Below are 72089 nucleotides of genomic sequence, written 5' to 3'. Positions count from 1 at the left end.
TGACAGCCATTTGAGCACGTGTATTTCGACTTGAACATCACAAATGATGTCCAGTGACGCCCAATCCCGTTTTCCGTGTTTTCATTGAATTTTGACGTACGGTTGCTTTTTAGTTGGGCCATGGCCCAACCAGCGGAGGCCCAATTAAAAAGTGACCCAAGTATTAAAATCCCAACCAGTGAATCCCGACTGTATATAGATTAAGGAAATAAGCATCATTATCGGTCGCGAGCATTTTAATCACCCGCGCAGCGCTTTCATTTTAGTTTCGTCACTTGTTTCCGTATCGGTCACTATTTTCGGCTCTCAATTTGGTTGCTGTATTCCGTACCGGTGACGTTTGACAGTTGACAGTTCATCAAATAGCAGCGCTCTTATCGCGCTACCAAATTTGGTCACCTGTCAGTCAGCAGCGCGTTTAGTAGCGACCGGTAAAGTGTCAAGTAATGATACTGCGCTGCTAAACGGCTTAAACTCACCACCCGTAATCTTGCTCTAACTAAAATCAAGCATAATTTTTCATAACGACGTATGTAACAAAAGTAAACAAAACGGGGTTTTTAATACAACGTGACAATCACACGCGGCTTTATATAATACGCATCGATTTTACTGATTTCAGATCTTAAAATTCTTTAATTCAACCTTTTTGCAAATCGACGTATGTAAAAATTTCTATTTTTGAAGTCTCACTGTTACATACGTCGCTTTAACATATGGGAACTAAGAGCGACCTATGTAACAAAAAAGCAAAACAAAACAAAACTGCAGTTGCGTCAATCGTGCACTATGGAAAACCGACCAATGTACACCGACGTACGTGTAGCATACCGGTGTATGTATAATTTTATCGTTTTTCACAGTGAATTTGAATGAACTGAGCTTTGCTGTGAAGCACGCTTATTACGTGTCATGTAATGATGCATGCCAGCGAAAAAAAGTATTGAAAAAAGATTTAGTTTTAAAACAGTTTTAGAAAAAGTTTTGCCAACTTTCTGCAAAGGATTTCTCGAATCCTCATAAATGTTACATACGTCGTTATGAAAAATTATGCTTGAAATATCTTTTGTTGGTAATGGGCCTTTTCACGAGACGTTTAAAAACAGCTGATTTTATCGTCAATTGACAGTTCTTCTATGAAAGTGACAGCTTCGGACTTGCAGGCCTGTTCAGCGGTTGTAAACATGTGCAGTCTCGGCAGTGTCACATGAAAAGGCCTATAATCGATTATCACAACGATGAATCGATCAATTAATTAATTTGCGACATCTCTACACAGAAAGAAAAATCATTAATGAAATTAAAAAAACCATTGGTTAAAATAAAAAGTTGCGTTGGTTCTTTTTCGTAGAGAGTTGCGTTTGTTTAAAATAAAAGTGCATTAACTTTTGCGTCAACGATGTTTCAAAAGTGACATGCCACTCTAAAATTAAAAGTGTGAACTTTCAAAATAAAATTTTACAACCGTCAAATCCAAATGGTCACACTGGGGTATAAAGAGTGGGATTTTTTCATTCAGAAAATGATATTTTATTTTGCCCCAAAAAAGAACCTCCCAAACTATCATTGTTTTCCATATTTTCTTTTTAAATTTAATAGAATACTAATCGGCTTATTTTTTTAGTTTTATTTCATTGTTTGAAGCTTAAGGTAACTCTCGAAATAATATTGTAAAGGTGGCCTCTTCCGGGCCACTTGTCGGACCGCGTATCTTAGCATGCTGATATGGCCGTTTCCTCCGGTTACTAATGTTGAAATATGTGGGCTATTTATCTGTAAGAAAACTTACATAAGTGAAAATTACGCTCAGTCTTCGACCAGCAAAAGCCGCGCCTAACTTCGTTCTCACCATTGAATTCTCGGGCACTGCTTTTGATGACTCGAATAAGTATGCACCTGTTTAAATATATTTTTGAATAATAAATGTGACTTACCTCCCGGTTTCTCGGTAATTTTCTCCGACTTCCGACACCGAACTGCTCTGAAAACAAGACCGCAACAATAGGACTTGGAGAAAAATATGAGCGTTGCTTGGGATTTCTGCAACTGAATGAATTTTCTCCTGTTGTCGCATACGAGGCATCATGATGCGATTATCCGGAAACTGAATTAACTTCAATTAATATTAAATTCCAGCACTGATTCTGTAATTTAAGCGCACTTAATTTATGATGCACCACCAGATCAAAAAACAAACTGCTTTGTTATTATTGTGACACTAGCAGGAAGAGAGAGGGGTGAGAGCAAAAGTTTTCGTGGAGGCACTTTGAGTTAGACTTAATAAAATAATGGTCAAAAATTTATATTATTAACATGGAAAACATCCATAAGTGCATGTGAAATAAAATGTGTGTTGCTTATTTACAGTATTCTATATGTGTTAAGCCCTAAACGCGATTTGGCGGAACGGTGACGGACACGAAACATTTGATAGAAAATATATGGGCTAACTTTCAAATCTGCCGTTTCCGTTGCCGTTCCGCTATATTGCGTGCGGCCTTCAATTTTAAAGTAAGAAATATAAAAAGTTAAGCAAATCGCAGAAGATAAGTGAAAAAAGTATGTAATTTTTGTTTTTTTCACCACTTACTTAATGCATGAAATACCATAGTGCCCCTGATAAAACGATTTTTTTTATTTTCTCCGTTTTGCTGTTTTGATTCGTCAGTGTATATCATTCGATTTGACAGTTCTACAATTTTTGGGCTAAGTGGAAGAACTTTTAATTTCATATTGAGAACAACAGAAAAAGAACTTTCAAATGAAAATAATACTTTCATAAGAATTAGTTTAACTTTTACTTTTGAGAAAATTGAGCACTTTTCAAAATAAAAGTGCAAAGTTTTTATTGAAACAATATTTGTTTTTTGTGTGTACTTACTTTCACTGGTGTTGTTTGATCGTGCCGCACACCGCCACCGCACGCTCTACACGGATAACTTCGTAAACTCATTAATGAGTAAAAATATAACCATTTTTGGATCTTGTATTGAGCTGTCAGAAAATGGGGAAAATTTGACAACTTGAAGTGGGTGAAAAAACACCCATTTTGAGAATGTTGACCGACTTCGAAAACGTTTATTTGTAAACCCATAAATGGGTGAAAAAAGTCTTGTGAATTTTTCGTATCAAAATTAGCTACCAATTGCGTGTTGCGGCGTTGCAGAAGTTTGAAGGATCTTAGTGACTGGATTATACGCGGAAACCATGCAGAAGTTTAAACGTAAGTAATTCACAACATTTGCAATTAAATCTCAATAAATCATGTTCGTTTTTTATATCTATCAGGTTCGAAACCGAAGGAAATGCATCTTCAACCACACCACGACGAGGGTTGCCTGGATTTAAAAAATATCATTATATTACTTCATTATACATCATCCTCGACATCATCATAATAAAATAAATAAGTTTGAGCATTTTAGTTGTCGTACTCTTCCTTAAAACTACAACAAATCCCATTCTTTTCATTATTCATTCTGGCTCCATTCTCAAAAATGAGAGTTTTTTACCCATTTTCAATAAAAATCAATTTTAAAAAATGGGTAAAAATGCAACATTTTTTGACATATACCTCGTTTACTCATTAATGAGTAAATCGTGGTTTACTCATTAAATGAGTAGATCCACTTATTCCCCGAAATGAGTGAAAATTTACCCTTTAATGAGTTTACGAGGTTATCCGTGTAGTGGTATACCCAGGGGGGTAATACACGGTTACTGGCTAAAACCCATTAATGGGTACTATAGCACCCATTTTCAGCAAAACCGCCACTACTCATTTAATGAGTAAAACCGATTTACCCATAAATGGGTAAATGCTGTTTATGTCAAAAGATGGGTACTATTTTACCCATCGAAGGAAATGAAATTCCTGTCAAAATGGGTAAATAAATACCCATTTTTTAACAATAGATTTATTATTTATTAATACGCAGATTATTTTAAAGGGCATTTTCAAGTGAATAACAAACCGACAGTTTAAATATTTTTTATTTATCAAGTACAATTAATACGTACAATAATTCAGAATGAAACAAAAAAATTATGTATTAACACATCCCATTTCGTTTTTTTTCTGCCATCATCTGCCATGGCTTTGCTTTGGATGCTGATATCCATGATCCGCTTCTGATAGTCACGATAATGACTGGCCTCGTCCTGGATATTGAAACGGTGGCCCCCGTTCAGATCTTGATTCTGATAGTTGTCCTGATGCATTTGGAGAGGCGTTCTTATTCCGGTTCCGGTTCTGGTACGGTATGGCAAGATTGTATGGGAATCCGCTGTAGACATATTATAACAAATCAATACAAATCGTAAATATTGTTTAATTTACATTTACATTTATATGGGATATCTACTTACGTCAACGTGTTTCGTTTATTTTAATTATCCACATCGTTTTCCTCCTGCGTGAACCGTTTTCATTTTAAAACAGGCGGAGAATTGCACCCGACAAGAAATTAAAAGTATTTTAAACAACTATTTTTTCACCCATTAATGGGTGAAAAATTGCACATTTTCAAACTTCAAATAAATTCTGAGCATGAGTTTTTTTTACCCATTTATTCATTTAAAAAATTACCCGCTTTTTGACAGATCGATGGACTATTGAAAAATGTATACTTTTTTACCCATTAATGGGTTCTAGCCAGTAACCGTGTATGCGGTGCATCGCGCCTCCTCTGCATGTAGTATGAAGCAAATGTAAATAAACAATCCCACTTTTTTTTTGTTAGTCAGCAGTAGTGTAGGTTAACCAATATCCTACAAGATTCCAGTTCGAAAAATGTTACACTTGCCAAGCGGGGCCACCAGGCTGGCTCGCCTTTCCCGCCTTTCCCAAGCGGCGAGGCCCGGATAATACTTGATTTCAGGCTTGATTTCAAGACAAAATTTTCAAAACGACTTATCTGCTTTTGTAAACAAAGATTCAAACGACGATTTGACGAATCTGATAGCTCTCCTACGCAAACCAACACCATCAACAGGTAGCGGAATCCTTCACCTACCTATTGATGGTGTTGGTTTGCGTGGGAGAGCTATCAGATTCGTCAAATCGTCGTTTGAATCTTTGTTTACAAAAGCAGATAAGTCGTTTTGAAAATTTTGTCTTGATTTGTTCGTGGATGACAGGCTTACTCCCCCCCTGGGTATACCACGCGTAGTGTTTATTGCGTTTATTGTCAACGCTTCGAAAGGAAAATTTCCTGTAAATTACTTTTATTTATTTAAATCCAGAAGTGCAACAGAAGATTTGACGAAGAACATGTTTTCTTCAAGTGGCTTGGAGATATCTATGTTACTGTGCGGGGTGGAAATTCCCAGCCATTCGCTCTGTAAACTAAAAGTGGAACGATTTTTTCTACAAATCCTGAACCGCCGAATTCCCGTCATGGCCCCATCTGTTTCACCTTGGCTCATATTCGCAATCAACGAGATGATTTTCATCGGTACTTTAGAGGTAAGGAAGGTTGTAAAATTTTCTGATAAATTATACCGTTCTAGCATTCCTATTCGGGATCAAAAATTTGTATTATAATATGGCAACGATGCAGGCCTTCCGGAAAAAGCTACAATTCTCGGCAAGGGCTAAAGTACCAATATTTCAACCAAACATCACCGATGTACCTACCTACGTTGTGCTCACTCAATAATTTATTCTGTTGAAAAGATATTACGGGTCATATTGCGTTTTAGAGGAGTGCTAGCGCACCCGACTGGGAGTACCTGCCGTATTGCCACACTCGCCTAAACTTTAGAAGTTTATTAACTCGCATAATGACTATTCAATATCTGCCGTTATCCTTTTAGTGCGAATCCTATAACCTTTTATTTTTAAACCATTTTTTTTTTGCTATGAATACAAACTGCCGTTTGCATTGTTAATTCGGTCATAGCACCGGGCAGATGGGATTCAAGATTCAACATGAGAAATTATAGCTATCTGGGAAGCCGAACGCCGAAGCCTTACAACTTTATATTCTCATATTAAAACAATATAATATGACCGTACTGTATTCCGAACATGACTAAGCGTTTTGCCATTACTTTTAGTTAATCGAAGTCGAACTAGCTTTGAAGTACGACATTGGACTCGGCTCCGGCGGTCTTCCTCTGGATGTATCTCTGCGACCGTCTACGCATTCGAATCATTGTAATGAGTTAACATTTACTGTATCTGACTCGTCCGATGTGGAAATTTTACCCGTCCGGGAATGCACCATCATTGATCTGACTGTGGGTTACCCGGAAATTCTGACCCGAAAGCAACGGAAGCGGAAACTGAAGCGTATTTCGAAAGCTGAGAAGCGTCAGAGACGGGAGCAACGTGCCTTATCGACGGATGACGATGAGCAACCGGAGTTTTGGATTGATGTGATGGAAACGGATGAGAATGAAAACTACAACTGCGTATGTATTAAATCATTTAAGGAACTCGTCTGATAGGCATTGTTTCATGTTAACTTTGCTTCAAACTTTTTTAGGCAACATTGCAAATAGACGGTTCTAAATTCCCGTCTAATTTTTCCGATCATTGGGTATTATCCGATCATGACCCGCCCGTTACCAATCTACGCATTGGTATATTTTGTCCTCGGCCGTACCGTACTCGTTTGATGAACGCCATCATGAATATTATGGATCAGCTACCGTTAGAAGAACCGCACCCCCAATACAAACGGAACGGATTCTACTTGGACACCTTGTGGTTCTTGGCCGCAAACAGTTACTCGGCATCCTGGATGATTTCGAAGGTTGAAAAGTTGTCGAAACTAAAAATCTGGCGGCAGGCTCGCATCATCGTTGAGCCCTGGAGCGACAGATTCATCGTGAAAAATGTCCTCCAGCTGGTGCTGCCTTGGAAAAACTATCGTGGCAACAGGAAAACAAGAGTGATTCAACGTTTGCGCAAAGCAAACTTAATGCATGGGTCAAACCTATGGAATTTGATTGGCTGCAAAATGGCGAAGTTTAAAATACAAGTCACATTGGCCGTTAATGAAGAAACAATTGAGTCACTAAAAAGAACTCAATTTTACGTGTTCTACGGATTCAGTCAGTACCGTTGCAAAGTAATCAAAACTGCATTGAAATAATTAAGTGTAAGTTACATTTAGTTGAAATGTACGTTCGGAGTTGCATCATACTGCCAATGAACGCAGTTCAAAATGAAAACGAGAACTCGCATTAATCAATCTTTTTCCCATCAGTATAACGCATGTTGCGAAAATGCGTAGGTACTATATGGGTCATTATGCGATTTAAAATATGAGAGAGAGAGAGCAATCGATTTTTGCAATGACTGAATTGAATTTTGAACAGAAAACAGAACATGATAGATCCTAACTACATTCGATAACTCATTATATTGAAGAAGCACAAGTAAGCTTCAAACTTGAAGGAATAGATTTTTTCCTTGTTTGAGCTAATTTGTTAAATCTACGCATAATTTGCTTAAGGAGATACTTTTCTTTGAATCAGATTGCTCTATTTCATTCATAGACTAAGCGTAAAATATGTTATTGGTTTGAACTACAACAATTGTTTTGTTTCAAATACGTGGATAATAAAGATGAAAAAGAATCTTTATTGTTAGCATTACATCTCGCACTGGGACATTGCCGTTATTGAGTGTACTATTCATTTTAAATTAGCACTTTTACAGTTGATAACAACGATGTTAATAGCTTATAAGTCGAATCAAGTACGAGACACTGGAGACGGCCTTACTGTTGAGGTCAAAACACGTATCTGTCAAGGATCGATCAAGTCGTCTCGTACCTGCCGGATCGAACGACCACCATCTTTGGAGGGTTGCTGTCCGCCCTTCTTGCAACTTTCCCTGCCCATCGTACTCTTCCGGCTTCAGCCACCTTCTGGATGCTGGATTCGCCATAGAGCTGGGCGAGCTCGTGGTTAATCCTTCGCAGCCACACACCGACTTCTTGTACATCGCCAAATATGTTCCTAAGCACCCGTCTCTGGAATATTCCGAGTGCTTGCAAGTCCTTCTCGAGCATCGTCCAAGTTTCACGTTCGTACCGGTCTTATCAGCGATTTGTACATGACACATTTGGTGCGGTGGTCGAAAGCACTACAGTACTCATTGAAGCGTAATGACATGTACCGAACAGGATCGTGCAGTTCGTAATTAGCAACGCGTGGTGGAAGGTAAAGGATGTTTCTGGTTCGTAGTGGTCGTTCTGGTGCATACATTTGAAGAGGGACAAAAACAGCTTGAGCTATCGATCTTCTACGCTCCAGATTTTCTAATCCCAGTAGCTGACATCGGTGTTCATAGGGTGGTAGGTTAACAGCGTCGTTCCAAGGAAGATGACGCAGGGCGTAGCGAACAAACTTCTTTTGTACGGTTTCTAGTCTAGTAATCCAAACTCTGATACGGGTTCCAAATAACTGATCCAAATTCGACAATCGATCGAACTAGTGAGCAATACAGTGCTTTCAGGCAGAAAAGGGTCCCGAAATTCATCGGCGATCTTAAAGATGAATCGCAATTGTTTATTAGCTTACATACTTAGTATACATTCCTACCATCTGATCATCGTGTTGAACTCATCCTTAAGTCATATGGAATATCATTCGGTTTATGTTTTCATAATCATCCGATTCATGGATGATGCGCATATGGATGTTTGTCATCAGGCACCGAAAGCAAGCGAATGCGAATCATCCGAAAAGCGAATGGCAATCGTTAAGGGGCGGGAGCGAATCAACAAGCAGTCGATTTAGAGAAACGCAATAATAGCGGTGCTTACCCATACACTTAAACCAGGAACTAATAACCGGGACGTGATTGTCCCGAAGAACCGATTAAAAATTCATGCAACCCAGGATGCGCTCACGAGACCAGCACCGCCAGAGGCGCTAGTGTATTTTACTCACTTTTCGGTAAATTTATTTGAAAGTGTTTTGGTAAGTGTAGACTTTTTTGCTGTGAGTTTTGACAGAACTTTAACCTCAATCCAAAATACGTTTTATTTACGTTTTTTTCTGTTTTCTGTCCATCAACATATTCCATCAATTTCTTTTGCCTTCAATTTGTGTGGCAGTTTTAGTTTTAAATGTTTAGATTTTAAATAGCAAACATTTCTCAGTAGACAGTTGCTGCGTATTTCAACACGAGAAAGCGTGTAGCGGCGGGTGAGTTTAGTGGCGATTACTCGGAACAAGAATGCCACCGCTGGTGAATCTGGTTCCGTTAGAACTCCGGATAGGAAGATGACCTGAGTTTTCCAGTCTATCAAAAGGATCGGCGTCGTCAAAGTTGATGTAAAGAGCAACCAAATTAGATGGGAAACAGCGAGCGAGGCGTGCAAACCCCGACAATGCAAGCCTCCACACTAGCAATGAAGCGCAAGCAACTAATTTTGACGAATCCCAAAGCAAGCTGAGCAGGAGCTCATGATTAGAAAATGGCCCTTCACGTCCCGAAAGCACTTGGATTTGCTTCCATGTTAAAGGAAGGCGCTCGTGTAAGTATAAATTGCTGGATCCGAAGGTGGATCTGAGTCCAAATTCGGTTATTTTTTCCGGACGGATGGCGATGACTCACGGGAGTGTTTTTTCCGTAGGATTATTCAGGCCGAGAGGAGCAGTATACCGGAACATATACGCCTGTAAGGTGCGCTCGGAATGAACAAAATGATCATCAATCACATCGAGAAGCAGTTCGTCACTTCCTATGCGGGCACCATCAGGGATGTCGAACATCCGGCAGCCAAACTGATGATCCAGGTCAGCCAGATGCAGGAAGCCCAAATGGGAGATGTTTTCCATCTTCGTGGTGGTGTTTTGCGGGGCGTTGCTGGAGGCCGCTTAAGAGCTGCTTCGATTGGGAGTGATGATATTACCGAAGGGTATGAGAGAACCCTGGATCTGGCTTTGGAAGCTCTACCAAGTCTGGTTACAGTGCAAAGATGACGACCGTTTCGCCAAACACATGACGAAACACGGGCGCATATTTGGTTTCATTCGTCAGGTTGATGACTACATTCTGGAGGAACCGAGTTTCGCCGTGCGTTTGGACTACCGTCCTGATTACGCCAGAACGTTGGTGTACGTGCGGAACGTATCACCCCATTCGGTGTTGCGACTCAGCATGGCCTACATCCACCTGGCAGACGGTCACATGAAGATGCTGATTGAAAGCGAGATGCGCCTTCCTTGGGGTACGGTTTCAAAGTTTTGCTTCGACAGTTGCCTGCTTTCGGAGCTGGATAGAAGCTACGGACTGATATTGGTTGGACTGGCGGACCCAAAGACAGAAATATTGGAACTTTACCACCTGCAAGTGACCGTGTTGAGTCATTTCGTGAAAAGAGCAGCTAATTTTGAAGAAACCAACGATTCATTGTCCGCCGTTGAATCAGTATCCGGTACCGATGTTGATCAAAACAGTTGTATAAGCACGACTTTTCAACGAAATCTAAATTTGATGGCGCGAAGCAACTGCTGGATCAGTTGGCTAAATTCAAGGAAGAGGCCTTGAATAAGGGGAACTATATTAAATATTTAACTGTACTGAACCAGATAGAGGACTTTGATATTCAAATGGAATATACTAAGTACAAAATCGATGAAGCTAGACTAGCGCCCGGTATTTCAGAGAAGTATTATCGTTTGTCGGTATGTAAAAACAAGCGTATTATTTTTACAATCCAATTTTATTTTATTTTTATATGCTTTTATATTCGATTTGTAGATCGATCAATTTCAAACGGCACCCACCCTTTTGAATGATGACTGCACGGTAAGGATGATCATTCCAGCGAGTTCGAACCCCGTAGCTTTCTAGGAACTATCCATGAGATCAATCCAGATTACATGTTGCTTCATGTAAACACCATTCTTGAACCGTCTCCAACCTACACGATTGTGTTTGAATGCAGTCGGCTCTTATTTCAGCTGGAATACTATGTCCTATCTTTGGTGAAGGAAATTTACTTTGAAAAAACATTGTTCCCTAAGCCACCGATGGAAAAGAAGATCATATACGAGAGGTGAGTTGTGTTACAAAATGTTCGAACTCAAATGATGCAACACAGTGCGTGCTACAACTTTAAATGGTACAACAAAAATGTCGCAACAAATCACGAGCAGCTGTCTGCAGTGCGAAATATCGTGAATCGGACTTCGTTCCTGCTCCGTACAGATTATTTGGACCACCCGGTACTTGGAAAACTACGAGTATTGTAGATGGAGTTTTACAAATTTGGAAACTACAACCCAAAGCCAACGTTCTCGTACCGGCAGCTTCAAATTTCGCCTGTGATGAATTCACCACGCGCCTGCTGGAATTCATTCCCGCCACCGATGTGTTCCGTTTCGTATCCTTCGTATCGATTTTGCTGATAACGGAACAACACCTTCGTTCTCAAAGAGCAGTGGAGGTTTTGAGGAAGGTGGTGAGTATCGTCGCGGCCCCGACTACGAATATCCGGAAGGCGGTGCATCATACGAGGAAAATTCATCGTACGGCTATGGTGGAAGTGGAAGACCGTTCCGCGGCCGTGGAGGATTCCGCGGACGTGGTGGTTTTTATCGTGATGGCCCACCGCACCACGGGGACAATGATGAATGGCGTCGATCAGGAGTCGATGGCAAATATGATTCACGCCGTCGTTCGTGAACCAGGAATCGATAGATCTAGCTCCCGTTCACCGAGGCGACGCAGTCCGGCTGATTCTGATTCGTCTTCTTGTATGAATGGCATGTTATCGAATGCAAGAACGTTACCAGAAGTGGCACGGAAATCTACCACAGTCTGGTAAGGGGCGCTGATTTTGAACACTATTCCCCGCCAAGTTGCACCTAACGGACGGAGACCACGAAATAGTGGACAGCCTGATGAAGGACGAGGAAGGTAAACACCACCTTCGTATTACTCAGCGACTACGCCTCGATCAACCCAAGTTGGAAGATCTGCAGAAGCGCATATCGACGTCATCGTCGCACGCAATCTTCCTCGGCCTGCTGGGATCGACGTCATCGGTAGCATCGTCGGATGATGCCAGCGTTCAGACGCGTCCACTGCGTAATCTCGTGTCCTACCTGAAGCAGAAAGAAGCGACCGGCGTTATATCCTTACTCAATAAAGAAACGGAAGCAACCGATGTGCTCTACTCATTCCCGCCATGCGATTTTTCGACAGAATTGTTGAAACGAACATGTCACAACCTCACCGAGGAGGGACTGAAGGAAGACCATCTGGTAATCGTGGTGGTCCGAGGAGGAACAATCCTCTGAAGTGCCTTCTTTCTTGTATTGCAGAAACTAGTCCATATTGGCACAGCATACAACATGGCTGGTCTAAAATTTGTTTGTAAATCAAAGTTTGTTCTTAAGCTTCAAAGTTTTGACTTTCTGTTTATAAGTGGATCACTTAATATATTTGTTACATTTGGCTTGAAGGCCTTCAATGTGATTTTTAAAAGTAAAGTTAATTTAAGATCTAGCAGAAGTCCTAAATATTTAGAATTCGAATAGTTTACCTGCAGTGAGCGATCTGATAAATAATTTTGGATCAGTTTAATACCTAGTTGGTTGGTTGTTTGCTCATTGTTTGTTGGTTGCTTCATTGTTTGTTGGTTGATTGATTGGTTATTTAGTTGATTGCTACAATTGCTTATTGGTTGGTTGGTTAATAAGTTGATTGGTAGCTTGCTTGAATGGTTGGTTGTTTGATTAGTTAGTTGATTGATTCGTTGGTTATTTGGTTAGTTGGTTGTTGCTTGATTTGTTAGTTGGAATGGAAGAATGGTTGATTGGTTGGTTTCTTTTTTATTGATTCCTTGATTGGTTGGTAATTTGGTTGATTGGTTGGTCGGCTAGTTAGTTCATATGTTGTTTTGATGGTTGCTCGAATGGTTGATTAGTTGGTTGGTTGAATGATTGTTTGGTTGATTGGTAGCTTGCTTGAATGGTGGGTTGCTTGATTGCTTGGTTGATTGGTAGTTTGCTTGAATGGTTGGTTATTTGATTGATTGCTGCTTGATTTGTTAGATGGTAGAATAATTGATTGGTTGGTTGATTGCTTGCTTGATTGGTTTGTCGGCTGGTTAGTTGACATGTTGTTTTGTTAGTTGCTTGGTTGGTTGATTAGTTGATTCGTTGCTTGATTGATTGGTAGCTTACTTGAATGGGTGATTGCTAGATTAGTTGGTTGATTATTTGGTTGATGGGTTGCTTTAACCGTTTGATTGAATGGTTGGTCGGCTGGTTGGTTGATTGGTTGTTTTGTTGGTTTCTTGATTGGTTGATTAGTTGATTGATTGATTGATTAGTTGATTGGTTAGTTGTTGCTTGATTTGTTAGTAGGTAGAATTGTTGATTAGTTAGTTCCTTGATAGTTGGTTGGTTGCTTAATTGGTTGTTTGGTTGCTTTATTGTTTGTTGGTTGATTGATTGGTTATTTAGTTGATTGGTTGCTTGATTGGTTGGTTGGTTGATTGTTGGTTAGTAGAATGATTATTTGGTTGGTTGCTGCTTGATTTGTTAGTTGGTAGAACTGTTGAATGGTTGGTTGCTTCATAGTTGGTTGGTTGCTTGATTGGTTGGTTATTTGGTTGATTGGTTGTTTGACTGGTTGATTGATTGGTTGGTCGGCTGGTTAGTTGATTAGTTGTTTTGTTGGTTGCTTGAATGGCTGATTAGTTGGTTGCTTGATTAGTTGATTGTTGGCTTGCTTGATTGGTTGGTTGCTGGAATCGTTGACTAGTTGATTATTCAGTTGATTGCGTGCTTGATTGGTTGATTGATTAGTTGATTGGTTGATTAGTTGGTTAGTTGATTATTGGTCGGTTGCTTGATGGGTTGATTAGTTGATTTGTTGATGACTTGATTGGTAGATTAGTTGGTTGTTTGCTTGATTTGTTAGTTGGTAGAATTGTTGAATGGTTTATAGTTGGTTGGTTGCTTTATTGTTGTTTGGTTGACTGGTTGATTGATTGTTGGTCGGCTGGTTAGTTGATTAGTTGTTTTGTTGGTTTCTTGGTTGATTGGTTATTAAGTTGATTGCTAGGTTGCTTGATTGATTAGTTATTTGGTTGATGGGTTGGTTGGTTGCTGCTTGATTTGTTAGTTGGTAGAATGTTTGATTGGATGGTTTCTTCATTGTTGGTTGATTGATTGATTGGTTGGTAATTTGGTTGATTGGTTGCTTGACTGGTTGATTGTTTGGTTGCTTGATTGGCTGGTCGGCTGGTTAGTTGATATGTTGTTTTGTTCGTTGCTTCAATGGTTGCTTGGTTGGTTGATAAGTTGATTCGTTGCTTGATTGATTGGTAGCTTGCTTGAATGGCTGATTGCTGGATTAGCCAATCAAGCAACCAATCAACTAAATAACCAACCAAGCAACCAACAAACAATGAAGCAACCAACCAACAAACAATGAAGCAACCAACCAACCAATTAAGCAACCAGCCAACTATCAAGGAACCAACTAATCAACATTTCTACCAACTAACAAATCAAGCATAACCTACCAATCAATCAATCAATCAACTAATCAACCAAACAAGAAACCAAACAAATAATCAATCAATTGATCCGTTGCTGGGGGGCATGGAGTGCGATCCTCTCGTTTAATAAACAATGTGCACTCGCTTGGCTGTGGATATACAACAGTAAAGCAAATGTGGAGATTGGACAAATCAAGCATCCGAAAGATATTCAATTTGCAAAAAAGAGAGCTAACCGCGGTGGAGGTTGGTACTCGGATTCTGATGGCTTTTCCGCAAACGTGACCTTTAAGTGGTCTTGTTGTGTAGGGGTTATCACGCCTATCTAGAGAGTAGGAGGTTGAGGGTTCGAGTCCCTCCAAGACACGTGGATTCTTTTTCGCAAATTTCATATCAATTTGTCCATTTCGAAACATATGCTGTGCATATGCACAGCCAAGATATTTAACAAAAAATGGTTTTCGTACGGCCGAGTTGCCGAATAATATGCAATTAATTGTAATCAAGTGTCGGTCTTTCACCGTCATTAGTCGTCTGAGTACACGCGACCGTTTACGTAAAGGCAATCAAACTCATCAAATGCTTTAGCCAAGCAAGCCTTTGGCACAGCAGAGTGCGATTGAATTCGCATTCTATACCGTCCCGCCCAGTCCGTTGCTGGGGGCATGGAGTGCGATCCTCTCGTTTAATAAATAATGTGCACTCGCTTGACTGTGGATATACAACAGTAAAGCACATGTGAGATTGGACAAATCAAGCATCCGAAAGATATTCAATTTGCAAAAAAGAGAGCTAACCGCGGTGGAGGTTGGTACTCGGATTCTGATGGCTTTTCCGCAAACGTGACCTTTAAGTGGTCTTGTTGTGTAGGGGTTATCACGCCTATCTAGAGAGTAGGAGGTTGAGGGTTCGAGTCCCTCCAAGACACGTGGATTCTTTTTCGCAAATTTCATATCAATTTGTCCATTTCGAAACATATGCTGTGCATATGCACAGCCAAGATATTTAACAAAAAAATGGTTTTCGTACGGCCGAGTTGCCGAATAATATGCAATTAATTGCAATCAATCATACCATACTACCAACTAACAAATCAAGCAGCAGCCAACCAAATAATCAACCGACCAATCAAGTAACCAACTAGTCAAACAAGCTACCATCTACCAAGCAATCAAGCAACCAACCAACTAATCAACCAATCAACTAATCAACCTGTCAAGCAACCAACCAATCAACCATACTACCAACTAACAAATCAAGCAGCAATCAACCAAATAATCAACCAAGCAATCAAGCAACCAACCAACTAATTGAGCAACCAACCAACCAATCAAGCAACCAACCATCTAATTAACCAATCAACTAAACAACTTATCAATTAAGTTGACGACCAACCAATCAAGCAACCAATCAACTAAATAACCACAACCAATCAATCAAGTAAAGCAACCAATCAACCAAATAAGTAACCAACCATCAATCAATTAACTAATCCAGCAACCAACCAATCAAGCAAGCTACCAATCAAACAACAAACTAATCAACCAAATCAACAAAACAAGCTAATCAACCAAATAAGCAACCAACAAAAGATATTTTAGTTACTAGATAAAGATTGTCGCTGTCGTCGCTGTCCGGAACATCTTTTGCTGGCGAGGATAGGGGAGCAAAATGTCAAAGAAGGAAAATCCATACGATTTGACAGGTATGTACCACACATGTTTCGGACAGCAGAACAAAGGGAACCGAAGCGACAATCTTTATCTAGTAACTAAAATATCTTTTCAACCAACCAATCAACCATTCAAGCATCCAACAAAACAACTAATCAACTAATCAGCCGACCAACCAATCAATCAATCAGTCAAGCATCCAACCAACCAAATAACCTACCAGGATCTCGGAAGGATTCCCTGGATAAGCCAGGAAGGATAGATAGGAAAAATAGGAAATATTCCGCGCAGAATCTCTGAAGGATTTCCTGCAGAATCTCGGAAGGATGGACTGCAGAATCTCGGAAGGATGGACTGCAGAATCTCGGAAGGATGGACTGCAGAATCTCCGCAGGATTTCCTCCCGAATCTCGGAAGGATTTTTAGCAGAATCTCGGAAGGTTTCCTTGCAGTTTTGGAAGGATTCCATGAGAATCTCGGAAGGATTCCCTGCGGGATCCCTTATGGAATATCGGAAGGACTGCCTGCGGAATCCCAGAATGATTCTTCGCGGAATCTCAGTAAGACTCCCTGCGGAATTCCAGACGGATTTGCTGCGTGATTCCGAAATAATTCGCTGCGGGACTCCAGAAGGATTCCCTTCGGATTTCGAAAATAATTCCCGAAAGCATTCTCTTCGGAATCCCGAAAAGAAATTGAAAATTATAAAGAAATAAGTCAGTTCAATTCTATAGACCAATTCAGATGGATTTCTACTTATATATGAATATTTATATGTTCATTCATACCTAGTACACTTTAGTTCGAACAATGTGGATTACGGAATAGTGATTCCGCTTGTCAAGCCAAAACTTAAACGCGGTGCAGAAAATAAATCACGGACAGCTGAACAGTGTTTTTCTTTCGAGAAGCTTCTTGTAACATATGTAGGATTTAGTTTACTTCTTTCTATAATTATTGTGTGATTCGATACATCAAACTGCGTGGGCGATAACCGCAGACGAAGCTGTACTCTAGGATTTCTCTGTTTGTATTTGGTATCTCCAATCTCCGTCTTTTGCTACTACTATGAATTCTATAACACTCCAAGCTATTCCAGATCGTCGTTCATTTCTTGCAATCTGGCCCTCTCGCTGTCGCCTCCGCCCTGTCCGCCGCCGTACTGCCGCATACGATTGATCAGTAGTGTGAACACTTGGGATGGCAAGGTCTGTTGGAGGACTTGGAGAAGCTGTGCCGGTTGGCCGCAGACGATCACTGCGTTAGCCAGATGCTCGACACCGTTCTCGATGTCACCGGAAGAGATGAGGGCCTCGCCCGTCTGAATTTCCTGGAGGAAAAATCTTGCACTTCTTCATGGTCTGCCATGTTGGGCATCGTCGTCCGTGGTCCTCCAGCAGCCGAAACAGCCTTCGTCGCTTTCCTCCCTCTCTCGCAGCTTCTTTGAAGTCCGGATCTTTGCGGCGCTTGTGATCGAAGTAGATGCAGTAGCTCAGGAACAGCGTTCCGGCCACGCCGGCTGCAATCCCGATGGTAGTTTTAGTAATCTCCATCTCAACGATTCCGGACCCGAGCTTCACGGTGGCACTAGCACGTTAATTCCGAACGAGAGAGAGGTCGAAAAGCGAAGAAATTTTCCTGCTTTTGTCCACGAAATGAACTTCTGACCTCCTCCCGCGCAGCTTCTTTTTGAAGTCCGGATCTTTGCGGCGCTTGTGATTGAAGTAGATGCAGTAGCCCAGGAACAGCGTTCCGGCCACGTCGGCTGCAATCCCGATAGTAAGTTTTCTAATCTCCATCTCAACGATTCCGGACCCGAGCTTCACGGTGGCACTAGCACGTTAATTCCGAACGAGAGAGAGGTCGAAAAGCGAAGAAATTTTCCTGCTTTTCTCCACGAAATGAACTTCTAACCTCCTCACTCGCAGCTTCTTTTTGAAGTCCGGATCTTTGCGGCGCTTGTGATCGAAGTAGATGCAGTAGCCCAGGAACAGCGTTCCGGTCACGCCGGCTGCAATCCCGATGGTAGTTTTACTAATCTCCATCTCAACGATTAGCTTCACGGTGGCACTAGCAGGAACTATAAGAACCATCAAGTTAATCTCACTTTATAATTTTAGCAGACAAAAAAACAAAAACAAAACATCGATGCTGTCAGTTATGCGTGCACGGAAAAATAATCATGCGGAAAATGATGACTGACAGCATCTGGTTAGTGTCTTTTCAGTTGTATACCTAGGACTCCTACACACCGATTGAAACTTGAACGCAACACGGGAAAATCCCGAGTGTCTGGTCCCGGTTATTAGTTCCTGCTTAAACCTGGTTTAAAGCCTAAGCGGAGGTGAAGATATCAGCACTTAGAGCACCTCCACGGGAGTCCTCATCGCTATTCTTATTATAGCGCTCCCTTCCGAGTGCTATTTAAGGAGAGCACCCCATCTTCCCACCGGTGGTTTCTGTTTTAGGAATAGCGACTTTGTAAACATATTGAGTTCTCACCGGGCGTTGCTAAAAGTAGTCATCTTCTTCAATGGCTCTACATTCCAACTGGAACTTGGCTAGCTGCTTAACTTAGTTTCATTAGCATTTTCTCAGTTATTAATTGAAAGATTTTCCGTGCCCGTCATTGCAAGAGTATGTATTTTGTGTGACAACTATGTCCAAAAAGCCCACTCGAAAACATCCTTGACCGAATCGGGAATAGAACTCGCCATTTCCGGAGGGCAATTCTACGCTTTTGCTCGCAAGGGTAGCTGGAGATCCGTCGTAGTAAATTGTTTACCCGTTAAACCTTCTGGACTTCTTTTCTACTGGAATTTTGTTTCGGGGATTTATACTTGCAGTCAAAATAAATCCTCCTGAAATTCCTACCAGTTTTCCTATACAGGAATCTCTTGACAAAATCCCGCAGGAATGCCTCCACAGTTTTTTTTCCCTGAAAGATGTCCCGGAAAAAAAAAATTGTGACAACATCCGAAAGTAAAGAATTCCCTTGAAAAAACTAGGTTTTCGATTAAAATTATCAAAGATATTATTGAGAAATTCAAAAAAAAATATCCCGAAAGATTCTGGAAAAAATCCTAAAACTATTCTGGAAGAACTGCTTAAGATTCTTAAAAGAACACAAAGATTGCTGGGGAACTCCCGAAGAAAATCTGCCAGGGATCCTACATGAATTTCCAAAACAAGTCATAATTGAATTTTACAAATTTATAACTATTTAATTCCATCAAAATTGTTCAGAAAACAGAAAAACAGATTTTCTGCAATTTTGATCAATACCAAAGTGACGTTTCACAAAATAGCAACCCTGTATGGAAATTTAGCAACCCGCAGTATGGGGCGCTCAATTTGGAAACTCACGGCTAATTTTGAGTTGCGTTCTTACTTTACATTCGCGTTTAGATACCTCCGGTGTAGAAGTGGGTCCCTATAAAGGGCCCGGAAATAGCGATAGGGCCCCAGATGGGGACTCCCGTGGAGGTGCTCTTACTTTACATTCGCGTTTAGATACCTCCGGTGTAGAAGTGGGTCCCTATAAAGGGCCCGGAAATAGCGATAGGGCCCCAGATGGGGACTCCCGTGGAGGTGCTCTTAGGGCCAATTTCTTCACCTTCGCTTAACTCTTAAGCGGTGCTTACCCATACGTTTAAACCTGGTTTAAGGCCTAAGTGGAGGTGAAGAAATCGGCCCTTAGTGCCGATTTCTTCACCTCCGCTTAGGCCTTAAACCAGGTTTAAGTGTACGGGTAAGCACCGCTTAAGAGTTAAGCGGAGGTGAAGAAATTGGCCCTTAGGGGCGATTTCTTCACCTCCGCTTAGTGCTTAAACCAGGTTTAAGCGTATGGGTAAGCACCGCTTAAGAGTTAAGCGGTGCTTACCCATACGTTTGAACCTGGTTTAAGGCCTAAGCGGAGGTGAAGAAATCGGCCCTTAGTGACTTTAATCCAGGCTATTGACATCCTATTGTTTACCCCATCGCCAGATCGTAGCCAGGATGTCCCGGGCTATAATATTTTTTCATACTGCGTTTCAATGATGACAGCGGGCTATATCTATTGATGATGATGACACCACGCTTGTCACCGGCTCGCTTTAATCTTTAGTAGTTAGTCCTATGGGCCTTTTCAAGAGACGTTTAAAAACAGCTGATTTTTATTTTTATCGTCAATTGACAGTTCTTCTATGAAAGTGACAGCTTCGGGATTGCGGGCCTGTTCAGCGGTTGTAAACAAGTGCAGCCTCGGCAGTGTCACATGAAAAGGCCTATTCGGGATGTGGTTGAAACTTATTGAAACGGTAAGATACGCAACTTTGACATACACTGCTCCCATGCAGCATCATACCGCTGTGGAATCCCTCGTGCGGGTTTTCATTTTTTTGGAGTTGGATGGCAGAGGAGAGAGGAGGTGTAATTTCATTGACAAAGGAGATGGTTGGCTGGTCGATGGCTGCCTGTTTCGTTCGTTCTTGTTAGGGATCCTATAATGAGAGATATGCAAATACTTTTCCAGACGATTTAGCAACGCTGTTACTTTTGTTAGCAAACGCTTCCAGCACTTGCCGCAGCGCAAAATGTTGAAGCTTGTATATGACTTTGCATTTGATAACAATTTGGAATATGTTTGTCTGTCCACTAACAGTGTTTAAGTAAGCATTATCACTAAAATAAAAGTGCAATACAAATAGGCGAAACACGATACATAAACCAGATTACTTCTACTCGTGGAAGTAAAACAATTTGTTTATTCGATGAAATTTTTCCTAAAATCTATCTCAATACCTTTCAACCTCGTCTCAATCTGCAACAATAACAATGTTCATTTGGCTCACGTTTTGACAGTTCTCAATGCTCGATTGGCTTACAATGGCCGCTTTCGCATATCTCTCATTATAGGATCCCTAGTTCTTGTTCGCAGCTCGGCCATTATTGTTGTCGTCGTCGTCGTCTTGCGTATCGAGTGACTTTGTAATCCGTGATTCGAGTGGAAAATTAGTGTATTTATCAGTGAAATTTACAGTAAAAGTTGTCGTAAAAAGAGCGCAGTCCAGGATTACGTCGCTGGAGGGTGGAAAACGGATTGTTCGGGCCATTTTTGGCCCAGTTTGGCCGCGGGAAATTAAGGGTAAAAGGGTTTTTTCACTCGTACTGCGGATGATGAGAAAAATCGCACGGAAGAGAACGTACCAGTGCTGCCGGTTTTACTGAAAGATGTAAAATTATTAAATTTAATTTTTTGTTCACCGAAATAAATAATATTACATTTATTATTCTTACGAGAACCAGTTAACATTTTATCGGGTCAGGGAAATAGAAGAGGAATGCAATAATATTTTTAAACAAACCTATACATATGTTTATGGTTTACAATATTTGTAATAATGATAATTCTTTTAACATCAACTATTGATTGATAGTGCAAATTAGATACATATTAGCGCTGCTCATGCCCAGTTGTTGACAAAAAAGAACGAGTAGGACAGGAACAACTTCGAGCTGCTCATTGGACAGCACTACTATAACACAGGCTCCAGCCTGCTCCAGCTAACTCTTGCAAGCATAATTTTTCAAAACAACTTTTGTAAAAATTGTTGGTTTAGGAAAACCTTTCTCGGTGATAAACCTTTCTGCCGTTCTCGTTTTAAAAAGGTTTTAAAACTTATCTCCTAAGATCAAGATGTAATTCAAATTTTGGCAGTGCTACAATATTTCTCGGGTACTTATTCAAAAGGACGTATGTGATTTTGAAAACAAAGATTCAAACGTCGATTTGTCCAATCTTATGGCACTCCCAGGCAAAACAAAACCAATCACAGGTAGCCGAAGCCTCCCCTCGACGTTTGAATCTTTTTTTGTAAACATCACACATCCTTTTGATTACCCGGGATTTGTATTTCATGTACAACAAAGTTGTGCTAAATTTAGGTTAAGCTTTTCCAACGAAAATAACTTTTCATTGGACCATCCAAAATTGATCACCTTATACCAATCTATTCATTATAATAACATTGAGTAAATTTTACAGGCGAGACGAATTTTTATAGAAACCTCGAATAATGAATAATTTAACTCAATTACAATTCATTCACATATAGTCATAACGAGTTGGTATAGTTGAGTTGCAAAAAAAAATGTAAATTTGAACGCTTCAAGTCTTGATTTGGGGAAGCCATGTATACCAACATTGACTCAATCCGCACTACAGAAAAATAATGATTATAAATATTCGGGGCCCTCCTTAGCCGTGCGGTAAGATGCGCGGCTACAAAGCAAGACCATGCTGAGGGTGGCTGGGTTCGATTCCCGGTGCCGGTCTAGGCAATTTTCGGATTGGAAATTGTCTCGAATTCCCTGGGCATAAAAGTATCATCGTGCCAGCCTCATGATATACGAATGCAAAAATGGTAACTTGGCTTAGAAACCTCGCAGTTAATAACTGTGGAAGTGCTTAATGAACACTAAGCTGTGAGGCGGCTCTGTCCCAGTGTGGATGTAATGTCAATAAGAAGAAAGAAGAAATATTCGGCAGCACTGGTTCCCATATGATGGATATAGAAAGGCCATCATCAGTAGCATCGAGTGTGTGTTTTATCTACGTGAGACAAGGAATTAATTGATGGTTATTCTTTTGTGTAGTTGAAGATCTGAAACATTTGGGGACTATGGCTTTGGTAGTTTCGTGTCAATCGATAGTGGTGATTTTCGATATGAATCGTAACAAGGAATCTCAATCGTGCCTGAAAGAGAAGTGCTGAAGTGCGTAGTCCCAACCACAAAGGAAGAAAGTAGTTGCAGTCAGTGTTAATTACTCGTTAACTTTCAGTAAGACAATCCTGTTGTATGAAAGAAAGCAGGAAAAACTTTTCCGTCTGAGCCACAGAGGAGATCTACAAGATTCGGAAAAGGTGAAATCGATTTGTGTGTGAGTGTGTTTAGTTCTGCCCTCTCGCCCACTTCGCCAGTGTATCTGTTCTGTTCGGGGATTGTGCAAGAAGGTTATCGATCAGCGTAGACGAAGCTGGCAAACGCTTCGAACGCCGCTGGGGGTGGCCCTGAGCGGCCACCACAGCGGGAGCAAGCGCAACAACAACAGGAACAGCATAACAATAATCGAGAAGCATCAGCTGCTGCTGGTGGTGTGTCCAGCAACAACCAAAATGCCCCACCAGAAGCAGCAGCAGGAGGTGGGGGAGGAGGAGGAGGTCAGCAAGAGTGGAATGCCAACAACACTGGTGGGGGCAATAGCAGCAGCAACAACAACAACAACAACGGCCACCAGGCAAATCAGAACAACCAACAGAATGCGAACGCGAACAATGAAGAGTGCGATCGGTTTAGCTTCGAAGACTCGGATCGATTTGAAGAGGATTCCTTGTGCAGTTGGAGTTCTGAACCTGAAAGTGTGTGTAATAACTGGCGCGGGTGGAAGAAGCCTACCGGAACGTCTATCATATTTGGATTTAATGGAAACCGTCGAGCTACCGATGGAGGTAAGTTTTATTCATGAATATGTTCAAAGCACACTAAAGATAATAATATACCCATGACAATTTTGGCTCTATATCAAATTTCTATCAATCAATGTCGCATGCGACTTGAGAAAGTGTTCCTCAACGACTTCCCTGTAATATTATGATTTTTGAAAAAGTTGTCATAAAGTATCGCGTTGGATCCTCTTAATGTCCAACATCCGTATTGATCTTTTCTTCAATTCGAACAAATGAATCGCACTATGATAGAAAACACTCTGGAATCATTCAAAAGTTTCAAATTTGAGACCGTCACCGTCAAGATTGTACCGTGAAGTACCCTAATTTCGCGCACTTAAGGCTCTATAAACCGTAATCAATTTGATGATGAAGATGATTTTGTTCTCATTCGCACTAATACTAATGCAATTTTAGACAAAATTCAATATTTCACTGCTATTCATCAACTTACCTCTGTCAGCGTATATTCATGGTATTTTCATATGAATTTTTCACTCACCTAGCTAATTAACTATTAATTATTTGACTGAAAAGCGCTTAAAACTGCTTTTTACCTAGACAAATTTTCGTATACTAATTGTACACACACCAACTCCGAACGATTGAAACACACGCATACACTTATTTTGAACATGCACTCAGTTTTTTCACCTGTTCTTTTCTCGCCGTTTTCTTTATTTTATCTCAACTAAACATAATTCACTACCTAACTTTCACTTTTGTCTTTGATGTTGAACATCAATTTCTTCACTTCATGTCGAAAAAACAACGAAAACTGCTTTAAGAAATTTGAAGTGAGAGACAAATTTGACGGCCGTATTGTGAATGTTGCAAAATTCGGAACACCCAAATTCACTACCGCATTAGGTGAAATAGTGCGCTCAATATCTTGGCAAAGCAACTTAGAAATATCGAAACAATACATCGAATATGCTAGTCGACACGCAAACAACTTTATGCATATATACAAGAAAAGAATCATCATTTCATCGTTGCCAGATTTGTTTAATCAAATAATTATTGCGGTTTGTCGAATTAATCAAATCAACCAGAAAAAAGAAAAGATTATATAAGCTTCTGTAGGCAGGGTGGAGAATGGTTGACATTTAATTTAACCGTACCATTCATGCTACCATGCAGTCAAAAAAACAAAACCACGGCAGCCGCAGCAGCAGCCACGACCAAGCAGACGACAGCGCATACTTTTACTGTGTTCTCCCCCCACAATCAATGTTTTCGTATAATAATTTCTCAACATATAATCGGTTTTTGTGGCAAATATACATTTCATTATTCCTTACTCATTTTACAGATTAGAACTAATAAATCAGTATCTGTGGCTAGCACTCTTTCAAAGCTGTGTGCCACAAACTAATTCAACTCGATTATGTTCTATTTGCACTGCGCACAAGAAAGTGTGGATGGATGGCACGAGACTCACGCAGCAGCAAACAAACAGTCTGCGGATGAAGAATAAAAAGACATAATTTCGTCTTACATTTATTTGGGAAACTGTCTCAGTGTGCTCGGTGCACGAAATTTTACCGGATAAAATGTAAATATTCGGAGAATCAAAGTGTTTTACTGTACTTTCACCAACACTGTATGTTGAAAGCCCAGTGGTGTATGAAGAATTTTAAAATAAGTTTCCATATTATAAATACTTCATAAATGCTCAAAAGTAAACATTTTGTTGCAGCTGGCAACATTATGTAGCAGCTGACAAGTTTTTACCACCCCATTTCCACCCACCTCAAATTTTCGTCACTTTTTCGTACTAGTTGTCTCACCAATACTAACAAGCAATAACGTCATTAATTTTCAAAACAGAGTTATGGAGCCTTGAGCCTTAAGATCTGACAAAGTTAAAACGTTCATTAAAAAACATGTAGTGGCCATTTGGGAACATTTGCTACTGCATCACGTAGTAGAAGGATTCTAGGTTCTCGAAAAAATGTTACTTGCAAACTTTGCTGCTATTTAAAAAAAATTGCGGTATTAATCTGAAACCGTTGTATGCTCCTTATTTCGCGCATGAAAATAGGATAGTTCCTAATTTCGCGTAAAAATGTTCCTAACTTCGCTCATGTTTGGAATTGAATATCGTTAATGGTTTGATGAAATATAATCAGTTGACCAATAGAAGCATGCATCGATTGTACAAAATATGCAGATAACGATATCAGACAGCCGTCAGTGACCCATTCTTTAGTCGAAATGGTATGCTCCCATATTTCGACCCTCTGGAGCTTTGTTTAGATTTTACTTCATGAATTTTAGTTGACACAAGTCATAATTCCTAATATATCGTTTTCTTCTGAAATATAAACCGTATTTTAGTAAAAAAAAAGGCATTGTATGAGCAAATTTTAGCTGGTGTATTAAAAAAAAAGTTTTAATTTTAGAGATATCATGTATGAAATGAAAGCAACGATCATGAAGTTAACGATCATTCAATAATTTGCGTTCGATCATTTAGTAGTTTGTCAATAACATATTCCAGAAGCTGAATTTCAAAATATGTTGTATGGTGGACTTCTAGTGCGAAGGTTTTTCTACAACTCTGCCTAATGGTTCGTTGTTTGAATTCCACTAGTAACGGAGTTATAGCTAGATTTTCAGTAACTTAGACTAAATGATAACAAAATTCCAATCATTTAGTTTAAATTACTGCAACTAACGCTCTAACTCCGTTATTAGTTGAATTCTAATAACGAACCATTAGGCAAAGTTGTAGAAAAACCTTCGCACTAGAAGTCCACCATACAACATGATTTGAAATTCAGCTTCTGGAATGTGTTATTGACAAACTACTAAATGATCGAACGCAAATTACTGAATGATCGTTAACATCCTTGTATGAAAGTCTTAAATTCCGCTATCTCTTACATAGGACATTTTCAAATATGTGTTTCATATAAGACATCTTCAATATTATATACATTATCGAAAAAGCTGCTGTAGTTTTATCCTCGACTTAAGTTTAGCATCATTTTACACATCGGATTCGATAGCTATTGCAGGCACTAATCTATAAGTGTTTTCAAGTCAACATTAGTCGATGTCGGTGGTTATCCGCCTGAAAATTAGATAAAAAGCGTATGGGAATGAACTCTTCGGGTTCTATTCAGTGTAAAACTGTCCTGTGCACTATATTGCTTTTGTTAGTCTCTTGTAAGTCTAAATAAACACAAAATACATAAAATTTCACACTTTTCAATAGTAATGACGAATAAACATATCCAACAAAGCATAATGGATACAGATATTTTCAAAAAGTAGCAACTTTTGTCCAGTAAAATCATTTGTTTACTTGGGTCATGTTCTTCGTCTCTGTGCTAAGCACAAGCAAATATGGCGGTCGATAAGAGGACCACATTGAAATAATTTTATTTGGTGTACTAAACCAAGTTTGTTTTTCAAATTCTTTCGTGAAAAACATTTAACAACAATGATATTTTGATAAGAAAATTATTTTGAGCTTTTTAGTGGAATGTTTTCACCTGTCATAAGACGAGTTTATACAATCCCATTGAATTCCACCACTTAATTGTATCTTGACAGATACGTATTTCGACCTCAACAGTAAGGCCGTCTTCAGTGTCTCGTACTTGACTCGACTTCTGTAAAAAAATGATTTTGTAATAAAAATGATTTTGTAATGCGCGAAGTTAGAGCGCGCGCGAAATTAGGGCACATCACGGTATACAACTATTGTAAATAATTGATTCAATGCATTTTACTATTAAAAAAATTCAATTTCGCCAGCCAATGTTGAAATTGCACTTTAACAGTAAATTGCCTACATTTCGGCTATTAGCCATCCGGCATAAACATGATCATGGTTAAATTTCGTATCCACTATCGCACTATACGCAATTCTACGTTCAATTTGCGGTCCTATCTTTGATACAACCCTCTACTTTTTGCCTTTCTCGTATACAAAGTATACGTGAAGGCTATATGTTCGCTCCAAAAACAAACTTTTTATAGGAGTCCCGGAGACCCATAGTGTTATATAGGGGAGACTGGGTAGACTTGATCCCCTTTTCTGATTTCCGATGTATCAGAACCAAAAATAAATAAACAAACGCGATTTCCACACAGACTCTCTAAGAAATATAGTATTTAACTTTACTGATGTATGACAGTCCTTAAATTGTTGTTTTTATTGATACACAATCGATTTTTTGGAGTGCTGTCAAAAATCGACTTTTAAATTATTCGGGGGAAATTGATCCCTCTCCAAAAATTTGCTTCGATAAAAGTAGAAAGGTGCCCTCAGATTTTTAAAATATTTTTCCTTCAAAATTCGCAGAAATTCCGAATTGCTGTGCGTATACATGAACGATTTTTTCCATTGAATTCGACAGCACATGCAATTTTAAAATTTGGGTAGACTTGATCCCCATTTTATGATATCTACGCAATAAATAATTTTTCCTGCCAAACCTTCATCAAATCTGTCAAATCTACAAAAAAATAGAAGTCTGAGAACAGATTTATATTTTATTAAATTTGTTCGCCAAATTTTTGTATGGGTGACTAATGGGGGATCAAGTGTCCCCATATAGAGACAATAACTTTAAATCCAAATATCCTAAAACTTTAATGGAATGTTGACATTTCCATCTGTACAGATCATTAAGCATATTTATGGCTTTGTGCTGTGAAAAAACGAAAGCATTTGGTCATTGTTATGAAAAAATATTGTTCAAACTTTGCGTGGCCCATAAAAAAATCTTCAGGAAGGTCAAAACATACAAACCGCCCTGCAGAATAAATAAGGTTGTCAATCCAAAAAATAACTCACCATTTAAAGGTCATTTGTCTAGAGGATCTATACTAAAAAATACGCTAGAACAAAATTACTTTAGTTATCGATAAAACAGGGGGTGATCAAGTCTCCCCGGGGATCAAGTCTTCCCACTTCCCCTACCGATCGACTCACCTCGACGAATTGAGGTGATGTCTGTGTGTGTATGTGTGTGCGCAAAATAATCTCACTCATTTTTCAGACACTTATCCCTAACCGATTTGCTCGCAACAAGTTGCATTCGACGCGGATTCTTGTCCCATTGTTTCGTATTGAATATTGGCGGAATTGGACTATGGGCTTTGGAATTACGGCAGAAATTTTTTTTTACAAGAAAAATTCTCGTTCACTTTTTAGGCACTCACTCTTAGCTGATTTGTTTCGTATTGAAAATTGGACAGATCGGATTATGGGTTTCGAAGTTATGAAAAATGAGTGAGAATATTTTGCACACAAACATACACACATAGAGATCACCTCAATTCGTCGAGCTGAGTCGATCGGTATATTACACTATGGGTCTCCGGGACTCCTATAAAAAGTTCGTTTCTTAGTGAACATATAGCCTTTACGTATACTTTGTATACGAGAAAGGCAAAAAGTCACTATTTGCATAGAAAAGTCACTGAAGTCACTATTTTTCAGAAAATGGTCACTAATCACTTTTTTTGCATTGCCTATTTGAAAAAGTTCAAAATAAAAATCATTTCAAGCATAATTTTTCATAACGACGTATGTAACAATTATGAGGGTTCGAGAAATCCTTTGCAGAAAGTTGGCAAAAGTTTTTCCAAAACTGTTTAAAAACTAAATCTTTTTTCAATATTTTTTTCCGCTGGCATGCATCAATACATGGCACGTTATAACCCGGGTAGAGGTGAATAACAAATAAATAACATAATAATAACAAAATTTGCTGTGATATCAGATTTTGTTATTCTTATGTTATTCATGAATAACATAAAATAGCATCCTAACAACAAGTTTTGTTATAATAGTAAAATTAGTTATTTATATGTTATTGTAAAAAGAGCAGAACAACAAATGAAGAACACATTTTACAATCATAGCAGAGTTTGTTATTCATTTATCATTTGCATTTTCAACATATCAATAATAACTGATTTTGATATTTTCTTTTCTACAAATATTTTGGTACTGGTTTGTTCCTATAATAGCAAAATGAGTTATTTATGAGTTATTTGCTAGAGTAATGTCTGTTATAATTTTTGATATTTTAGCAACTATATCAAACAAACTAACAATAGATTTTGCTATTCAGTTATTCATATATTAATAGTAAAATTTGATATAATTTTGCTGTTTTCTTCTACCCGGGAAGCGTGCTTATGACTTATGCTCAGTTAATTCACGTGATCGGACGTGTTTCAGGTAGGATTTAGAGCATTCTTAAAATCTGAGTTTTTGGTTCTGATTATAATGTTCGGTGAATAAGTGTGCGTGTTTTGTAAATAATGCGAAACATTTGTTAAATCCAGGTTACTTTGTCCTCCTTTGGACGGTTCGTAAGTAAATTGATGAATATATTTTATTATTTTTTCAGCATATCTCGGGAACTTTTTCAAATCGGCGTATGTAACATTTTGATCAAGCTGAGAAAAATGAGCTTGAAAGTTTTCAGATTTCATTTTTATTCCTATTTAGAAACTAATCATTTTTATTGCAATTGAATACACCTCAACGATACATTATGAAAAGGTTCATCGTCACAGACCTTGAAATCTGCACTGCATGTGAACATTTCAGTTATTTTGATAAAAATATATGTTACAACGTTCTGCAGCAGATAAATCACATACGTCGTTTTGATACGTCAGTATGACCGAGGTCATGCTACTTTCGTCGAAATGTTACGCTGCTCCGTACGCGGCATTGTTGATACGTCGAAATGTTGCGTCAAGTTGAAACGTTTCACGCACATGCGACAAAAAATTGCAACACTTACAACACGACGTAACAACATTTGCTGCAGAAAAACAACGTAAAATGTTTTTCTTAACGAAAATCAGAATATTTAAGCGACATGCTTAATTTTGAAATCAGTGATGAAAAGTACAAGCAGATGCACGTTTTAAACTATTTAGTTGTTCGAAAAAACTTTTTAAAGTACATTTTCTGCTAAGCGGTGTATGTGCAATATTTTCAACAATGATGTTACACCGTTTTGCAAAATATTGATTTACATTTTTAAAAACACATTTTCATGTAGCTTTGAAGATATACACATTTTTAGATGAATTTGATGCCATATGCTGTTGAAAACGGGTTTGTTTACAATTTGCGACATACGTCGTTTTGAAAAAGTACCCGAGATATGCTGTTATTAACAAACGCTCTATATTGTCGAATAGAGCTCCCTATTATTCACCTTAACCACTTAACACAAATTTTCCTTACCGAGACATCTATGAAGGTAGTATGGGTTCCCTGCATCTTCACTAGTAGATGTTGAACTAACATTCCTTCCCTTCCTTCCGTGATTGTAAGGACGTGGCCAGGTATACAACTACTACTGTATAGGAAAAGGTACTAATACCAAGTACCAATTTGCGACAATATACAGTAGATTGCTCAATTGAGCATTGTATAGCCACCCACGATTTGTACAATCACATATGCTATGCTATGCTATAAGTAATAATCATGAAAAATCACTGTTTTTGTACCCTTGTTCACTAAAACCCCTCCTTGCAATGTACCCACCAATAGTCAATCTTTGGTTACAACCTGAAAGATGATTAAATTATCTTTCGAAACAGCCCCAAAAATCCAAAATCGGCCAAACAATAAAAAAGTTATAGCAATTTCAATTTCGGGTCAATTTGACCCCAGTGCACAGACAACGTAAGTTTTTTTAAGCACAGACAGAAGGTTAACCAACTAAGCTACAAAGGACCTTCGTCGGCTGTTGTAAGATTTCCAAATTGTCCTGGAGTTTGAATCAAATGGTCTACCGGATCAACCAAGGCTTCCATGATGTCCCATACCGCGGTATCAACCTAATTATGTCCTCCGAGTATTTATCTTTCACTTGCGTCTCAAATCCAGTAATTTGAGATGTTGTAAGATCTCCAAATTGTCCCGAAGTTTGAGTAAAATGGTTTATCGAATCAACGAAGGCATCTATGATGCCCCCAGAGTTGTTATAAGATCTCCAAATTGTCGTGGAGTTTGAGTAAAATGGTCTATCGACTCAACCAAGGCTTCCATGATGTCCACTGCCGCGGTATCACCCCAATCATGTACTCTGGGTATTTGTCTTTTACTTGCGTCTCAAATCCAGGCATATGAGATGTTGTAAAATCTCCTAATTGTCTTGAAATTTGAATCAAATGGTCTAACGAATCAACCAAGGCTTCCATGAATTCCCCAACTGCGGCATCAACCCATTTATGTCCTCTGAATATTTGTCTTCCACTTGCGTCGCAGTTTCAGGCAATTGAGATGTTGTAAGATCTCCAAATTGTCCTTGAGTTTGAATCAAATGGTCTATCGTCGTATCAACCAAAGCTTTCATGATGTCCCCAGCCGCGCTACCAACCCAATTTTGACCTCCGAGTATTTGTCTTTTACTTGCATTACAAATCCAGGCTTATTATTATTATTATAATCATCCAACTGTGTATGTTTGTCGTAATGAAACTTTAGTCTAAAAAACTCAATTTTAAGAACATCACTTTTTCAGTCGGAGTGGAATTTCGGGCACGTCTCGTTAAATTCGATCATCAATAATCAAATTGGTACAATCAGGTCCTAGTAATGGTGTCCACGAGGTAAACGGAAGAAGACACTAGAATGGAACGTATGCAAGCACATTGATGTCCATAGGGGGAGAGGGTGGTTACCCGATACACCAACAAGAACTTTGGTAAGTCTGCAAGTTGTACTCCCGGATTTCATCAATGATCATCTGCAGGCTAAACATCTGATCCGTCGTTGATCGACCCTCACGAAAACCTGCCTGGTATTCGCTGACGAGGGACTCTTCTAGCGGTCTCAGTCTGTTAAACAGAATACGCGACAGAATTGTGTACGCCGAGTTCAGAAGGGTTCATTTTCATTTATTTAGTTTACATCTAAACAGATAACACTGAATCAACAATTTGACGCCACAATACACGGTTCGAGGCCGCATCTCTCCATCCTCGGATACGCCCCACGCTTGCCAAGTCGTTTTGCACCTGGTCTGCCCATCTCGCTCGCTGCGCTCCACGCCGTTTCGTACCTGCCGGATCGGAAGCGAACACCATCTTTGCAGATTGCACATGGTGACCAGCGAACCGGGAAAACTGGAGAACTGGAATTCAAAATCACCAGGAAAATGTCGGGAAATATGCGGGAAATTTAATAACCACCGGGAAAATTTTCTAATCTGCATTTGTCTCTCTGTAAAAAAATAGTGCAGTAATCTCAAACATCATGAGAGAATTGGTAGACTCATTCGCTCATTCCATTCTATTTCAGAGTTTACAAATTTCTAAAGTAGCTCACGTATTTATGAAGACTCTAGATACCCCATTCAATCAAGTTGACCAAAGTTGATTTTTAGACATAGTAATTAATTACAACTCCGGGTTACTTTTATACCCGAAACATGAGCAATCAACTTTGATTGCACCGATTTTGTTTGTATTAAATCTGATTTGTGCTCTCCTTCATTTTTAATTATCTCAATCTATTCCTTTTAGGTTCTCCAATTTGTCCAAATAAATATATTTGGTATTCCTCCTCTTTTATTTCAAATATTGAAACATTTCCAAAACCATTCAAAAAAGCTAAAAAACACATTCTTTTTAAACAATAAATCTTGTATTCAACAAACAAAAAATCAAATTTGTCTTTCACGATCCTCATGATGCATCAAAGAGTTTTGACGATGGAAATTTGATTCACAGTTACACATTATATTAGTTCGTGACATCATATGAGGTTTAGATTCGGTATTCTTGTTTACGGACGAACTATACTTTCAAACATTAACAAGAATATAGACTTTCGATTAATAGAACATGTTCTTAGAAAATAAGGTTTATTATCAAATTGTGGAATGGTTTGAATGATTGCGATACAGAGAAGATGTTTAAACATTTTTTTTTAAATATTTTTCTATATTTTTCTGCAGAATCGCAATATCTAAATAATTTGTCATGAGTTCATACTTACTAGAATAAAAAAAACAAACTTAGTGAAACAATAGTATTACTTAACCAGCAAAAATCACTCTTTTACATTTAATTTTGTAGTTGCCGTATAATTGTTTATAGAAAAAATTCTTTTCTATTTTAAATATTTATGAATTTGTGTGTTTTTGAATTTTTTTCTAATACCTTATTTTTTTTTAATACCGGGAAATTTTCCATAATACCGGGAGAAAACCGGGAAATAACCGGGAATTTGAAATTCAAAATTCACTGGCCACCCTGAGATTGCAGGGTTGCTATCCGGCATTCTTGCAACATGTCCTGCCCATCGTACCGTTCGGCTTTAGCTACCTTCTGGATATTGTGTTCGCCGTAGAGCTGGGCGAGCTCGTGGTTCATTCTTCGCCGCCACACACCGTCTTCTTGCACACCGCCAAAGATGGTCCTAAGCACCCGTCTCTCGAATACTCCGAGTGCTTGCAAGTCCTCCTCGAGCATTGTCCATGTTTCATGTCCGTAGAGGACAACCGGTCTTATAAGCGTCTTGTACATGACACATTTGGTGCGGTGGCGAATCTTTTTCGACCGCAGTTTCGTCTGGAGCCCGTAGTAGGCCCGACTTCCACAGATGATGCGCCTTCGTATTTCACGATTAACGTTGTTGTCAGCCGTTAGTAAGGATCCGAGGTAGACGAATTCCTCGACCACCTCGAAGGTATCCCCGTCTATCGTAACACTGCTTCCCAGGCGGGCCCTGTCGCGCTCGGTTCCGCCCACAAGCATGTACTTTGTCTTTGACGCATTCACCACCAGTCCAACTTTTGTTGCTTCACGTTTCAGGCGGGTGTATAGTTCTGCCACCTTTGCAAATGTTCGGCCGACAATGTTCATGTCATCCGCGAAACAAATAAATTGACTGAATCTGTTGAAAATCGTACCCCGGCTGTTGCGCCCGGCTCTCCGCATGACACCTTCTAGCGCAATGTTGAACAACAGGCACGAAAGTCCATCACCTTGTCTTAGTCCCCGGCGCGATTCGAACGTACTGGAGTGTTCGCCCGAAATCTTCACACAGTTTTGCACACCATCCACCGTTGCTTTGATCAGTCTGGTAAGCTTCCCAGGGAAGCTGTTCTCGTCCATAATTTTCCATAGCTCTACGTGGTCTATACTGTCGTATGCCGCCTTGAAATCAACGAACAGATGGTCCGTTGCCGAGCGGCCGTCAACGAAGCCGGCTTGATAACTTCCCACGAACTCATTCACTAATGGTGACAGACGACGGAAGATGATCTGGGATATCACTTTGTAGGCGGCATTAAGGATGGTGATCGCTCGAAAGTTCTCACACTCCAGCTTGTCGCCTTTCTTGTAGATGGGGCATATAAACCCTTCTTTCCACTCCTCCTGTTCGTAGCTGTTCGGTTTCCCAGATTCTGACTATCAGTTTGTGCAGGCAAGTGGCCAGCTTTTCTGGGGCCATCTTGATGAGCTCAGCTCCGATACCATCCTTACCAGCTGCTTTATTGGTCTTTAGCTGTTGAATGGCATCCTTAACTTCCCTCAAGGTGGGGCTGGTTGGCTTCCATCGTCCGCTGAACTGACGTAGTCATCTCCTCCGCTGCCTTGACTTTCACTGCCTGTACACTCAGCGCCATTCAAATGTTCCTCGTAGTGCTGCTTCCACCTTTCGATCACCACACGTTCGTCCGTCAAGGGTTCGGAAGGGTGATCCCTCTGTAATTGGCACACTCTAGTCGACGGTCATTGCTTTCAAAAGTTATGAAGAGCATGGTGAAACAATCCAAAAAGGTTGGTGTCTTGGTTAAACGCAAGAAAGGAAGGATCACTTACTACCTGGTTTATTTCGGTTTTTTCTCTTTGAATCGAGAAAATGAGGGAATCGAAAACATTTCAGAGAGGCATCGTAAAGCGTGTTGTTTTGTGAGGAGTACGTTAAGTACTGCGTAGGACCATTCACGGCAGCAGAAATCTCATACTCCGGTACACTATCAACCTTAGCTGCATGATTTGGGTTGCAGCAACTCAAATGTGACTTAATTCGTCTACATATTTGAAGCATGCAAATAAACGCAATATTCAATCGATCTAACTGTTCTTTTAAATCGAAGTAAATTTAAAATGTACTTGTTTGCAAAATTCAGTCAAATTTTATAGAATATCAAATAATAATTCGTTTGTTGTGATGAGCTGCAACTTTACACTTCGTTGATTTTTCAAAATTATTGCTGTGTATTTTGCTTTATTTTTGTATTTTGTTAATCAATGTAAAAATAAATTTATATTATATATGAAAATATAAAATATGATAATATAAAACATTTGAGAAACTAAAATATAATAATCATGAAAGTATAAAGATTAAATATCTGATAAAAATAAGCATACGAAGATGTAAAACATGAAAAAATGAAAATATTAAAATACAACAACAAGACAAAACAAGACAAGACAACAAATATGTAATTATAAAAATATAAATATTTTATATTTATATAAATATAAATAAAACATATGCAATTATGATCGCTTCAACACGAGTTTATGAAAGCAAGATAAAATTAAAATATAAAAATATGAAAAAAAGAAATTATGAAAATGACACAAAATGAAAATGTGATAAAATTTAAAAAAATAATGCTAAAAAAATATGAATACGTCAAAAATGAAAATATAAAAATAAGAAAATATACTGAATAATTATTTAAGGGTCTATCTCATTTGGAGAATTAAACTTGAAAGTGACAGTTCGAAAATTAGCAAATATCCCGGTCATAAGAATGGCTGGTGCTACCCAACAATTCCAATAAGACATCGATGCAAAAAGATTCGATATCTGTCAAAAGTAATCTTGCTCTGCGAGCAGGGTTATTCGATATTTATTGAAATGTCACTTTCAAGTTCAATTTCAGTTTAATTCTCCAAATGAGACAGATCCTAAGAGCGTCTTATGGGAAATGTTACACACTTAAAATAAATCGCCGAATTCGGTAAAATTTTACCGAAATCTCAACAGCAGAACTGTTCGGTAAATAATTTTACTGATTTTCGGTGATTTTGACAGTTGAACAATGGAAAAAAATACAAAAAATCTGTAAAATATTTACCGAACAGTTCTGCTGTTGAGATTTCGGTAAAATTTACCGAATACTGTGAAATCAATTAAGTGTGTACATGGTTATAAGACTAGAAATTTTCGGTTCATTTTACTGTGAGGAAACAAATAAGCGAAAATATGAAAATATTCGAGTAAAAGTATATGTAAAAAAAATGAAAGAATTGCATTGTAAGTTATACATCGTAGACAATAATAGTACTCATGTTTTTTTCCATCTCTGTCCAGATTGCTATCAGAAATCATAGATAGGTGTAGTCCTTGAATTAAAGACTAAGACAAAAAATACAAAAGCATGAGGATAACTACTCCTGACTAAGCCTATCTATACCGCAACTAGGAGAGGGGAAGGAAATGTTGATGTGATCGAGAGGCTCTCGACTCAGCGACATCTTCATAAATACCACGGACTCGTATATTGGGAAGATATTCGTTGGGTCAAGATTTTCCTGTAGCTGGCAATATGACAACATCTCATATGCCTGAATTTGTGACGCACGAGAAAGGCAAATACTCGGGGAACGTAATTGAGTCGATACCGTGGCTAGGGACTTCATTGAAGCCTTGGTTGATTCGGTAGCGGGTAGACCATTTGATTTAAACTCCAGAATAATTTAGAGATCTTCCAACATATGATATGTCTGGATTTGTGACCAAAGTGAAAGACAAATACTCGGAGGAAATAATTGGGTTGAAACTGTGGCTGGGGACATTATGGAAGCATTCGTTAATTCGGTAGGCCATTTGTTTCAAACTTCAGGACAATTTGGATATCTTTAAACATCTCATATGCCTGAATTTGTGACGCACGAGAAAGGCAAATACTCGGGGGACGTAATTGAGTCGATACCGTGGCTAGGGACTTCATGGAAGCCTTGGTTGATTCGGTAGCGGGTAGACCATTTGATTTAAACTCCAGAATAATTTAGAGATCTTCCAACATATGATATGTCTGGATTTGTGACCAAAGTGAAAGACAAATACTCGGAGGAAATAATTGGGTTGAAACTGTGACTGGGGACATTATGGAAGCATTCGTTAATTCGGTAGGCCATTTGTTTCAAACTTCAGGACAATTTGGATATCTTTAAACATCTCATATGCCTGAATTTGTGAACTTAAAGACTCGGAGAACATTATTGGGTTGATACCGCTGCTGGAAACAGCATGGAAGCCTTGGTTGATTTGCTAGACTATTTGATACAAACTCCAGGACATTTAGGAGATATTACAACATCTCATTTGCCTGGATTTGAGACGCAAGTGAAAGACAAGCTAGAGACTTCATGGAAGCCTTGGTTGATTCGATAGACCATTTTACTCAAAATCCAGGACAATTTGGAGATCTTACAACATCTCAAATGCCTGGATTTGAGACGCAAGTGAAAAATAAATAAGGGAGGGACATAATTGGGTTAATACCGCGGCAGGGGACATCATGGAAGCCTTGGTTGATTCGAAAGACCATTTTACTCAAACTCCAGGACAATTTGGAGATCTTACAACATCTCATATGCCTGGATTTGAGGCGCAAGTGAAATACAAATACTCGGAGGACATAAAAGAGTTAATACCGTGGCTGGGGACATCATGGAAGCATTGGTTTATTCGGTAGACCATTTGATTCAAACTCCAGGACAATTTGGAGATCTTACAACATATCCTTTGCCTGAATTTAAGAAGCAAGAGGAGGACAAGCAAGAGACTTCATGGAAACCTTGGTTGATTCGATAGACCATTTTACTCATACTCCAGGACGATTTGGAGATCTTACAACAACTCAAATGGCTGGATTTGAGACGCAAGTGAAAGATAAATACTCGGAGGACATAATATGTTCATGTTGCGCCTACTACTGCACACCACCAGAATAATTTAGGTTAATTTATCATTAAGTTATTTTTCTCTTTATTAATGTGAGCTTTAACTTTGATAGTCAGCAACTTGGCGACACATATCCCCAAAACTAGTAAAAAGGATGAAACGTCACCGAAATTCTTTGGGTCTTTATTCTTGTCTTGTCGCCCGTTCTGCTGAAAACAATGGAAAAATGATAGATAATAGAAAACTAATAAACGCATCCAGTCTTCATTATTATTTATCCAGACTAAGGCCACTCCCTTTTGTTGCTCATAAAAATTGCCCCTATTCTGCTCGGTTCATTACTGCGCGTCACCAACCGTACAGGCTACGGAAGATTCGCAAATCGTCTTCCACCTGATCGATCCATCTTGCTCGCTCTACACCTCACCTTCCTCATCTTGTGCTAATCGTATCGGTGTCGAGAACCATTTTCACCGGATTATTGTCCAACATTTTGGTAACGTGCTCGGCCCACCGCAGTCTTCCTATTTTCGTGGTGTGAACGATGGATATAACTCGTGATCCTCGGCAATGTAACGTCTTCCACAAACACCGCCATAGATACAACTAGCCTAGATGAAATAGATTTTGACGGTAAAATTGTAGTTTTTGGAGGAGTCTACCACGAATACCTCTCGGTTGACTAATTTAGATATAAATCGAGATTTAGATATATGCGAAGAAAGACAACTTTTTAATGTTCTTATTATCCATTTATTCTAATTTCAGATGTAACTACATTAACAGAATTAGCTGCACGCTGTGTGGCATCGTACATACCGTTCGAACTCGTGGAACATGTTTACCCTCCTGTACCGGAACAACTTCAGCTACGAATAGCGTACTGGAGCTTTCCGGATAATGAGGAAGACATTCGGTTATACTCATGTTTGGCTAATAGTTCCGCCGATGAGTTCCATCGGGGTGAACAGTTGTTCAAAAACCGAGCGGTCAAAGATCCGCTGCAAATTGGTTTCCACTTATCGGCCACCGTAGTAGTGACGCAGCCCAGAAATCAGTACAATGTAGCCGTCACATTCGACCGAAGAAGGATATCATCTTGCAGCTGCACCTGTCTGCCGGCAGCATACTGGTGTTCACACGTAGTCGCCGTTTGCTTACATAGGATTCACTGTGTAAGTATTTAATAATTGTGTATTATTTTCTTTGTTAAAAACTAATAGTTGCGAAAAATATGATTTTAGCCAACGAAAGTGAGTCTTCGTGCACCAGTTTCGGAATCACTCTCTAGACTGCAACGTGATCAATTGCAGAAGTTTGCTCAATACTTAATCAGTGAACTATCGCAACAAATTCTTCCTATTGCACAACGTTTGCTGGATGAACTGCTCAGCTCTCAACCGACAACTATTAATACTGTTTGTGGGGCTCCCGATCCGACTGCAGGTGCATCGGTCAATGATCAGACAAACTGGTATTTGGATGATAAGACGTTGCACGACAACATCAAAAAAATTCTCATTAAATTTTGCTTACCAACACCCATGGTATTCAGCGATGTTAATTATTTAACTAACTCAGCTCCTCCAGCGGCCGCCGAATGGAGTTCTTTACTACGTCCGTTGAGAGGCAGGGAACCGGAGGGAATGTGGAATTTGCTCTCCATTGTGAGGGAAATGTACAGGAGATGTGATCGTAATGCGGTACGGTTGTTGGAGGTGATCACCGAGGAAGTTATGGCGTGCGACCAAATTTTGGTTTGGTGGTTCAACATCAAACTCGCATTGTTGGTTGGCTCAAATGGTCATGGAGGAGGAAAGCACAGTAATACGCATTCTAACTCAAATGCCACACAACATGCTTGTGCTTCATTATGTGATGAAATTGTGGTCTTGTGGAGGTTGGCATCCCTAAACCCTGGCCTAGCTCCCGATGAACGAGATATGCTCCATGCACAATTCACCACATGGCACTTGAAAATACTAGACAGAGTCGCCAAGAATATGGTAGCTTCTTCGTCGCATAGTAGTAAACAGCAACAGAATTTGAGAAATGACGCGGAGTTGTTTGCTGGATTTAAACCGGCGATTGAAGCATGTTACCTAGATTGGGAAGATTATCCAATCGAGGGAATAACACACACGCAGGACACAAATCCTATGTATCATTGTCCGTTTACGTGTTTTAAGCAAAATAGTGAGTCAAAGGCTGAATCTAGTTTAGGACAGGTTAACTCGAGCCAAGCGATATTACAAAATAATGTTAAACAATTTCAACAGATGCCACACCACCACCATCATCATTTTAATCATCATCATCATCACGGTCACACTACTCATCATAGTGGCGCGGTTCTTGCATCTGCTTCTTCTAGAACCGGCGCTGGAACCTCAGCAAATGGGGGAATTATAGTCGGTAGTGGCAACAGCAATGCGACACCGAGTGGTGTGAATACCGGGAAATCTCATCACCGGAGGGAATATCGCCATCGGGATCGATGCTATGGATCGAGCAACAGTAGCAGCGATAGTGTGCCGGATCGTTTACATGAAGTTACAAATAACTCAAAGATTGATCCGCATCTATCTACAACTGCAACAACATTAAATAGCGGAGGAAATCGATCGAGCGTGAGTAGTGAAGGATTTTGTGAAAATGATGATGATGTCAATGTGTTGGACGATCTGTCTGTACCGGTCGTAAATAAGAAGATGGACAATACTACCGATTCATCTAATAGTTCTTCGTCCAGTGCGGAAGACAGTGCGGGGAAAAGTTCTGCTAATATGCCATCAGATAGTAGTGATGGAAACAGCATTCTCAATGATATGAACAACTACGATATTTCTGGCAATATTAAGCTGTACGAGGTGTACAACCAAGATCCACAACCAGGAACATCAAGCTCAACATGTTCTTCTTCTCCTTCGACGGCCACTACCGCAACCAAAATTGTTTCAACTGAACTAAATCGAGAAAGTGCCAACAAATCCCAAACTGAAGCTGACAAGCTACAGATTGTCACATCAACTCCACTTTCATCAATATCCAAGGATGTATCACCTGAATCTGACAGAAATGATCGTCGTCCATCGAAGGACGAAAGCCTTTCGAGTTCCGATAGCCAACCCAACATCGACGAGTATAATATGTACTACTATGATTCGAAACAAGCTCAAGCACAGCACCAGCAAGAACAACAGCAAAAGCAACGGCAACCACAAGAACCGAAGCAACAACCACAACAAGTATTTTCCAATCTGAAACCAACCGAAGATGCTTGGGATATACTATTTGCTCGCGCTGAAGGACTCCATGCTCATGGTCATGGACGTGAGGCATGTACCCTCGGAGTTCGGTTAGCGGAAGAAATGCTCGCAAACCCTCCTAACTTAATGATAGAGCTTCCGCCTCCACCAAAGAAAAAGGGCAAAAAACACAACATAAACCCAATTTCTCATCAACTCAGTGTGCTTGCTTCGGCCACTCTGGCGAAATGCGCTTTCTTGTGTACAGTTTTGGCGGAAAACTCGGAACATTATCATCTAGCATTTCGGGTATGTTTGTTCGGATTGGAAATGTCACGACCTCCAGCAAGTACTAAACCGCTAGAAGTGAAGCTTGCAAATCAAGAATCAGACCTGCTCGCATTATTAAAGCGTATTCCCCTGGGAAATCCTGAACTTAAAATTATTCGAGAAAGAGCGGAAGCACTGCGTGATGGTACGCTAAAATCTCGTGGCGAAGCATTGTTGCCTATAATGTTGGCAAGTTTTATATTCGATGCGCTCGTAATGCCAAGTATTATAGGCAGAGAAAACCGAATGAAAGTTATGAGTCAATCTTTTAGGCTTCCTACAGACGAAAATCTAGGATTCGAAGCGGCAGTTGCTGCCCTGGGTCTCAAAGCAAATGTTTCGGAAGCGGAACATCCGCTTTTATGTGAAGGAACTCGTCGTCAGCGAGGAGATCTTGCACTGACGCTTCTAGCATATTACAAGGATGAACCTCGAAAAATAGGACGCGTTATGGAAAAGCTTCTGGATCGCGAAATACACTCTCTCATTAAAACTCCTCTTTTACCGTCATATTATTCAAACAACCCACCTACTCGAAGTCAGACATCACAAATGCGAATGGAGGAATACGAATCTAGCAATCAACAAATGTACGCCACTAACGACCTACAACAAGCGCACCATGCAGGATTGGCGCAAAATGAATTCATGGTGAACAGCCGGCCTCAAAGCAGTACTAGTGCTGAAGTCGAAATAGGCATGGGAGCTCTGAATCTGGGACAGCCGCAACAAATGCCGGCAGGTCCTGCACCTGGACCATCCAACACACAACCTATAATATCCGGACCACCGGGTAGTGTTTCTGGGTCGGTCTCGACAACGACTACTCGTTCCAAGGATTCTCGCTATAAAGGAAAGCGTGCTTATCCATCTATTCCAAACCAACCTTCGGAGGCAAGCGCACACTTTATGTTCGAATTGGCCAAGAACGTTCTTACCAAGGCAGGTGGAACGTCATCAACGTCATTGTTCACCCAGGCTTCGACCAATCAAAACCATCAAGGCCCTCATCGAGGATTGCACATGTGTGCATTTCAACTTGGACTATATGCACTTGGTTTGCATAATTGTGTCAGTCCCAATTGGCTGTCAAGGACATACTCATCTCATGTATCGTGGATCATCGGACAGGCTATGGATATCGGAGCACCAGCAATATCGTTTTTGATCGATACGTGGGAAGGTCATCTAACTCCACCGGAAGCAGCTGGAATGGCTGATAGAGCTTCCTCCAGAGGATGGGATAGCAACATGGTAAACCCGGCTGCAGAACTGGCACTATCCGTCCTACCTCATGCTGCCGCTCTGAATCCCAATGAAATCCAACGGGCGATTTTACAATGCAAAGAGCAGAGTGATAGAATGTTGGAACGAGCTTGTTTAACCGTGGAAAACGCTGCCAAAGGGGGTGGAGTATATCCAGAAGTTTTGTTTCAAGTCGCTCGTTATTGGTACGAACTTTATTTGAGAAATACTCCTGGCGGAGAGATGGAACCAAATGAGCAACATGATTACTTCAGTGTGAATATCATGTCTCTGATGGATTCTAGCGATATCCAACAACAAGCACAACCTCCTCCTGCGGCCAATCAACCTGTAGTTGTCAGTGCCACTCCACCCCAGCCGTATCAACCGACGGTAACAACCTTGGCTCCGATTGGCTTAGCACCATATGGGCCTTACAGTTTCCCCTGTCAGGGAATATATCATCAGAACATCCCCTACCATGCCAATCAAATGCAGATGTATATATCAACGCCTCCTCAATTTCAATATCCTCCACCACCGGCACATGCCAATCCTCCGCAACAACCACCAGGAGGATACCAGCAGCCCCTGAATACTAGCTATCAACCGATTCAGCCACATCCGCCTGTAGTACCCCCACAAGGTTATAACCCGCAACAGTATCCCCAAGTTCCGGTGCAGGTTCAAGTACCGCCTCCGCCGCAAAATCAGCAGCAAATGCAACAAAACCTACAGTACTATGGACCGCAAGCAGTTTCTATGCAGCAGCCTCCTCAACCCCAACAACCACCTCCCCCTCGGCCACAACCCGGCCATGGATATCAACCTTACGCCGTTCCACCATCAACACCGCCTGTCCGACAGCGCCATCCCCATCAATTTACTCCAACGCAATTACGCTATTTGCTGGCTGCTTATAATGCTGGCATGCTGGCACTCGAAACCCTAGCCCGGCGCGTCCACGATGACAGACCTCAGGCTAAATACGCTCGCAATCCACCTTACGGCGAGGACGTCAAGTGGTTGCTGCGTATCTCTAAACGACTGGGCACCCAATACCTCCACCAGTTCTGTGTCTGTGCTGTTAATTCCATCGTTTCCCCGTTTGTTCTGCATGAAGTGGCCATCGAGTCGGCCCACTATCTCGCTCGTAATAATCCGGCATTGGTGATGCAGCATCTTCGTTCGGCGCTGGCACCGTTGATGCAAAAATGTCAACAGATGTAAGTTCAACATGCTGGAATTAATTTGTGTGTAGAGCAATATTACATTTTGTTAATTTCTAGGTACATTCAATGCATCCATCAGAAGCTGTACCATCTAACTGTGGCGGATTACGAAGAGTTCACTAGCACTATCTTGTCGGCGCGCAATGCGTTCCAGATAACTCCGGAAGGTAGCGCACAGTTTAAAGACTGGTTACAATCTATCAAACGGTAAGTACCACCAAATAGCCGTTACGAATAGTGTTTGCTAAAGCGAGAGGTCTAAATGACAGAAAGCCGTTTAGCATAAAGAGTTAAAGTCTAAGGGCCGTTTGGCATAATGTTTTAGGTACCCCGCCCTAGCAGCACACATATTTCTGCAACTCATGCTATTGGCAGTGAGGTTAAAAACGAAGGATCATCATTCGATAGATTGATGACTGACGCGTTCTATGCACTGTTTCTTGTGTTTAAAATGGAAGAAAATTTTTGATAATGAAAACCCTGCTTTGATTTTTACAACTGAAGTGATGAGAGAGCGTAAATTTTGATTCCAGTTTTGATTTTTTTCGAAACCTAACCTCACTTTTAATTGCCAATAGCGGGCATAAAAAAAGGTTTCAATTAAATTAATAACTGAGGAAATGCTAGTAGAATATTAAGTTGAAAAGCAAGGCAAGTTCCAGTTGTAATGTAGAGTCATAGAAGAAGGGAATAAGCAAAAATGCATATTAGAGAACACTTTGTATCCAAGATGGCAGCGAATGTAAGCAAAATCGTATCAATGCAAATAATGTACCAAATTCGATCAAACTTTTAATGCAGTTGCTGTAATATTACACTAGCCTACTATTACCTATTGCTTTTGATCGTGGACAATGATTTAGAATCGATTTATACAGAAAAGATAATATTGATCAAATCTGCAAGCAAATCATATTTCTAGCATTTCTCGAGTCAGAATTGTGATAGGCGGCTAGGCGGCTTATTATGTAGATAGAAATTCAGTTGCCGTTGGAAATAGTAACTATAATTGTGAAATTATTACTTTTTGGGAAAAAAAAGTGTTCCATAATTGTGCCCCAAAGGCAAAAGAGTAAATGACTCATTTTTTAAAAGTACCGTCAAACGGGGTGACTTGCAACAGCGGGGTGACTTGCAACACTTGGGTTTTCCACAAGTTTTTTGTTGTTACAATAAATATATATTACAATAAAAATATACCCAAACATCGACCTATGTGATCACGCATCCCTAGTTTACATTGTGTTTGTTGGGCCTAGTTGGTATTTAGGTGAAAATATAACTCACTTTTGTTTGTTTGTATTATTTTGTGAAACTGTTTCGTTGATTGAAAGTCGAGCGTCGTAAATCGTAAGTTCGTGTAGCAAATTGAAAATAATTTCACCAAAATCGATCCCCTCTCCAGTTACAGTGCCTAATTAGGTATGTAATTCCGCAAAAACTATAAAATAATAAAATTGTTTGTTTTTGAAATAACTTTTTTTGAAATTTGTCTCCCTGCGGGGTGACTTGCAACACCTGATACACGATAGTTTATTTTTCAAAAACTGCTGATTCAGTTTTCCAACATTCTTTTTCAAACTAGCATTGATTTTATGTTACAGAATTCCTTTATCATGCCGCGAAACTACAAGAAACCTGCAGGAAGTCGCATGTATGCTAATTTTTCAAAGAAAACTTTGATGAAGGCAGCGGTAGAAGTTAAAAAACAAATTGTTTATCCGGGAAGCCGCTTGGCGGTACGATTTGCCCCTAACAACAATTTTACATTATCCTAATACAGAAAACAGTAAAACTAAGACTTACGGTGGTCAAACAGTGTTGAATCCCCAAGAAGATCCAACACTTGTGGATGTTTTACTGCTTGCTGCGGAAATGCCTTTTCAAAATAATGATCTTAACATAATCGTGGTAATTTGGATGGCGGGGAAAGAAAGGAAAACCGTTTTAAAAACAACTATCCAGGGAATGGTGATGGTGCACACCATTCTTAAACCGACATAAAGCACTTTTAAACTGAATACTTAAAATTATTAATCGATCCATTGAAATCGTAAAAAAATCGAAATGAGGGGAGGCGGATCTCTCAAGTAAGGCCCCTGCATTGACAGTGGTGAAGAATAACACAGGATGAAAAATCACTATGGTTAAGTTTTCTAAAACATGTTATGATTGAATACGATCAAGTGTTGCAAGTCACCCCGCAGTAGGGGTGGCTTGCAACACCCATAATATTGATATTATTTTCATATTTTAATTATTGTTATATGTCTGATTATATGTCTAATCACTAATATTAGGACACATTAAAACTATCATGTACTAGTAGAATGATAAAATCCTTTTAATTCAGAATTATTGAGAGAGAAACTTGAAAAGTGTTGCAATTCACCCCGTTTGACTGTACGCATTTGCCCAGGATAATGCAAAAGAGTAGATGACTCCTTCTTTGAAAGTATGCATTTGCCCGGAAAAAGGCAACAGAGTAGAATACTCCTTCCTTTAGAAATATGCATTTTCCCGACAAATGGCAAAAAAGTAGATGATTCCTCCTTTAAAGGCATGCATTTGCCCAGAATAAGGCAAAATAGTAAAATACTCCTTCAAAAGTACGCATTTACCCGGAAAAAGGCGAAAGAGCAGACGAATCCTTTAAAAGTCTGCATTTGCCCGGAATAAGGCAAAAGAGTAGATTTATTTATCATCAGACTAAGGCCGGAGTGGCCTGTGCTGCACATAAAAGACTTCTCCATTCAGCTCGGTTCATGGCTGCACTTCGCCAACCACACAGTCTGCGGAGGGTCCGCAAGTCGTCCTCCACCTGATCGATCCACCTTGCCCGCTGTGCACCTCGCCTTCTTGTTCCCGTCGGATCGTTGTCGAGAACCATTTTCACCGGATTACTGTCCGACATTCTGGCTACGTGCCCGGCCCACCGCAGTCTTCCGATTTTCGCGGTGTGAACGATGGATGGTTCTCCCAACAGCTGATGCAACTCGTGGTTCATTCGCCTCCTCCACGTACCGTCCGCCATCTGCAACCCACCATAGATGGTACGCAACACTTTCCTTTCGAAAACTCCCAGTGCGCGTTGGTCCTCCACGAGCATCGTCCAGGTCTTGTGTCTGTAGAGAACTACCGGTCTTATAAGCGTTTTGTAGATAGTCAGTTTGGTACGGCGGCGAACTCTATTCGATCGAAGCGTCTTGCGAAGTCCAAAGTACGTACGATTTCTAGTCACTATGCGTCTCCGAATTTCTCTGCTAGTATCGTTATCGGCGGTCACCAGTGTGCCCAAGTACACGAATTCTTCAACCACCTCGATTTCGTCACCACCGATAGAGACTCGTGGTGGGTGGCTCACATTGACCTCTCTTGAGCCTCTTCCTATCATGTACTTCGTCTTCGACGTGTTGATGACTAGTCCAATCCGTTTAGCTTCGCTTTTCAGTCTGATGTAGGCTTCCTCCATCCTCTCAAAGTTACGTGCCATGATATCAATGTCGTCGGCGAAACCAAATAACTGGACGGACTTCGTGAAAATCGTACCACTCGTGTCAATCCCTGCCCTTCGTATTACTCCCTCCAAAGCGATGTTGAATAGCAGACACGAAAGACCATCACATTGCCGTAACCCTCTACGGGTTTCGAAGGGACTCGAGAATGCACCTGAAACTCGAACTACGCACATCACCCGATCCATCGTCGCCTTGATCAACCGTATCAGTTTATCCGGAAATCCGTTTTCGTGCATTAGCTGCCATAGCTGGTCCCGATCGATTGTATCATATGCGGCTTTGAAGTCGATAAATAGATGATGTGTGGGCACGTTGTATTCGCGGCATTTCTGCAATACCTGACGTATGGCGAACACCTGGTCTGTGGTAGAGCGTTCACCCATAAATCCCGCCTGGTACTGCCCCACGAACTCTCTTGCAATTGGTGTTAGTCGACGGGTAGATGATCCCTTCTTTATAATAGCACGTATTTGCTGGGACAAAAGTAAATGGTCCCTTCTTCAAAAGTACGCCTTTTTCCGGAAAAAGGCGGAAGACTAGATGGCCCATTTTTTCAAAAGAATGCAAAAGTTGAAGCGTATATGATTTCTTTTCTAAGCATTCGATCGGAAAAAGACAAATGAGCTGATGATTCCATCTTTTAAAGCACACGATTTCTTCTTATAACAAGAAAGCATGCATGCATTTGGCTGAAAGAATTCTAATCAGTAGATCATTCCTCCATTCGAAGAACGCATTTGAAAAAAAAACTTCAAATAATTACATTTTTAGGAATACGGCAAATTAGCACATTATTTCTTCATTTGAATCCATTTAAATTAAAATTTACCCGGAACTAGGCGAACACTCCTTAAAACACGCATAAGCCCAGAATAAGGGAATAATATTGATGTAAATCTAGCTTTTGTCTAGAGTTTTTACATTTTTTTAATTTTCTATGCCAAATGAAATGGTCATGCCAAATGGCCGTTATGCCAAATGGTTCTAAAATCATTATGACTATTATTCTTTAGGGTCTGTCTCATTTGGAGAATTAAACTGAAATTAAACTTAAAAGTGACATTTCAATAATTATCAAATAACCCTGCTCGCAGAGCAAGATTACTTTCGACAGATATCGAATCATTTTGCATCGATGTCTTATTGGAATTGCTGGGCAGCATCAGCCATTCTTATTACCGGGTTATTTGCTAATTTTCGAACTGTCACTTTTAAGTTTAATTCTCCAAATGAGACAGACTCTTATTAAGCCAAACGATCGTTATGCCCCTGGCTATAAAACTCGTTCTGCCACATGGCATTATGCCAAACGGACTTATGCCAAATAGCATTATGCTATGTAAATGTAATGACATGTGAATTTTTGAGAGAATAATAAATTAGTTCTTTGAATAATAACTTAACTAATTATTTTTCATTTATTTTACAGTTCGAAGTCCTGCAAGAAAGAACTATGGACTCAGATAAACGCAGCTCTCAATTCTAAATGACAACGACTAGAATCGATCGGTTCCGAATTGAATAGTCTTTCTTCGGTAACCGGCAATGTCTCAAATTCCTCATCGGCCTCAGTGGCTTTAGTGGCTACTTCGGCGAATTCAACATCATCACCACCGCTCACATCATCGACTGCATCTACTTCTTCCGGATCACAAGTTCAGCAGCAACCTCAACAAAATCCAGGTCCCGCTGCAACTGGTTGCTCTAACCGACCAACCCTAGACGAAGATCAGTCTTTTAAACAATCTTCGTCTTCATCTTCAACAAATACAGCGGCATCGACAGTTATCCCAACTGCGGCACTAACTGCCCCTGAAACGCTGGCTAGCGTGAAGCACCACGTATCAACTAATCACAGGAACAATAGCAGCCTCATTCAATCACAACATCAACAGTCGCAAAGGATTCTCCAGTCCAATGCATTATCGCAGGCGTTAGTTCATGCTTCTGCGCAATCCTCATCTGGAGGACATATGGTTCCATCTCATCACGTCCCAACCATTCCATCTACTCAACATCCCTCTTCGGTGGGGAATTCGGCTTCGTTCCATCATATGCAGTCTGCCGGTATTCCACCGACTCCCTCCCAATCGACGACGGTTCCTTCTTCATCCGGTGCGCCGTATCACCACCACCACCATCATCATCACCATCAGGCGGCAGCCATGCTGACGCTAGCAGTCAGCAATCCACCCGCGCAACTGTCCCATCAGCACCATCAGCAGAACATAAATTTGAACGTGAACCATCACCTGATCTCGGCGCCCATAGTGGTGGACTTCTCTAATATGACGGTAAACTGTGTTCAGCTGGGGCAGGAAACCCAGCAGCATCTACAACAGCCGCCATCGCTCATGGGCCCAGCTCACGGCGTTGGTCCGATGGGCAATAATGGCGGGAACATTATGCCGGGTAGTTCTGGTGGAAGGTTGAAGTAAAGGATAATATTGAAAATGCACGTTCGCAGATAATTGTATAGGTGACAACAGAGTAGAAGTGGATTTAAATGGGATTTTCGGTTATAATTTTTTATAATTTTGGTAGATATCAATTGATTGCGTAGAATTTTTTTATTCAATCATTTTAGATAAAATATTTTCGTATACACATTTCTCCGGTAATCAGCAATGTTAAAAATATTTTGAAGCGAATTGGAGATTTGAATATTTCCTCGGAATATCATAACTTTATTTCCAATCAGGAATACTCACTCCTGAAAAATATTTCAAAAATCATGTGACCATCAATTCCAAAAGCGTTCTATGGTAAATATGCATCAATAATCATTTATCAATTTCTATTGGCATTGCATTCGAATCTTGAACGTTGCCTTCGGGACAAAAATGGGATTGTGTTTATACCGCTAATTCTATCCGACAATTAGTATCACGCTAGTAACAGATTAGCGTAATGTAGACGACGATGCCTGTTCACATTATGTTAGTGTTATACGGTAGAAATAGCGAATAGGTGGACGGCTCAGTGATCCTCACCTATTAACGAATAGTTCTGGTAACTGATAGTTCAGGTTCAGCGAGAAAAGCGTCGCAAAAATGATTGGGGCAACTATGCTTGGGACCACATTCTATATTCGATTGATAATTTATTTTTGTCTTCCCCGAAACATCCGATACAAGTTGATTTTTATTATCAACAGAACTGCTTAATATTCTAATCACAGATTTTCTTTTGTAAACGATTAGATTAGGATATCTGTGATGGGATAAGTTTTTTTATGTTTAAAAGCTCAAACATACTAAGTGCAGTACAGTCTACTCATGATCGTATATTTTTATACCATTTGAGCAGTGGCGTCGCGTAACCTCACTTTTTACCTGTGCACTGACCCAACAAATTAAAATTCTGATATTTTGACAGCCCAAATGGAAAATAAAATTATCAGAGAAGTTTAAACTAATCAAAATCTAGCAATTCTATGCATTTCCGCACACCAATTCCTTAAATTTAAAGCTAGTGCACAGGTAGATTGAGGTTAGGGAAACGCCACTGCATTTGAGCAGTTTTTGTAGATTTTGATTTTAACTGACTAGGTGAAATCAGAAACTCGAAATAAAACTACCTACCAAGTGGTTTTGTCACATTGAGCAATGTACCGCATGACGGTAACACCGAAGTTTCAGTCTCCGGTATGCCGTATTTCTCTATTGTGACAAAAATTAACACAATTAATTTGTGCTCAAGAAAAAAGCTTTAAATGTCGCTGCAGATTTGTTAAAAGTGTTAGGTTCTTTTTTTCTTGTGTGGTCACAAACGAAATTATTTATCGTGTTTTGTATCGGATGCATTTTATTTTTCGAGATCTGGGTGTTTAGTTCTGTTTTGTGCACTCGGAAATGAAATTGATTAGTGCAATATCGATCCTGTTTCATATCGGACGCAGATTATTTTTGAGATCCAGGTTTTTAGTTCTGTTTTATGCAGTCGGAAACGAAATTGATTAGTGCACGATCGATCGTGTTTCATATCGGACGCAGATTATTCTGAGATTCGGGTGTTTAGTTCTGGTTAGTGCGGTCGAAAGCAAATTTGCGCGATCTATCGTGTTTCGTATCGGACGCAGACTTTTTCGGGATTCAGGTGTTAAGTTCTATTTTGTGCGGTCGGAAAGAAAATTTATTAGCGCAAAATCGTTCGTGGTTTGCACCAAGCACAGATTTTTTTGATCGTGTTTCATTTCGGACGCAGAACTTTCACAAGATTTTGGTGTTTAGTTCTGTTGATATTCGTAATGTCATTTGGCAAATCAGTTTGAATGAAAGTAACGTGAGTAGAACATTTTAGAATCGCCGTAATATTTTCTATGCGTACTGATGTGATTCCAGATGAAATGTCTCCTTTGTATCTAACACCATATCCTATCTCAAGACAATTGTGGAGATTTAGAGATATGCTCGGTCTCTAGTTGCAACGTCGGAATAACCACCTTTCCCTTCCTATATGAATTATGTCGTGCAGCTATTGACTGAAAATATATGAGCTCCCAAAACGTATACATTGAGAATGTAAGGCTAGACCCCAGTCCCATTCATTTGGTTCTCTGTACAATTTTGCAAGTTGTGATCAATCACGGATTAGCAACTACGTATTGTAAGTAGTTGTCGAATGCAGTGCAACAACTTCGAAGGACGTATTGATTTATGGTCGCATGAAATTGATTTAAACTTTAAACCTTGTTCAAGCGTACATTCGCTTAACAATATAATTTAACTTTCATTGTCTACCATTCACCATATTTTCTACGCATTTTTCATTCAATCCTGACGCTCATTTAGATTCCATGCTTTAAGTAGATAAATGTATTTTAATTATTCATATTTTAAATAAATTCAAAAGCATCGTTAATTTGCAACGTTTTATTTGTGTTCTGATATACAGGGCAACTGTTCTTTTTTCCACCTCACGATCCACTGTTCATCTTTTCTCAGCAGAAAAAATAGAACATTTGAGCTTATTTTACGAGTAGAGTGACTTGAGATTTCTCGAATTAAGTGATTATTCGAATGCTTCCGTTTGGTTTATACACAACTGGAAATAATCGAAACGAATTCGCTGAATTTCATACAAATCAACCATGTTAGAGAATCTCGACTTAAGATAAGACTAAGAATATATTTTGCAACCCAGCCTAAAATTACCCAAATTTTCCATTAATGATTGTTTGTGTATGCATGTTTACTGAAAAGAAACGTTTCAGTTGGAAATAAGTATAACATCACCTTACATGTATGGAGCTCCATATAAAAGTGGTGGCTTTATAATTATTTCCATCTGAAACGTACCTTTTCGGTAAACATGGATAAAAAACAATCAATAATAAAAAATAAGTGATTTTAGGCTGGATTGCGAAATGTATGCAAAATAATCGCTAGAAGTCAAGATTTTGATCTTCAATAAAAAAAATCACCGGAGACGAGCCAGCCTAGGGCTGAACGTCTCCTTAATAAAGACAAAAAAAAATCAGCAAATTCGTTATCATTATATCCAGGGGTGTGTGGTCCATTCACGAAGTAATAGTCGAGGTTGACGCAGCTCACGTTACTCTACTCATAAATAATCTCAACATTTCCGCAAAATAATGAAACGTTCATTTGGTTTTGAGCTATGAGATGAAAAACTGGAACAGTTACACAATTTCGTTTCAATCTCTTTTGATGTCTCTATAAATCTATTCATCCCGTTGCCCATAATCAACATGTTTCTTTCTAGAATTACAAAACTATTGTGTTCAACTGTTCGTTTTTTGTTTTATCACATCACGAACGATTTTCTCTTGCTACGCAGTAGTGAATTCAATAAGTTGAAAGGATGTACGTACATGCTTCTCTGACTCATAGAAGCGACAATACCTTCACATTCATTAATCAAAGTCGAAGTTTTCGATAAGTGGACGGATATTTCGAAAATTGCTTCCCAGCCGGGAGGCAGATGAAGCCGCGTGTGAATTATTTTTCGTTTGATCTGTGATTATATTTTTCGCTTAAGATGAAAAGTGAAATGATATTTTTAAGTCGACTTCTACACTAGAAACTAGGATTGTACGTAGGTAAAATAAAAGAAACGGCTTATTCTCTTGAAATAGTTAGAACATAAATTATAAAGACATTTGGCCACGAGTGAAAAGTAATGCAAATGAATAATATGACGGAAATAAAACTTTCTTAGAATACATTCACATTACGAGTAATTAACGTCAAAAAAGTATCATAAATAGTAACATACAGAATACAGTAGAATATATAAAAGTAAATACTAGCAAAATAAGCACACATTTTAATTCTTCGTAGATGTGTATCTTTCCGTAATTCTGAATGTAGATGTTTTGTAGTGTATGCTATTGTGAATAGAATAGCAAATCGAATGAAAATTAAGGATATTATCCAGGGATGAAAACTTGCAAGTGTCGAACAAGTTTTCTAGTTCCGATCTATCTCAGAGACTAACCATAAAATGTATGATTTGCTAGAGCTCAGTTGAACTGTTACATAATCAAGATCTCATTGATATAAACTAAACGATCAACAACTGATTAGAATTTAAACATTTTCTGAAGACTAAGTAGATTTGTCAGATTTTTCCATATCGATTTTTCTGTTGATTATTATTGCAAAACAAGACGCTAATTATTGTTTGCTTGTCGATTGAATACCTTTGTTTTAGCGCACATACAATATATATGACTGTTTTACCGATCTTCGGATTTCCCGATGGTAAACTTCTGCTATGCAAGATGTACGTTCTACATGACCTAAAACATTATAACTTGATTTGGCTATATTAAAATTAGTGCAAGAAGTATGTTGGCGAATCAAACATTTGCTATAAATGCACGATTAAAAATAACATTGAAAATTACGTATTTGCCATTTTCGGTTAAATAAGAAGTTGGATTGAAGTGAACATATAGTACTGTACATAAAGTTTATAAACTAAAACATGATCACGTGTCTTATAACTAGCAGCAACGTCTTAAGGTTGAAGTAAAAACCAATAGCAGCTCATATTATTAATGTGCTGAAATAAAACTGAATGCCATAACATTTAAATTTGAACCATTACATTCAATAATGTAGAATATGTTTACAGCTATAAACATATTATTATTATTGTGTTTTTGTTTGTGAATACAATTTGCTTTAAATTGTTGATCGGATGTCTCAATGACCATTTATTTCTATTGAGGACACTTGAGTACCGACTTCTTGACCCTTCGGCATAACTTTTTCGTTGGACGAATTTTAACGTTTGGATGGTTCTTCACCATATGTTTCGAGAGATCACAATTTCAACTACAACATTTCGACTACAAGCTCAAGTACACCGAAGCACAACTTCAAGTACACGAAGGTTTTTCCAAAAAAATTGGCATGCGTTAACAAGAGTACGCAACAACTTTCGTATTCATGAAACAGTAAGGCCGGTACAAATATTATTTTGTTCTTCTGTTTCCACCCTTTTCGATTTTTTGTGGCTTTATTACTTGAGGGGGAAATTCAAAATATTCAAATTTCTTATGAAATTTTTAAAAGAAAACTGATGAATTTTACAATTTTTTATTAATTTATTTAGGACAAAGGAAAACAACCATATTTGTTCCGGCCTAATTACTCGATTGTCTTCATCCGTCGTCAGTGTGAATTCGATCCCATAACAAATTCAACATAGAAGAACTATTATCGTCTATCGTGCATCTAACGAATTTGCTGGTTATCGATGATGTTTTCAATTATAATAAATACGTAATTACGTACGATATGTGAAACAGGCACTCATCAGACTAAAAAAATATGCCTCCGATTACCTTTTACAGACACTCTAGTTTTTAAATACATTCATAGCCAGTGATGCACCCTTTGGCCACATTTGATATAGGAGCCGAAATGTTTTGAGGCCAAAAATAGATTATTGAATGTTATTCTTTTAATCGTTTTGGTTCAATTATCTTGGTTTTCACTAAATGTAATGCTTGCAATTTTCTTGTTGGCATTCTTATTCAGTATAACAGAAAACTAAAATATACCTCTATTTTAGGTAAATGATAAGGATGAGATAAGCAAAACATCGCAACAATATATTTCTTCGTTAACAATGAAATTCTGCTAGGGTAGGTGCAAATATCTGAGGAGCTTTGTGTTCAAAACATGAATAGTTGAATTAATCATTACCCCTTCTGTTTCCGTAATGCTATTAATTATTTTTGACGAGTTTATTGTGATTAATATCTAATACTCAAAAAATTTGTATCTAATAAAAAAAATCGAAATATACTAAATTTCTCTTGAATTCATCCCCTCGAGCTCCGAAATTATTACAAGCTTCAGATGTTTGCATCTGCTGTTTAAAAGCTAAGAAAACTTGTTTGCAATACTTTGTTCACACTACGGGATTGTATCATATTATTCCGTAATCGTCAATTTTAATAACATGTTATTACTTCGTAGTCTGAACATAGTATAGGCATCATCTCTTTAATCAAGCAATGAAATAACGCAAATATTATCTATACTCTAGTTCAGTATGATCTTCCCAATGCTATAAGAAATTTATCACATGGCATTACCCTGCTGCGCCATATTGCATTAGATACAGCAAGAATACTGATTGGATAAGTCATACTGAATTTAAAACTTTACCGTTCTCATTGAAACAACCCGTCGAAAAAACTACTTCTCTGACAACTAGAAAAAAAAATATAAATAAATTATGAACACGGTTTTGAATTTGTAATATTTATCATTATTTTTTATACACGTGCAACATACACTAAAACATCCTACATTCACATAACACACAATTTATTTTAGTTAAATTTCCAACCTTGATCTAGCATTAGTTGGAAATGATTCACATAGTCAAAGTGTTGTGCGTCATCGTTGTGTGTTAGCGGATTAATTTCTTATCCACTCAAACACAGACAGGCCAATGCTCGCACAACCACAAAGACAACTTATCGGACACTTTGATTTTGATTCTTGATCAAGCTTTCAAAAAAAAAAACGCGAACAATTTACACAAACACATATAAAATTTACAATTTTTTAAATGAAAAATTCAGAACATAAGTAGATTAATTGAACCATAAGGAAAAAAACATATTTAAAAGTTCTATATACATATATACACAGAAAAAATAAATTATATATACACACATTACACATACACGTACATCTATATATTGAAAAGAAAAAGCAACAAAAATATTACAATATATATTTGAAGATGTAAGTCTGCAAGTTTTTAACATAATTGTATGAAAAAATATTGAAGGAAACATGAACTTAACCTTAAGAAATAAGAATTATTGAAGAACAGTAAAAAAAAAACAAGCGTTGCAACTCAAACACGAAAATATTAGGAAAATTTACTTCTTTCAAAAATCATCTGTATGCGAAAGGTTGAAGTAATATCATCACCACGTGGTACCCTGACGCGAAGATATCTCATTGTGTTCATTTGAAGCTTTCGATCCATGCTAGATAACAACAGAAGAATAAGGCATAGAAAAATAATAGTTACATGTAGTAAATATACTGACAACATAAAACAATCTTCGCTCAAGGCACTTTGGAGTGTTCAGTGCATAACCTTTGGCCATCAGGTGATTTAGGATGGTTGCCAAAAAAATGGGAAATAAAAAAATTTCGAAAAATAAAACTGTCAATTTAAAAGTAGAAATTTAGAGAAATTTCAACGTTCCGAAATGATGTTCATAATCCTAAATGGCTTGGGTGTGTGAAAAAAGTAGTGAAAGTAGTGTGTGAAAAAAGTGTGAAAGTAGGATATGTGCTCATGTAGAAATACGAACTTTGTAAGCTGCGACTGCGAGTTACAATTAATCCGTTTTATGTAGTTTTGTCGGCGAGTGCATTCCGGGTAGTTTGTGTATCGCTTCAACATGTTGCCTACTATGTTTTTGTTTTCAACACTTCTGGTTTTGTATACATTTTCTCTTTTCCCATTTGATTTTTTTAGATTTTTTTGTATTGCGTTTTTTTGTTATAATTTTTTGTGTATGTGCACAGTATTTCCAAAAAAATGCAAAAATCTCAAAATCATTAAATTCTACGTGACTGAATACCGTGGAGGTACCATATTCTGCGCATTTAAGGAAATTTTGAAAACAAATCATTGTTATCGAGAAACCATAATGATTTATGAATACCTTTATGTAGTAGTTGTGTAACTATAATCCACGGAAGACTATGAATCATTAAAATTTTGATTATATTGACTAAGAACATATAAATATTATTAATCGATTTGTGAATTGCCATATGGTTCCTAATTCTGCGCACATATTTTGAAATGTTCCATATTCTGCGCACAATGTTCCTAATTCTGCGCACAACAATAAACACTCAGTTTGAGTATTTTTTTGTCTCATGAAATGGTTTTGAATATTTATACAAATATTTCATTACTTTTGCACGTTTTTAGTACCATGTATGTTTCCTAAAGTCTATCTGACTACAACGTTTTACCGTTCTTGTACGCTAAGTATACGAAAAAACGTCTACTCCAAAACTTTAATATAAGACCTGGCAAATTAGACCCAAACCCAGTTGACTCAGCTGTGATTAATTGAGATGATGCCTGTGTGTGCGTGTATGTGTGTATGATGTATGTGCACAAAGATCTTATTCATTTTTCAAGTCCATTATCCGATTGCTCGCCGTTGACATAAGTTGCTTTCGACGATCCATTTTTTCCGTTAGACAACTTTCCAGATCAGTTATTGTGTTCATGCCAATGGTCAAGTCCTGGGTCAAGTCACTGTTTTGCCTTGTTTACTAAAGTTCGCCATTGATGAAAAGGCAATTTTTTATTCCGATCAAATCCGATATTTATATGGAATGGAAATAAATGTAATCCAACGTGAATAATAAGACCAGTCTTACATAAATGCTAATGTTGCCCAAAGTGCTATTTTCTCAAATGTCGAAATGCCAGTCCGACCTAGGAAATCTTCGAGTGGGAAATTATGTCGATTTTTCAGGGAAAATTATACGTGCTAATCACGTGATATACACATTAAGATTAGATACCTCGCAGTTTAAAAAACGCCCAGTGGAGATGTGGTGCGTAGGCCAAGTATTAGATATCCCTTGTATCTTTCCGGATGATCTATCTTCGCATTTTTTTTGCTCTTCTTGTTTTATTCTAGCATTTTGAAATATGTTTCCATGCCAAAACAGTTGCTAAGTTCAATTTGAGTTGACAAGCCAGGGTTATTGTACCTATGCATTCCGCGCGCACAATTAGGAACAGAAAGTTTATTTTGTTGGGCAGAACATGAATTGCTTTCTATAAGATTACACTCTGAAAGCCGATTTTCATCATATTTAAGCAACAAATAATCTGCTTTTGCACTTCGCTTTTAAAATTCCAAATCTTTTTTGCTCAAATTCGAGAAAAAATTGTTCATGTGCGTTTTAACTGCTGCTAATGGCGGCCATTTTTTGACATTTTCGATTTTACCGATTTTGTTTTTCCTCATATTCCCGTTATCAATGCTAATTTATTGCTTTATTATGTGCCCATGACAACAATAAATTCCCAACTTTTTGATGACATGTAAGTAAATATAATAATAACAGCAAACAAAATTTAAAAAAAATGTTATAGTGTCAAAGTGCGCTCAGGCACGCGGTACATCGATTTGTTGTTAAAAGGATTTTAAAAAAGAACAGGTTAATATGCACAGCTCATGTTCCCGAAATGGATAAATGGATACTGAATTTGCGAAAAGGAATCCACATGTCTTGAAAGGGTTGTCGAACATTTCGCGGTCTTTACCATTTTGCGGTCATCTGTTTCGCAGTATATATAATTTGGCAGTATTCCGTTACCTTTTTTTGTACTTCTTAAGGGTGACATTCGCCATCCTTTCCTACCAACTCTTTAGTTACTTTTCTTTATATGGACGCTGGCTGCTTTCATTGCGTTTCTCTTTTAAGTAGGTATTTTTCTCTTTACTATAGCGCATTATTTAATGTTATTTCAAAGCGACATATACATCATTGTCAATGACAATTAGATGTGTGAACTTTGTTATCAATATACATACTATCCTATGTTAAAGCTCGCCCTCTAAAGCCTAAGGCTATGGTCTTTTGGTAGAACTCGAAAGACGGAATGAGAAAAAAAAATATAAGACAAAATGTACCTGTAATAACCGGATTTTCAACAACATTATAAAAACGACTGTTTCAGTTCATGGTCATAAATCTACTAACTTTATTTACTCAGTCATCCTTAGACATTTAACACAGTATACTCTATGCTGAGAACCCTTCCAGAGGGTTCGGTTATATTACCGAGTAGCTCATGTCACTACAACTCCTTTCCCCTTAGTTAAAATATTCTATTACCTAATACATAGTTCCATAAGCAATTTAATATTGATTCATATTTGCTAGTTATAATTTTCAGAACGCAAATTATTATTTTCTTATTCACAAAATCGAAATTTCATGCTAAAAATATACTGAACAATTTTATACTTCAATCCTAATCAAAAGTAAACTTTTTTTTACAGAAACATAACTATCGATTACTGTTCTTTCTGTGCCTATTCACTACTACCCTCTATGTTGATCGAATATTCTTTTCAGGAAAAGTTCTAAGCCTGTAGTGGCTTGTGCAGTAAGATTTGTATGTGCAACCTTCTGAAACAACTGCCCATCAAATAAGAAATTGTCCACAAATGAAAATAAACCGAATAATCTGCAACGGAATCCTTAAACACGCACTCTATATCGTTTCTGGATTTTGTTTGGTTCAGTTGAAATCTTGTTCTTACAAAACAAAACGACGAACAGGCAGGTGGCGATTGATGATTATCCACCGAAATCATCCGGCCGCTCGATGCAGCCTTTAAAAACAAGCCAAAACGACGGCATGGAATATTTACCGCAACACAAATTATCTTTCAAATCTCTCCATGGCACGTAACACAGGTTAAACGTAAACAGCTTCCTCAATTGAAAACAAATCGTTCCCTTTCCTCGCAAACAAGTCATCAACTGGTAAAAGGTCGTTTTTTTTTGCATCACTTTCAGCCGGTTTGACAACAGCAACAAACGCACTACCACAGCAGTAGGAAAAAAACAAAATGCAGTCGTAAAGTATACAAATTCGGCACCATACACCGAGCCGCACGTAAACAGTTTGAAAATCCGCAGTTCAAGCTCTATCTGGAATAAGGGCGAATGTCGCAAGAGAGGATTCTCTTCGTCGACTTCCCCTCTTTTAAATAAAAGTGATAAGCAGCTGATTTCTTTGTAGTTTATCACCTTAGAACGATAGAAAACAATGCGAACTTGCATTCTGAGGTGATAAACTGCAAAGAAATCATCTGCTTGTCACTTTTATTCAAATGAGGGGAAGTCGACGAAGAGAATTCTCTCTTGCGACATTCGCCCTTTTACCAGATAGAGCTTGAGTTGTGCTATTAAATATTGCCGATTTACCTCTTACACCGCTTCAATGCCACAGTTGATCACTACACTGGTTCTAAACAGCGCACTTTCCTTTTGTTTTAAGAGAGATAAAATTGACTCTCAAAATTAGTTGTGCACAGGGAGCCAAAAATAGTGTAAAATAAAATGGTTAGCGCCAATATCACAGGCAAAAGCGATTTTTCACGCAATGCTATACACCAAAACAAAACAAAAAAACACACTAAAATCTACAAAATGGCTATATGCATTACTTTGGTAAAAGTTTTAAAATGGTGAGGAAAACAAAAAAAATGGTCCGAGTAACACCATTCACCACATCAACTTACTCTGGAGGAAAAATCACACAAAAAGCACCATTGCCGGCGGTCGTGAGAATATAAAACAATTGCGTGCAGCGCACGCACGATAAAACGCCTATTTCATCCTCGTCGCCACTGTAATAACCGGCTTTTCAACAACATTATAAAAACGACTGTTTCAGTTCATGGTCATAAATCTACTAACTTTATTTACTCAGTCATCCTTAGACATTTAACACAGTATACTCTATGCTGAGAACCCTTCCAGAGGGTTCGGTTATATTACCGAGTAGCTCATGTCACTACAGTACCTTCCTTGAATGTTTGCAATTGCCGGTATAAGAAAAAATATGAGGTTTTTCCTTTTTTAATGTTCGAAAAAATTGCCCGGTATAAAGCAAAACGTGATGTATTGCCTTTTTTAAATGTTTGCATTTGCCCGGTGTTAGGTGATGTGTTATTTAGCATTCTTCAAATGTTCACATTTTCCCGGTAAAGGGCGAAGTGTGTTGTTTTGATTTCCTTTGTTTTATTTGGCGGGCTACACTGCCGCTAACCGCAAGTCGAGCACATCTGTATATGGACGCCCATATACAGATGTGCTCGACTTGCGGTTAGCGGCAGTACAGCTCTTCGATGAATCTATGCCGAATGGAGTATTCTTCTCCACTGGACTCGATCCTGGGCCAATCGCTTCCAGTCACCCTGAACATTGAGCGCCCTCAGGTCCTCTTCAACTGCAAAAAGCCATCGTGTACGCGACCTTCCTCGAAGCCTGTGGTCTCTTCCGGGTTCTCGCTACTTCGCTTGACGTTCTTCCGGCATACGAACAACGTGTATAGTCCACCGTTGTCTGTCGTGTTGTATAAGCTTAATAATATCCAGCCCTTTATACACCTGGTACAACTCGTGATTTATGCGACGCCGCCAGATACCGTTCTCCTGTTTACCGCCGAGTATTGTCCGCGGTCCGCTCAAACACTTCAATAACTCTCCGATTAGCCTCCTTTAACGCCATGTTTCATGGCCGTATAAAGTCACCGGAAGAATCAGAGTTTACAACATTGTTTTGTGGAGCCACAAAAATATTCTTTAGAATAATATTTTTCGCAATATTTATGTACCTTTTGGAATTGATCATTTTGCTGCTAAAATCCGTATATGGCACGTTTGTTTATGCCTGGAAATGAATGTAAAACACCTGGAAAAAAAACCTGGAAAATCAGGGAATTTCGTTTTCACAAATTAGTAGACACCCTGGCAAACTTTCTCTTCCGATCTACGCATTTGCATCCCCGATGACAATCTTTACATCGTCAATCGTGTGTTGGGCACTCACCGTAGGCCTTATCATGTCTCTCATAGAACTCATCCTTCACGTCATCAGGCTTATCGTTCGTTGGGGCATAGATGCTGATCAGGCTAAAGTTGAAGAATTTGCTCTTCATTCTCAACACGCAAATGCGGTCGCTTATCGGCTTCCACCGGATATCACGCTTCATCTGCTTCCGTGATCGCACCATGAAGCTAACTCCTCGTTCTGTTCTGTCACCGCCGCTATAGTAGATGTGGTACTTGAATGAAGTGTTTGCTATGGGATCCACCACCCGGAATTCACATTCTCCAATTCTGGGCCACCGTATTTCCTTGATTGCTGCAGTTGAATCAATCCGTTTGCTTTACTTTTGCCTTTCTGGTTAACTGTAGAATCTTCGGTAGGCTACTTTTCCAGGGTTACGCTACCTACATCGCGTTGAAGAGGCTGCCTTCTCGATGCTGACACGATGCAGCATGATGTGCACAGTTTAGTTCAGAGTCCCTCGCTGGCACTCAGACGATGATCAGCCACCCCTAACATGGATAACAGACGCTGTTGTGAGCCACTCCTAACATGGAGAACAGACGCTCGATCAGATTTGCACTTCCGGAGAGGAACAAATCCTCCCTTCCCTGTCAGCATACGACCATAGTTCCCACCGGGGTTGGTTACCCGATCTTCCCTAAGGTTGCTCGTATCCCAGCCAGCGCCACGAGAAGGTAGGGATAGGAGTTGCTGAGTAAGAGGCTAAGGACCGCAAAATGGGGTCTATTTTATTCCTTCAGGTACGCGAAGTACCAATGGTACGCTTTACCCAGCATTTACCGTGCCACATTGTTTATTATCAAGAACTAAAACATTTGATAAGTATGACTGTTCTACGCAGCAGTCGCGATGTGCTCAGACACTTGATCAGATATTATTGCATATTATTCAGCAACTCGGCCGCACGAAAAATCTTTCATAACTTGGCTGCAAATTGATACTGACTTCGCGAAAGTCCGTTGCTGGGGGCCATAGTGTGTGAAGTTCTTGATAATAAACAATGTGGGCTTGCTTGATACAACAGTAAAGCACATGTGACGATTGGGCAAATCAAGCATCCGAAAGATATTCAATTTGAAAAATGAGCTAACCACGCTGGAGGTTGGTATTCGTATTTTGATGGCTTTTTCGGAAACGTGACCTTTAAGCGGTCTTGCTGTGTAGGGGTTATCGCGCGTATCTAGAGAGTAGGAGGTTGAGGATTCGTGTCACTCTAATACATGCGGATTCTTTTTCGCAAATTCAGTATCAATTTTTCCATTTTGTAAATATGTGCTGTGCATATGCGCAGCCAAGTAATTTTGCAAAAAGTGATGTTCTAGTTCTAGATTCGCAATTCCGATTGCGATATATGATCGCGATATACGATGCATTCTGTGAATATGGGTTTCTTCTGAATAATGTTTAAACATTATTCGCCAAGTTCGGGATGATCATTATGATGGCGTTTTTTTTTAGCTTAAAACATGCTATTCCTTCCATAGAATTCCCATTCTGATTATTCCCATTCCCATTCTAATTAAATGCAAAGAATACAGATCTTTGCATAGTTTCGGTGTACATTCCTTAAAGTTCAACTGCCTTAATCGCAACTGCCAACAACTTAATCGTCGACATCTTTGGGGCGCAGTCTTTCTTCTATCATCTTCAGTATTGATATTTCAACTTAAATATTTTGAACACAGGTGAAGTGACTAGAATATGATTAAATAGTCTACAAAATCGTATTGATCTGTCATTTTGCTCAAATTCAATATTATTAGGCCTTTTTGATGTCTCCATGTTAATACGGATGGTAGCTACTGTCAAAGCTGTGACATGTGTGAGTTCCTTTAGACATTTTAGAGTTCCTAATGAAATTTAAGAATCATCAGAATCAGGTTCGCTAGAAAATATCAGGTCCCGGTTAAGAACGGTAGGATAGCAAGACCACGCTGAAAATTTGGGTTCGTTTTCCGGTCTGGTCTAGGATATTTTCTGGTTGGAAATTTTTTCGACATCCCTGGGCATAAAATTATAATCGTATTAGCCTCATGATATACAAATGAAAAAAATGGTAATTTGGCTTAGTAACCTCGCAGTAAACAAATATGGATGTGCTTAATGAATACTACGCTGCGAGGCGACAATGTCCCAGTGACGGATGTAATGCCAATAAGAAGAATTTAAGAAGAAGAAAATACCAGAAAAACCTCAAACCATGTCAAGAAGAAACAAGAACCTTTCAAAGTTATCAGGACATCTTCCAATTTTTAGAAATTGTCATGGATCTCAATGATTGTCAATGTTACTCCAGATTCTGGACTATAATGAACCTTTATAAAGACTTCAAGGAATTGTTATTAACCTTTTGGAATTTTCATACAACTTACTCAGGATCCCGGGTCCCAGAACTTTCAAACACTTTAAAATTGCTTTGGAACTTATAAGGTATCATGCGTATCTATGGGGTTTTTAGATTCTTACATACTTTATTGAATCTTTTCTGGATTCAGGAAAACTTTTCTCCATGACTTTTCAATTAAGATGAGATACAACTATCAAAAACTTCCAAGATTTTTTTTGTAAAATTTCTATATTGACGGATTTACACAAATTTTAGAATCTAAAATCTTAATCTAAAAAATAAAAAGAAATTAAATGTAATAAAAATAATGAGGAGGCCTTTCGAAAAAAAAATATTCCGTTAAAAATACCGAAACCTTCTCAAATCTCAACTATACTAGTGGTTATCTTTAACACTTGGATTCTTTCGTTCAGAAAATCACAATTTTTAAACGGCTAATATCTCAGTTATTACAAAATATTGTGTCTAGAGATGTTCATCACTACACCGGTACTATCTTGCTCCCTACTCTCCTATTCTTCATCACCTTCATGCATTCTTCCCTTCTCTTTCTGCTGCTACTCTTCTAATTCTTCTTCGTGGCCTTCGGCGGGAAATCTGGTCGTCAGGAGTTCTGGACGATGGGCAGGGCATGTTGCAAGAATGCCGGACAGCAATCCTGCAAAGATGGTGTTCGCTTCCGATCCGGAAGGTACAAAACGGCGTGGAGCGCAGCGAGCGAGGTGGGCTGACCAGGTACAGAACAACTTGGCGAGCGTGGGGCGCATTCGAGGATGAAGATATGCGGCCTCGAACCGTGTATTGTGGCGTCAAATTGTTGATTCAGTGTTATCTGCTTAGATGTATGCTAAATAAATGAAATTAATGAATGAGTTCTGGACACTTCAAAAATTTTCTTACTCTCTCTTCTCTCATGCGATGTATAGAAATTTCTAAATATATTAATAAGAAACATTATGTAATTAATAAATACTAATAAATAATACTCGTAAATCATAAGAACTCCAGGATGCATGTCGTGCTTCTTAGAAATTCTTAATACATCTTAGACATGCAATACATATTTGTGATGAAAATCGAAGACAATTTCTCAAATTATGAGAGGATTCTGTCCAGAAACAAATTTTAATGTCAGATCACAGAAATAATGTCCAACGATTTCTCAACACCAGAACATCACCAGCTTAATTCGACATTTTTCCTATTTTTGCCCTATCGGAACGTAGACACACTTCTGCGTGACTAAATTCTACAGTGATCAACATATGCTTAACTAGGTATGAACTTGATCACAATAAATGTAAAACATATTCAGTGAATTAGTTTGAAGTTAAAAAGCTTCTAAAACAATATGGACATAATGTAATAAATTAGAGGCGTTAAGATGAAATACGATGTAGTTTAAATCCCCACGATATCAAAGTCAACACCACCGGTTATTTTTCGTATATATGAGCGTTCATTATCATGATACCCTGACCAGTACATCGCTGTACAATTTGATTTGAGCGTGTACAAAATTATTCTCCGAGTTTGCACACAAAGAGAAAGAGATCAGTACAAATACGGCCGGGCCTCCATAATGTACCTCAGTTTGGCGTTATCATCTCGATGTGTAACATCAATCTCGATTCGCGCGACCAATAGTAACCATTTTGGCAGGATCTCTGCTAAGCTTTACTTTTTTCCGCCACTTTAAAGAAATTCTATTGCTGTAGTGATTTGTTTTTGAATAATGTATTATTATTTAATGTGATTTCTATTATAACGAAGGTGTTCAAAAACTTATAATAGATCTATATTATTTGATTTAATCGCTTTTGGTGAAGTTGAACAAATAAGTTAGCAAGATGCAAAACATTGTGGACTGTGAGGAGCACATGCCCAAAGTGGACACCATACGGCTGCGAAACAAACACATTGGGTAAGTCATCAACGTATGAAAGCAGTGTTCTTTTATTCAAGTTATTACGTAAACTGGAGGGAAAGTATTTTTCTATTCTAGGTCCTTTAATATATTTAATCTGAATTAACTATTAGGCTAATATTTCATTGAATATAATTATTGGAATTAAACAAAAGGTTCTCCTGATTTTCAAGCGTATTGTGAGTTGCGACAATAAAGTACTCGTGTGACACGTGTCAAGAAGGAGTTGCAAAATAATTTTTATACGGTTACATAAACTTTTGTATTATTAAAATTTCTTTCGATTTTAAGACTTAAAAAAAATTTGATATAGTAAACTCTTCCTACTTTGATGTTCTACAAACTCATGGGTTGTAAATCTTTGAGTTGCTATTCTGATTGGTTTGTCAAAACCTATTCCCAAATTATGCTTCTTTAACATGAGTACGGAAGAGTTCATTGTACTTCAATACAAAACTTTAAAATTTGAAAACAATCATTTGCTAAATTATATTTTGTTTTGTTCTCCCACAGCAAATCCTGCCAACTGTTTTATAAAACCGACCCGTTGAAAATAGTCCGCGGCCAGGGCCAGTATATGTACGACGAGGAGGGGTCACGCTATCTCGACTGCATCAATAACGTTGCACATGGTGAGTCAAGACATTTCCTCGTTTATCGTGTTTGCAAAAACCAAAATAAGTAATATTCACCGTATGCCAGCTGTGAAAAGCATGAAAAGCGGACATGTATGCAGCTGGCCTATTATAAGCATTCGTTCTCTCAATCAGATCAACGAAAATAAACAGAGAATACAATCGCAGCTTGATGGGGGTGAAAGAGAATCACTGAGAATCGGCGTGTCTACAACACTTTCGATTTCTCATCAGCTGGTTCATACGTACGTCATTTTCTTCACTTACTAACCACATACGTGCGTGATGACAAAATAGCTAACAAGGTTTTACAATCTTCAAATGCCATCAGCTAGACATGAAGCGGTAAAAATCAATAAAATGTAGTTCAAACTACTAGGTAGTCTTTTGCAAAGACATGCGGTTCACAGAAAAGTGAACACCACACTGTCTTTGCTATATTTCCTAAGTATATGGGACAAATAAGCAAATAAGGACAGTATAATCCTGCCGTAATCTGACAAAGTGACGTATACGCCATTTTCCAAAAAATGTGTTAACGAGGGGTGCTCATCGTGCTCTTTAACCTTCCTACAGTGCTCAAAAAAACTCACACTTACGGTGTTCGGGTCATATTGACCCGGATTTGACTTGGCAATATCTTGGGTATTTCACAGCCAAATTCACATGTTTATATACCAAAATAATCGTCTGCTCATAAATTTTCCGAAACAGACCTCAGATTGTTGATCGGCCACACCTACATCCTGTAATCGTCGGAGGAAGGATCGTCAGTTGGCCACTTTTATATGGACGAAAATTGCACACGAATATCGCGAATGAACGATTTTATTGCTGTTTTTTCTCAGAAATGTACATAATACTATTTCAGTAATGATGAATCGTGAATGCTGACAATATTTCTACAGATGTTCTAGGTTCTCCAAACCATTCTGGATTTTAGAGCCCTGGTCTACCAAGTCAATTACGCTTGGTACGAAACCAATAGCAATCCATGGTGCCCATACATGCCCTTAGAGGCCATGCGCATAATTTATGATCTAGATATGTCCAAACCGTATGTTCTAAGTTCTCCAAATCATTCTGGAGTTCAGACGAAATGATCTACCAAGATTACTGGGCTCGATATCAAGCCAATAACAACCCATACAGGCCCTTAGAGGCCTTGTGCATGATTCACGATCTAGATATGTCCAAACCGGATGTTCTAAGTTCTCCAAATCATTCTGGAGTTCAGACGAATTGATCTACCAATAATACTGGGCTCAATATCAAGCCAATAACAATCCATATAGGTCTTTAGAGGCCATGCGCATGATTTGCGATCTAGATATGTCCAAACCTGATGTTCTATGTTCTCCAAATCAGTCTGGAATTCAGACGAAATGATCTACCAAGATTACTGGGCTCGATATCAAGCCAATAACAACCCATACAGGCCCTTAGAGGCCTTGTGCATGATTTACGATCTAGATATGTCCAAATTGTATGTTCTAAGTTCTCCAAATCATTCTGGAGTTTAGACAACCTATGCGAGCCCTTAGAGGGTGCATGGTTTACGATTGTTATTGGCTTGATATCGAGCCCAGTAATCTTGGTAGATCATTTCGTCTGAACTCCAGAATGATTTGGAGAACTTGGAACATACGGTTTAGACATATCTAGATCATAAATTATGCGCATGGCCTCTAAGGGCATATATGGGCACCATGGATTGCTATTGGTTTCGTACCAAGCGTAATTGACTTGGTAGACCAGGGCTCTAAAATCCAGAATGGTTTGGAGAACCTAGAACATCTGTAGAAATATTGTTAGCGTTCACGATTCATCATTACTGAAATAGTATTATGTACATTTCTAAGAAAAAAACAGCAATAAAATCGCCTCCCGGAGTCCAAAACTAATTTCATTCTCGCTTACAAGAACACCCCATTCAATACGGAAGCAACGCACAATTTTATTTTTTCGGCTTTGCAGCGACGCAGAATGCATGAAATAATAAAAATGACAGTGTTGCTTGCTTAGTTAGTTTTGGATTCCGGGAGGCTTGTCTTTAAGTCGTTACTCTATTTCTTAGATTTGGAGAAGCAGCCTTCGCCCTCTTGATACCGAGGTGCTATGGTGAAGCGGGAATGGTAGCTTTGTTCACGTGTTTTTCTTTTTTTTTCTTCCTAAGCAATGGAGGGGGAATCTGCTCAACAGACATCCTGGGTTGTCAGGAAGTGCGGGGTTAGGGATCACCTCCAACAGCAAACGAGGGAGGCAGGACTATTTCCATTTCCGCCAAGCCCATAGTCCCTTCGGCACAATCAGAAAGTAATGCTTCAAAGGGGGCCAGTGCACAACGCACCCTTGAGGTTAGCTGCGTGTCCTTGCAGCATCGAACATCGTGACTCGCTTTTTTAGAAGAACACCATGGTATCGTGCCAGCGCGTTGCCGGCTTTCCATGTTGCCTTACTACGCCCTATCTCCTCGGAAGGTGGGAAGGGTCGACTTCGCGCCTGCTTCCCTCTGCACGACTGGTATCAAGAATGATGATGCCGCGTGCACCCCAAATTGACCTTTCTGCAATAGGGCCTATTCGCCAGCACACAGAGGGACTTGCCGACGCGGTGCCTACGCCTGCCCTAGCCTTGACGAGGACCCCTTTCCGTCCTCGGGCTCGGAACCCGCCCGGTTGACCGACGCCGCGAAAGCGACTATACCATGTTGTTCTTCGCGCGGCCACTTGTTCGATAAAAGGATCGCGTTCGACCACAGAGTATGACCACCGGTATGACCCATGAAGCCGACACCGATCCCTTGGACCACCTCTTATTCGCGCCTGAACTAGCCATCCTTGAGTCACGCGCCACCTTCTGTGTAGCTCAGAGACGATTTGGGCGATAGCCGATAAACGGCGGTCCAGCCAACTTCATCATTACACATCCTCCGAACTAGGTTGTCCGGGGTAGTGTCTAGACCACATGTGGCAAGCATGTGGTCACGCATTGCGCGAAAACGTGAGCACACGAACAACACGTGTTCCGCCGTTTCCTCTAAAGCTGCGCACACCAAACACTCGGGCGAGGCCGAGCAAGCCAGCTGCGTTACCTGCATTGTGATTTTGCAGCACGCTTAAACGCCGGGCACATCGAAACCCCATGGGGGCTTGCTGTTCACAGCTTTGCTGGAACAAATCAAACAATTGGGAGGGTTCGTGCAGCATTGTGCCTTAAGTCCCTCCAATCCGCAGCGTCGGCAGAGATTGCTTCTGTCAGGGCCTTTGCAGTCCCATTGCTTGTGCTCCGGTTCCAGGCACTTGAAGCAAACTTCGGGTTGCTCGTATATGCCCACAGGGCATACCGACCATCCCACCTTGACGCTCCCTAACTTGACTACCTTGGAGGCGTCCGCTGCAGATAGCCGAACCAATGCTATCTGCGTCCCTGCCGGACCTCACCGTAGCCGAACGGCTGCGGTGGGCGTCTCCACTTCACACTGTCGCCGCAGTGGCGTGACGAGCTCTTCGACTTCGGTGATCTCGTCCAGGTCTTTAACCCTTAGATTCGCCTCCGTCGTGAATGCCCTCACCTTGACCGTCTCGCCTGGGACCTCCTCCGCCAACTTCTTATAGGCGGCTCCCTTTTGCGAGACGCCCCGCTTCAGTTCGAGGATCATCTCGCCCGTCCGGGTACGTCTTATTCGACGTACGTCGGCGCCAAGTTCACCGAGCTTGACGTCACTCCTCATCGCCTTCAGGACGTCCGAGTACTTAGCCTCGTCCGTTTTGATGACTAGGGCATCTCCCCTGGAGCGATTGGCGCCTACCCTAGACTTCTTGCTACCCTCATTCGCCTGGGCCTTCTCTTCTTTTTCCCTTGACGTCTTCGG

General features: G+C 39.4%; 3 protein-coding genes, 1 long non-coding RNA gene and 1 pseudogene across 4 annotated transcripts in view; 3 read left to right on the top strand and 2 right to left on the bottom strand.

Annotated features, from left to right (window-relative positions):
* Positions 1–1612: 1612 nt before the first annotated feature.
* On the bottom strand, positions 1613–2644 carry LOC134208863 (uncharacterized). The gene is made up of 2 exons (XR_009978704.1): positions 1935–2644; positions 1613–1773 (listed from the first exon to the last, which is right to left on the bottom strand). It is a non-coding gene; the product is annotated as an uncharacterized LOC134208863 (long non-coding RNA).
* A 2517-nt stretch (positions 2645–5161) lies between these two features.
* LOC134208856 (uncharacterized) lies at positions 5162–7590 on the top strand. Its single transcript, XM_062684803.1, has 3 exons — positions 5162–5467; positions 6061–6417; positions 6492–7590. The coding sequence occupies exons 1-3, from the start codon at positions 5273–5275 to the stop codon at positions 7101–7103; spliced, it is 1164 nt and encodes a 387-aa protein (XP_062540787.1). The 5' UTR covers positions 5162–5272; the 3' UTR covers positions 7104–7590.
* A 9422-nt stretch (positions 7591–17012) lies between these two features.
* LOC134208848 (mitochondrial import receptor subunit TOM20 homolog) lies at positions 17013–18252 on the bottom strand (annotated as a pseudogene).
* Positions 18253–23191: 4939 nt separating this feature from the next.
* On the top strand, positions 23192–57835 carry LOC134205573 (zinc finger SWIM domain-containing protein 8 homolog). Its single transcript, XM_062680926.1, has 5 exons — positions 23192–23652; positions 39359–39765; positions 39835–44639; positions 44703–44852; positions 49593–57835. Exons 3-5 carry the CDS (start codon positions 40135–40137, stop codon positions 49651–49653), a joined length of 4716 nt encoding a protein of 1571 aa, XP_062536910.1. The 5' UTR covers positions 23192–23652; positions 39359–39765; positions 39835–40134; the 3' UTR covers positions 49654–57835.
* Positions 57836–67231: 9396 nt separating this feature from the next.
* LOC134205572 (alanine--glyoxylate aminotransferase 2-like) overlaps positions 67232–72089 on the top strand; it is a 22285-nt gene continuing 17427 nt past the window's right edge. Inside the window, exons 1-2 of the mRNA XM_062680925.1 lie at positions 67232–67577; positions 68094–68212. Coding sequence (XP_062536909.1) covers positions 67504–67577; positions 68094–68212 — 193 coding nt within the window. The 5' untranslated portion in view covers positions 67232–67503. The remainder of the gene's footprint in view (positions 67578–68093; positions 68213–72089) is intronic.

The sequence above is a fragment of the Armigeres subalbatus genome, chromosome 1 (assembly GCF_024139115.2).
Source record: "Armigeres subalbatus isolate Guangzhou_Male chromosome 1, GZ_Asu_2, whole genome shotgun sequence".
Taxonomy (NCBI): Eukaryota; Metazoa; Arthropoda; class Insecta; order Diptera; family Culicidae; genus Armigeres; species Armigeres subalbatus.
The sequence above is the reverse complement of the archived record's forward strand: the minus strand, read 5'-3'. Positions and strand labels throughout refer to the sequence as shown.

Coding starts and splice junctions, on each gene's coding strand:
- LOC134208856 (XM_062684803.1), top strand. CDS start 5,273: ATGTTTTCTTCAAGTGGCTTGGAGATATCTATGTTACTGTGCGGGGTG. Junction 5,468..6,060: donor TTTTCATCGGTACTTTAGAG/GTAAGGAAGGTT, acceptor CATTACTTTTAG/TTAATCGAAGTCGAACTAGC. Junction 6,418..6,491: donor AGAATGAAAACTACAACTGC/GTATGTATTAAA, acceptor AAACTTTTTTAG/GCAACATTGCAAATAGACGG.
- LOC134205573 (XM_062680926.1), top strand. CDS start 40,135: ATGGTATTCAGCGATGTTAATTATTTAACTAACTCAGCTCCTCCAGCG. Junction 44,640..44,702: donor ATGCAAAAATGTCAACAGAT/GTAAGTTCAACA, acceptor GTTAATTTCTAG/GTACATTCAATGCATCCATC. Junction 44,853..49,592: donor TGGTTACAATCTATCAAACG/GTAAGTACCACC, acceptor TTTATTTTACAG/TTCGAAGTCCTGCAAGAAAG.